A 72,089-nucleotide genomic window follows, 5' to 3' on the forward strand; every position below is an offset into this window, starting at 1 on the left:
TGTGTAATAACGGATCACTAGGCTAACTAAAAAAAGTGTATCCAAACAAAAGACCCCACCAGTTCTGAATGCTCCATACACCCACTCAGCATAGCCCAGCCTGGAGAGGAAAGGACACCCCACCTGTTTGTATACCTCTATGTTAAAAGGGCAATGAAGCAGAAAATGGTACATAGTCTCCTCCTCACCTGCACATTCCTCCCAAGGACAACCACGATCCATCCCACTGCGGAATTTTTAAATTGCCCCGAACATAGAGCCTCCCGTGGAAGCACAATCAGGGTAGATCCCTGAATTTAAGGGGGACTCTAGCCAAATTAATCAAAAGCCACCTTCTTTGAAAGTCAAAGAAAAGACCTAAACTAAGATCTAAACATGCCTGCCCATTCAGGAGGTTCCACTGCAAGCATATTAACGATGTTAAATTTGAGAAATAGCAGCAAAAAGAAAAGAACGGGTTTACCATACCTACGCCACCCTCCCTACTGGATAGATAGGTGACATTCCTCTTGATGAGGTTCAGTGTGTTCCCCCACAGCATCTGGAAGAACACACTATAGATCCTAGCATAGAGAGACACTGGCAAGATGCAGACAAAGCTGACATACAAGAAGATCGGTATCAGGCAAGTCTTAATCAAATCAACCCTTTCCCTCAGAGATGACTTCCATCTCTTCCAGCTGACCACCTTAACATTGGCAACTTCTAGTCTGCCTTCCCAGTTTTTGAGGCCATAATCGCCAGGTCCAAATTCAGTGCCTAATATCTTAATTTTTTTCTGGGGCACTGGAAAGGTGTCCGGGAGATCACCTTCCTTTCCCATCCAGAATACTTCACTCTTTTCCTGATAGATTTTGGAGCCTGATGCTTCAGAGTACCACGATGTCAGAGAGACCACCTCCACTACTTCATCTGTCCCAGTGACAATCACTGACACATCATCCGCATAGGCAACAACCCTCAAAGGCGCCTCTCCCGGGATTCCCACTGGTACCACACACAACATGCTGCTCTCTAGCCTCCTGATGAAGGGGTCAATTGCAAACACATAGAGCATGGGACTCAGTTGACAACCCTTGCACGCCCCAGAACCAACCGCAAAGGACTGTCCAACTCAACCATTAGCAAGAGGGAAGCTTTCTGCCCCTTTATACAAGACTTTTAACCAATCGACAAAACCACCCGGAAGACCGTACTTACTAAAGAGCAACCACAGGTACTCATGGTTGACACAATCAAAAGCCTTTGCCTGATCCAATGCCAGTAAATACTTTCCCCAGCCTGCAGCCCTGCACTGTTTCAAGGCCTCCCGGACAGCTAAAACCGCTGTTAGGGGCTCCTACCCTAGATCGAACAGGGCTGATGGTGAGAAAGCAAAGACTGCTACTGCCGACAGGCGCCAGAAAAGTATCTTCGCCAGCACCTTTCTATCGACATTGAGAAGGCTGATGGGGTGCCGATTCTCAATTATCGAAGGATCTTGACCTTTTGAAAGAAGAATCACAGCTGAGTGTCTCATGGAAGGGGGAACCATCCCCTCAGCAAGACAACTGTTAAAAAACCTCTACCAAATGTGGGGCCAGAATTGACTTAAAGGCTTTGTAAAACTCAGCTGTCAGACCATCCGGTCCAGGTGATTTTTTGATAGCAAACTGTTCAATTGCCCTCTGTCAAATTCATCAAAGGGACATCTCCACCATTTAGACCTGGAGTGGAGTTCAAAAAGCTTTCCATCTTGTTTCAGTCAAGCTCTTTCCTCCCAAGAAGTTCAGCATAAAAAGACCTCACGACCTCCAGGATCCCTGACCTGGACTTTGTCAAGGAACCTGTACTATCCTTAAGGCCAACGACCGTCTTAACAGCTACACCTTGTTTGCAGTTCTGGGAAGGGTCAGGCAAGTGGTACTTCCCATAGTCCCACTCCAGAACAAAAGAGGTATTCTGGTCATATTGACACTTCCTGTGGATTTTCACTTCAGAGATTGCCGCGGGATCTCCTCCTCTGGAGACAAGAATATCCAACTTCCTCCGCAAACGTTGGTAGGTCATGTATCTATCAAACTGCTTTTTATTGGCTAGGTCCCTGAATAATCCAGCAATCTTCTTTTTGGTCAGCTCCCACCACTCAGCCTTGCTGCTACAAAAGTCATGGATGGTCACCTGTGCCTGAAAGAATTCCTCAAAGGATTGTCTAACATGTTCTTCCTCAAGGAGAGTCGAATTTAATCTCCATATACCTTTGCCCCTCTGAGGGAAGTCTGAAGTATTCAAGACCACAGATAGCATACAGTGATCAGAGAACTCCACTGCCTGCACCACTGGGGGTGAGAAAGCAGAGGCCTCCTTAAAAAAAAACCTATCTATCCTACTCTGACTACTACCTCGATGAAAGGTGAACCTTGTGTCATCTGGAAGGTGCTTAATGTGCACATCCACAAGACCAGTATCCCTAACCACATTATTTAAAAAAAACGCTATCATATCCCAGCTTGTCTTTGAAGTCCTTCCTGTCCTTGGGCCTAGTCACAGTATTAACCACTTGCCTACTGTGCACTTAAACCCCCTTCCCATCCAGGCCAATTTTCAGCTTTCAGCGCTCTCACGCTGACAATTGCGCGGTCATGCTACACTGTACCCATATGAAAGTTTTATAATTTTTTTCACACAAATAGAGCTTTCTTTTGGTGGTATTTAATCATCTCTGGGTTTTTTATTTTTTACAAAAAAAAAGAAAAAAGACAGAAAATTTTGAAAAAAAAAAAGTTTTTTGTATTTTCTGCGAGTAAATCCTGAAAATAAATAAATTTTTCTCCTTCACTGATGTGCGCTGATGAGGCAGCACTGATGGGCACTGATAGGCTGCACTGATGGGCACTGAGGAGGTGGCACTTATGGGCACTGATGAGGTGGCACTTATGGGCACTGATGAGGAGGTACTAATATGCCGCACTGATGAGCACTGATAGGCGGCACTGATAGGTGGCACTTATAGGCGGCACTGATGGGCACTGAGAGGTGGCACTGCTGGGCACTGAGAGGTGGCACTGATGGGCACTGATAGGCGGCACTGATGGGCACTGGCGGATGGCACTGATGGACACTGGCGGGTGGCACTGATGAGCACTGATGGGTGGCACTGATGAGCACTGATGGGCGGCACCATCAGTGCCCACACTCAGTGCCCATAGTGCTGCCAGTCAGTGCTCATCAGTGCCTAGATGAGCAGGCACTGATGGGCACTGACTGGCAGCACTGTGGGCACTGATGGCGGGCACTGTGGGCACTGAGTGTATGTTTTTTTTACCTTGTGTAATCAGGGCACTGGTGATCGGTGCCCTGATTACATTCTTCTGTGTCCCCGGCGGCTGATCGGCTCTCCTCCTTCCTCACACTGCAGTCTCCATGTGAGGAAGGAGCGCTGGCGATGAGAGATGATCTCATATGTTTACATATGAGATCATCTCTCATTGGATGGTCCGATCACGTGGTGAATGGCCGCTGTGATTGGCCATTCACCACGATCTGTGATCTGCTGTGTCCAAGGGACACGGCCTACACAGATTTTCCCCGATGCGCGCTCGCGGGAGCGCGCGGGGAGCCTGTTTCTGGGAGGCCGTATAAAGACGGCCTCCCGAAACTGTGAGTCCGCGCTGCAGCTGTACATAGGCTGTAGCGCGGATGGGAGGTGGTTAAAGTCACCTCCAAAAACCACTTGCCGGGATGTAAAAAGAAATGGCTTGATCCTTGTAAAAAGGCATTTCCTGTCCCACTTTGTGTGCGGCCCATAAACATTAATTGGCGCAGGTCCTGCCCTCCCACAATGACGTCTAATGGGTCATACACACTATAAGGTTTTCTGAAGACTTTTTCCTTTAGATTTACCAAAACCATATAATATGAGGTCAAACCTAAACACTTTCAATTAGTATGCAATCTGGCAGGCCCTTTCACTACAAAGAAAAGGTAAATCTGAAGGAAAAAGTCTTCAGAAAATCTTATAGTGTGTATGGCCCTTAAGACCATACATCTCCCAATCTCCACCTCAATAACCCGCCGGACAGTTACCATGTCGGTTTTAAACAACACCGCCATAAGGCTTGGCCGCAAGAGACCAGTAAAGATGGACCATACCTCCACTCTCTCTTGGCCATATGAATGTCTGCCTGGAAAGGAAAGGAGGTGAGCCTAGTCTCTTGCAAAAAAAAAATTCAGCATCTAATTGGCTGAACAAAAAGAAGGCCATAGAATGGGCTCTTACTGACTTAATGCTGGTGACATTTATTGTCACCATTTTTAACTGAGGGGGAACCGCCATTTGGGCTATTGGGTGGATTGCTTCTTAGCTCCCCTCTGCTGCTCATCATCAGAAGCCTCTCTCTTTCTTGAAGCCTCCTTCAACTCCATTTCAATTTTTGAATTCTGCTCCGAAGAATCCCCAGATGAGGAAATATCCCAAGTAGAAGCCCTATAACGGTTGAAGACAGGCACTGGGGCTTTCTGTCCCTGTTCCATCCTCACCGTCTGTCTCTTCCATCTCACAACCTTCCTTCTCTCCTCCAGGTACTGCAGGTCAGACTCAGAGATGGTTTCATATCTTGTTTTCTTCTTTGAAGTCTTTACAGAAGAAGCAGCAGCAGTACCCTTTTTGGTACCCTCTACCACTCCTGGTGGGGGGGGGCTTCCTTTAGGTCAGACTTAGGAGGGGAAGACTGATGGGCAATAACAGACTTATTAAGAATACAGAAGTACACTTACAAACTTCCACAGGAATAAAGCAGTCAAAGTACAGGATGGCACTTGTGATGTGTCTGACGCGTTTCGTTATAACTAACATATTCATAGAAGGTTGCCAAGTGCACTGCAAATCATTTTATATATATATATATATATATATATGGGTAGTAATATGCTTAAATCAGAATAGAAATCGAGGCTGGATCTAGACGTCGGCGCCATTTTGGATGACGCGGCGGCGGATGTTCCGGTTTCAAACCGAGGCTTGATCCGCACGCCGGCGCCATTTTGAATGATGCGGCGGCATTCATTTAAAAAAAAAAAAGCTGCCGTTGTTAGTCTTCAAGGTGAACCTTACCACTAGAAATATGATGCAAACCTTAAAGTGGAACTTCAAGGAAAACAAAAAATTAACCCCAAGTTTTTTCTACGGGTAAAGGGAAAAGAAAGGAACTTACCTTTTCATTGTTCCACCACAGCCAGTGCTCTTCCCCACATTCTCATGCTCCAGTATGTGAGCAGAGCCCTTGATGTTCTTATATACAATGCACACACACTGGTGGTGCATCGTATGTGTTAATGTCAGAAAGGCCAGAACTGGGAATCAGCTTCAGGGACCAGTCCTGTGCCAAGGGGGAAGCCTGTGGGACTAAGAATAAGATAAGGGTCTGTGCTAATTCCTCCATTACTAGATAAAACCAATATTTTTTTTTTTTATAGCCCCTGCAGTTTGGAGTGGGACCCACAGCATAGGTTCTCTTTTGTTATCCCTGGAATTCTGCTTAAAAAAAAAAGGCACACAGTCTCTGTTAACCAGGGTATCACAAAGGGTCCCTGGAGTAGTCTGTAGAGTACTGGAAGGATGAGCATCCCATAAAGGTTGGATCGGTCTAGTAAAAGTTTTATTTATAATGACACAGAAGGAGTAAACCAATGTGTTATGGAGCTCAAAACCATGTCTGGATGTAGGGGGATTCAGGGGAGGGCTGTGCCCCCTCCCCCCAGATTTCAGTTTGCCTCCCCAATAATGTTTTAGTGTATTTTTAGCAAAAATATAATTTTGTGATGGGGAGGGACTGTCAGGTAGCTGATCCCTGTACACTGCCCTACTAACCCCCTGTCCTCCACACTGCTGGCCCCTGTACGCTGCCTTACTCACCCCTGTCATCCACACTGATGACCCCTGTACACTGTCTGTGACGGAACCGGCCGACTGTGTGCTTCCGTCAGTATACCGCTTCTTCTAGTCTTGAACATAGATATCAGATATTATTGCCACCCTACATACAAGACTAGCTGACAAAAGCTTATATGAAATCTGGAACTCTTTATTGAACAAACTCACACAGTATATATACCCCACCAGGAGGAAATCCCTCTCCTGGCCGGATTACCCTAACAATACAAACTGTAGCCAGAAACATAATTAACCTGAGCTAATCAACCAGCCATCTTGACAGAAACAATAGGTGAATGGTAATCTACACCTAGACAATGTTATAATTAACATGCTAATAAACTCAGAACTTAAACCAGCCTAGATGACTAAACTATTCGGCCCCTACAACAGTGAATACAAAGGACACATTATTACAAGTATAGACATATCCCACAAGGGTTTGCTAGCAGAGACAATAGGTGTTCCAATTAACAATTAACCATGGAATCCACATCTAAGCAATGCTTTGATTATTCAGGAGTCACAAACTTCATGGCAACGGTCTACAACAGGCTATATGGCAAAGCTCATACAATGTTCCATCATTCTGATACCGTGGAATCAATGCATCAAAGATTTCTTCAGTGATATTGTGGATAAATATTACTGTCCCATTTGAAGTAATCCAAACCACATTCTCAGTGTCCATTAAGTAGTAGTCCATCATCTTTTTCTCGGTCACCCTGTGTCCCACACATAAAAGGGACATGGGGAGCTGAGAGGAATTTCCCAACCTCTCTAAGGTAAGCTAGGTTCCACGGGCCCCCCAACCAAAGTGACTCACATCACATCTCTTCCCTTTTGGAAGGAGACTTGGGAGGAAGTAATACAATTGATCCAGGAAATAAAAGGAGTCAATATGCCCAAAACTCCTGAAACCTACTTATTTCATAGCAATAAACTCACAATAAAGCAATATAAAATGACGGTGATACCCCACCTAATAAATGCTGCAAAATACTTAATTCCAAAGTTCTGGCAGGTACCAGAAAGCCCAATGGTAAGGAACTGGGTTAGAAGGGTAGAAAACATCTATAACTTAGAAGAACTGTATTATCTGGAAGAAAATAAAATAGGAACATTTTTCAAAATCTGGAAAGATTGGAAAGAGTTTAAAGGAAAAAAAGAGGTTTGCTGAATTAGCGAGTGTGTGAAATGGAGGGAAGGAATGGGAAGGGTACAGAGTGGAGAAGAGTTAAAGATGGGACTGAGGGAAAGGGAGGTGGTGGGTGGGAATAGTATTTGTTATATTTGTAATGAAGCTTTTTTAGTTTTATGAATAATGTGCGTAATATGTATAATGTAAAAACAAATAAAATTTATATATAAAAAGAACTAAATAGGAGGAACACAGGATCCCTGTGTTCATCTCTGACAGAACAGCCCAGGTAAACAAGGCAGACGCCGTTCTGTCTCCATGGGGAGCAATCGCGGGTGGCCGGCAGACATCGTGTCCCCCGGACCCGCTGATCGGCTCCCCCTCTGACCAAGCGGCACACGTGCACCTTCCACTATCTATTACACAAAGTAACGTACAGGTACGACGTTTTGCGTAATAGAGTCAACCTGCCGCAATAAAATTACGGCAGCTGGTCGGCAAGTGGTTAAATTAGTAAACTATGAGAACTAATGAAAATGCCATATATAATCTATATACTAAAAGAATAGAACCTGAACCATTCTTTGATTATATAGATAATACGTATATAGCACCTTCTTGAATTCTCATAGTTTACTCATTTATTCAGCATAAGGGCTTGTTTTAGCATATATCATATGTAGACAGCGTTCAAACCACACATGTGAGGTTTCGCCACGAGCCTTAGAGCCAGAGCAATAATTCTAACACTAGACCTTTTAAAAAATTTTAAAGCGTCGCCTATGGAGATTTTTAAGTAGTGAAGTTTGCCGCCATTCCACAAGTGTACACAATTTTAAAGCGTGACATGTGACATGTTCGGTATCTATTTACTCGACATAACAGCATCTTTCATATTATACAAAAAAATGGGCCAACTTTAGTGGTTTTCAATTTTTTTTATTCATGAAACTGTTTTTTTTCCAAACAAAATTTCTGCGCAAATACCATGGAACATAAAAAGTTGCAACAACCACCACTTTATTCCATAGGATGTCTGCTAAAAAACATATATAATGTTTGGGGGTTCTGATTAATTTTCTAGCAAAAACAATGATAATTTTTACATGTAGGAGAGAAGTGTCAGAATTGGCCTGGGTGGCAAGTGGTTAAATACCATAAGTAAGTAATATACAATTTCACAGTGAATAGATAAATAATAAATGTAATATGTTATAACATATAGCATAATAATATATTATTTTGCTTGATTTAAAAAGTACCTTTTCAGCAGCAGCAGCAGATTCTGCCTCTTAACCGTGTGAGCAAAACATGAGATTATGGGCAAACCTTATGCCTATAAACCTATGTTTTATCCTTGTAGTTAAGAGGGCTGGGCTGGAAGGGAACATTTGTCTTTTAGACATATGCCCCCTTCTATGACACTACAGTGAGAGGAGAGCCTCCACTGCAGCATATTTATTGGACAGCTTGGACCAATGGTGCTTTACCATTGGTTCAAGCAGTGCCATCTTAAGAGCATTTTAGGCTCCCCGGGCAATGCAGTGCACTGGGGCCCTGCCTACACAATCACCCTCGAGAATAAAAATGCAAATTATCGATAAAGAGAGAGCACACACAGGATGGCACACAGAGGATGTACACGGCAGGTATAGGATGGCACAGACAGAGGATGTACATGGCAAGTATAGGATGGCACACAGAGCATGGCACACAGAGAATGTACATGGCAGGTAAAGGATGGCACAGACAGAGGATGTACATGGCAGGTATAGGATGGCACAGACAGAGGATGTACATGGCAGGTATAGGATGGCACACAGAGAATGTACATGGCAGGTAAAGGATGGCACAGACAGAGGATGTACATGGCAGGTATAGGATGGCACAGACAGAGGATGTACATGGCAAGTATAGGCTGGCACACAGAGGATGTACATGGCAAGTATAGGCTGGCACACAGAGGATGTAAATGGCAGATATAGAATGGCACACAGAGGATGTACATGACAGGTATAGGATGGCACACAGAGGATGTACATGACAGGTATAGGATGGCACAGAGACAGAGGATGTACATGGCACACAGAGGATGTACATGGCACGCAGAGGATGGCACACAGAGGGTGGCACACACACAGATGATGGCACACACACAGAGGATGGCAGAAAGAGGATGGCACACACACACAGGATGTATATGGCAGGAAAAGGATGGCACAGACAGTCGATGGAGAGAGAGAAAAAAAATCAAGCAGCCTGCAGTAGTCTGATTACCTTCCACCGGCTGCACAGCACATGAAGGGAGGAGGTGGGTGGAGCCATTCTTCTAGGCGTGGAGGAGAGGAGGACGAGCTGATGAGGAGGATTCTCCTCCGCTATGCATGATGGGTCCTCCTCAGAATGTCACTGGTTGCTAGATGCCAGTCGGCTGGCCTTCCTAGCAACCAGTGCAGCGGAGACTCAGAGCCACACCAAAGCAGCCGGTGCCCGCTACCGGCAGACAACGGGAGGGGGGGTGCCTTAGGTGCCCTATACCACCAGGTAAACTAATCTTGTCTGGGGGGGGGGGCAGATTGGTGTGTAAATTGCCACCCTGTGTGTGGGGCCCCCGGGCAACTGCCGGGCGTGCCCATTGAAAAGACGGCCCTGGGTCCAAAGGCTCCGAACTGTCCATTAGCTCAGTGCCTCTGACAAGAAATCAGAGGCACTGTGAGCTCATCCTCTCAGTCTGCTGCAAACAGATTCTGACAGGCTGCGTAAGGAGCCCCGTCTCTCCAGAGCCCCAAATATTGACCAGTGGTGGGGTAGGACTTCAGGTACCTACCCCCCTAAATTTGGGGTCTCTGTGACCCCAGGTCGTCAAACTACGACCCTCAAAGCACGTCCTTGCTCTTAAACAGTGCACGTTTAGGAGATATAGGTACAAACAATCAGTGGAAGGTTGTTGTGACCTCATGAACCATAGTGCGCCAGGCTTTTCTGTCCTACACTGCCTCCTGGAGCTTGTTTAACTTCATGTTCATTGTTTCGATGATGCTATCTATCTCTCTTGTTTTCTTACATCCTTTTGTCCATGTTTCCCAGCATCCGGGTCTTTTCCAAAAAGTCCTCTCTTCGCATTAGGTGGCCAAAGTATTTGACTCTCAGCTTCAGGATCTGTCCTTCTAGTGAATATTCAGGGTTTATTTATTTCAGGATTGACTGGTTTAATCTTCTTGCCGTCCAAGGGGCTTTCAAGGGTCTTCTCCAACACCATATTTCAAAAGCATCAATTCTTCAGCGTTCAGCCTTCCTGATGGTCTAACTTTGACTATACAGAACTTTGTCAGTAGGGTGATGTCTCTGCTTTGAATCATGTTGTCTAGGTTCACCATTGCTTTCCTTCCAAGAAGCAAGCGTCTCTTAATTTCATGGCTACAGTCACTGTAGTAGGGTAGATGAAAACACCAGGCTGGTCAGACAGCCTTAGATGCACGTTGGTTGCCACGTCCACACACCTTCATGAATATCTAATTACTTAGGGATGGAAAGTCAGTCTGAAGAAGCTTGTGTGACGAGTGAAACGCGTCAGAGTTACGTCATCACGTCTGTGATGCTTTGACACAGACAGGAGCCATCAGACCGGCTTTCCATCCCTAAGTATTCGAGAAGGTGTATTGGCACGGCACCGACATGCATCTGAGGCTGTCTCTGGAGTGGACCAGCCTGGTGTTTTCATTTACCCTACTGGGGAGTGGTGAGACCTTCACAATCAGCTTTCAGCTGCATACCTACTTGCATATCTCTTAAATTCCATAGTTGCACACCGCCTATATCCGCAACCATCCACCACCACCACCTACCTGCTCTAGGTTATCCCGTGTGTTGCCCTATACTGAGTGGAAGACTCAAATCCCTTACATCGCCGAAACAGTAGGGAACACTATGCTTTTTGACTGAGGGTTTGATTTACCTCCATGCAGCTTGTAAGGGATTGGAGCAAGTTCCCACACCGAGCACTCACCTGATCATTTCACCAAGTGTGTATGGCTTCAGTCTCCCTGGATTGACTTTCCATTGTCTTCCCAAGCAGACCCACTGTTGTGGACTGTGAGAATATTGTCTGTTTCCAAACACTTAATCGCCTTGTTTATCACTCATTATTCTTACTGTGTCGGTGTATGGATGGAAGTGTGTCTGGTGCAGCTGCCTGTCTGTGGTCACAACGTTGTCATTTTAAATTTCGGTTATGGTGGAATTTTTTTAACATTTGTAATTCTGAATAAAGATTTTTGTATTGCTATATTGTTTTTTTTCCTCTGTGAGGAAACTCTTGAGGACTCTTTCCTCTTTAATTATATGCTGTGATTAGTCTAGAGCACGTATGTCAAACACAAGGGACGCGGGCCGAATGCGGCCCTCCAGGCCTTGTCATGTGGCCCTCATACCCAGTTTTGCAGCCAGAACATGATCAGGACTCCATTCCACCACCTCCGGCTCTCACCCTCTGCTCCCACTTCTTGCTGTCACTTGTAAATACAGAAGCCTGTATACAGCTTAGCCCCCAGATCTAACAGATTCCTGGACGCACTCACAATAGGGCACAGAGGTGACAGATCTCCAGAATCTAGGAGAAAGAATGATCTCCCCGCAAATACACTTGTAGTAGAGCTGCTTACACAGGGAGGTACTAGAGCCAGGCCAGGTAGGTGAAAGAGATGCGGGAAAGCTTCATGGGGGGGTTGAGGTTACAAACTCAGTGCACCCCTAAACCCTGCACTCCGTAGACAGTGTACCCGACCACTGAACTCTGTACATAACGCACCCCTGGACCCTGCACTCTGTACGTAACGCACTCCTGAACCTTGTACTCTACACAGCGTAGACCTGAACTCTGCACATAATGCATTCCTAACTCTGCACTCTGTACGTAATGCCCTCCTGAACTCTACACTCTGTACGTAGCGCACTCCTGAACCTTGTACTCTACAGAGCGAAGTCCTGAACTCTGCACATAATGCATTCCTGATCCTGAACTCTGCACTCTGTACGTAATGCCCTCCTGAACTCTACACTCTGTACGTAGCGCACTCCTGAACCTTGTACTCTACACAGCGTAGTCCTGAATTCTGCACATAATGCATTCCTGAACTCTGCACTCTGTACGTAATGCCCTCCTGAACTCTACACTCTGTACGTAGCGCACTCCTGAACCTTGTACTCTACACAGCGAAGTCCTGAACTCTGCACATAATGCATTCCTGATCCTGAACTCTGCACTCTGCACATAATGCCCTCCTGAACTCTACACTCTGTACGTAATGCCCTCCTGAACTCTACACTCTGTACGTAGCGCACTCCTGAACCTTGTACTCTACACAGCGTAGTCCTGAATTCTGCACATAATGCATTCCTGAACTCTGCACTCTGTACATAATGCCCTCCTGAACTCCACACTCTGTAGCTAGCACACTCCTGAACCTTATATTCTACATAGCGTAGTCCTTAACGCTGCACATAATGCACTTCTGAACTTTGCACTCTGTACATACACCCCAGATACAACCGACCCTTTGAGGGCAACCATACTGCTGATGCGGCCCGTGATGAAATTGAGTTTGACACCCCTGGTCTAGAGGATTGCACTCTTTTTTTACATTATTATTGATGAGTGACAGTTTATTTTTTGTTGGGGATTATTTGGAATATTAATATTCCTCCCTAAATTTATATTGAGGTGTAGCTTTAGCCTTTTAGCTTTCAATGTTTTTCCAATCTTCTATTGTCCAGTTTTGGTGAGCCTGTGGGAATTGTAGCCTCAGTTTCCTGTTCTTAGCTGACAGGAGTGGCTCCCAGTGTGGTCTTCTGCTGCTTTAGCCCATCTGCTTCAAGTTTAGATGTGTTGTACATTCAGAGATGGTATTCTGCATACCTTGGTTGTAACGAGAGGTTATTTGAGTTACTGTTGCCTTTCTATCATCTCAAACCAGTCTGCCCGTTCTCTTCTGACCTCTGACATCAACAAGGCATTTTCCTTCCACACAACTGCTGCTCACTGGATATTTTCTCTTTTTCGGACCATTCTCTGTAAAAAGGTGGTTGTGTGTAAAAATCAGTAGATCGGCAGTTTTTGAAATACTCAGACCAGCCACCTGGCACCAACAACCATGCCACATTCAAAGTCACATAAATCCCATTTCTCCCCCATTCTGATGCTCAGTTTAAACTTCAGCAAGTCATCTACGCCACATCTAGATGCCTAAATGCAGTGAGTTGCTGCCATGCGATTGGCTGATTAGCAATTTGTGTTACCAAGCAATTGAAGAGGGGTACCTAATAAAGTGGCCGGTGAGTGTAGATGCCAATTCATTTAACCACTTGCCGACCGCCGCACGACTATCTAATTCGGCGGTCAGCCCCTCACAGGCAAAGTGACGTAAGGCTACGTCACTATCTTGTGAGGTTCTAGGGAGCGAGCGCGCGCCGCCGGAGGCGCGCTCCCGCTCCCGCGTGGTCACGGACCCCCCGCGCGTGTGACCAGCGGACCCGATGTCCGCCGGTCACTCTGCGATCGGCGGGGGAGAGGGAGAAAGTCAGGCGGCTTGTGTAAACAAGCTGCCTGTCATTCTCCCCTGTGTATGAAGGATGATCATACGGTTCTACTATGTAGAACCGTTGATCACTCTTCATACATCTGAAGCCACAGCCAATCACAGTAGAAAGCACGCCCCTAGGGACACACATAGCCCCTCCCTTTCAAAAAAAGTTAGCCCCTTCACTGCCAGTGTATTTTTACAGTAACAGTGCATATGTATAGCACTGATTACTGTAGAAATGTCACTGGTAACCCCAAAAGTGGCAAAAATGTCAGTCAAGGGTCCGATCTGTCCGCCGCAATGTCGCAGTACCGCAAAAAAAATCGCAGATCGCCGCCATTACGCGTTAAAAAAAAACAACAAAAATTACAAAAATCTTTCCCTTTGTTAGTAAACGCGATAACTTTTGCGCAAACCAATCAAAATACGCTTTTTGCGATTTTTTTTTACCAAACATAGGTAGCATAAAACAAATTGGCCGAAAATGTTAAAAAATTTTGATTTTTACATTTTTTTGGGGGGGGGGGGGGAATTTCATATAAAAAAATGTGAAAAATATTGCTATTTTTGCAAAATTTACGCTCTTTTTTTGTTTACAGCGCGTGATCAAAAAATCGCACAGGTGATCAAATACCACCAAAAGAAAGCTCTGTTTGTGGGAAAAAAAGGACGCCAAATTAGTTTAGATACAGCGTCGCACGACCGCGCAATTGTCCGTTAAAGTCACGCAGTGCCGAATCGCAAAATACCCCCTGGTCAGGAAGGGGGTAAAATCTTCCGGGGCTTAAGTGGTTAATGCTCTTGCATTGACTGGCTTTCTAGTGTATAAAAACCCCGTCCCTACACTGATGTTAAGAAGCCAAAAATCAGGTTTAGCTGTGTTTAGAATTTATTTTTGGAAATGCAGCTACTCTTCGCTTAAATGCTGAGTTTGAATGACACCCTTGAAAAATCAGTACATGTATTTAAATATTATTTAAAAATATCCTCTAAACCAGGGGTCCTCAAACTACGGCCCTTCAGCTGTTGCGGAACTACACATTCTATGAGGCATTGTAAGACTCTGACATTCACAGACATGACTAAGCATGATGGGAATTGTAGTTCCTGCTCAACTGGAGGGCCATAGTTTGAAGACCCCTGCTCTAAACCTATATTTACGCAGGTTGGACTGCGCTAGTGTGAATAAGACCCTAATCCCTCTGGAATGCATTTGTTCTGTTTTGCAGAATGACACTAGATCAGCCTTTTTCAACCAGGGTGCCCAGGCACACTGGGTGCCTTGAGGTTTCTTCAGGAAGTGCCTTGGCAAAATGCCTAAAAACTGCCCTAAAATTGTATACAAACTGGAGGGTGGATGAAGCCTGCCTTTTAGTTACACAAAGCCACAGGTTTTTTATTGTGCACCATTACAACCTTCTAGCGGCCAACCTCCTAACACCCAATGACATCATCAGTTGATAAGGAGAATGTCAGTTGCCTGCATATCAACCTTGTTTGGCCTTCCCCTGCCTCTCTCCACCAGCTTTGGAGTATCATTAGCTAAGTGATGGAGAACAATTGAGGGAGGAGAGAAACACTGGAATACTAGTCTAGTACTAGTTTGCAATGGTATATTTGCTTTGGAAGAATAAATCCCCTCTAATGTTGGGTGTCCTACATGTATTGATGTTGCTGCATTATGTAAAACTATTAGAATGGGGCATCTCAAGACTGTTCAGGATTTTAGAGAGTGCCTCCAGATTGTCCATAATTCTAAAGAGTGCCTTGACTTAAAAAAGGTTGAGAAACACTGGACTAGATAATAAAAAGGACACTTTTCTAGCAGTTCATTGCTGTCATTAGTTTCCATATGAATGTGATTCGTCTCCATCTAGCGGCCGTTTTTGGTAAGTGTCAGCACACTGTGGTGGATGGTATTATGTCTCCCTCTAGTGGTCGCTCATGGAGTAGCGCTGCTCCTATCTCCCTCCCCTCTGTCCTCCTGGTCCCTCCTCTATGGTAAGGCCTGCTCTCTGTGTCATGCTGATCAGGAAGCAGTGAGAGTGTGCAGGCTGCTGGAGGAATGGCCACGTTCTTCGGGGAGGTTGTGTCTGTGCTGAGCCGGGCAGTGGATGATGAAGATGAGGAGGAGGAAGAAGAAGAACAGGATGAGGAGGATAGAGAGATCAGGAGAGAGCTGGAGAAGAAAAGGTTCCCCTCTATCACAGATCTTCTGTTACATTGTTGTCTTTCACATTTCCATGTGATGGGATTTCCTATACTGGGAGGGGGCAGGGATTATAGTACATAGGAGGACCCCCCCCCCCCCATGTCTTTATTTTAGTGGGCCAAAATATTCTGCAGGTCACTGACACATTCTAGGGTCCTGGTGCTCAGCCTGCAGCCCGGGGGCCACAAATGGCCCTTTGGCACCTATTGTGTGGCCCTCAGGGCCCCTGCAGACAATTATCTTTATTATGGGGCTCACCCCGGCCAGTGAAGGACAATATTCTTCAGACTGCCTTCTAGTCGGTTAATCATTTTGTATCCTTTCATTCCTGGGGGAGATTTCTTAAGACTGGAGTGCGCAAAATCTGGTGCAGCTGTGCATGGTAGCCAATCAGCTTCTAACTTCAGCTTCTTCCAATAAGCTTTGTAATCAAACCTGGAAGCTGATTGGTTTCTATGCAGAGCTGCACCAGACTTTTCACTCCGGTTTTAGTTAATCACCCCCAAATGTATCTTCCTTTTTCTGTGCTGTCACGTTTCTCTTTCCTTTGTGTGTGTGTATATGTATGTATGTATGTATGTGTGTGTGTGTGTACATGTATTTATATATATATATATATATATATGTGTGTGTATATATATGTATGTATGTATGTATGTGTGTGTATATATATATATATATATATATATATATATATATATATATATATATATATATAGACTGTAGTATGAGTTGATGCAAGAACTAAATAGGTGACCGCTTTGATTTTTAAAAGAGATCTACAGAGCGTTAATCTCTATCTGTCTCATGTAATGTGTTTACAGTCTTCAACAAGTATAGTATGTCTGCAGTCTCTGACCGTCTCCTGTACTATGTCTGTGTTCTCTGACCATCTCCTGTAGTGTGTCTGCGATCTCTGACCATCTCATGTTCTATGTCTGCAGTCTCTGGCCCGTCTCCTGTAGTATGACTGCAGTCTCTGGCCCGTCTCCTGTAGTATGACTGCAGTCTCTGGCCCGTCTCCTGTAGTATGACTGCAGTCTCTGTCCCGTCTCCTGTAGTATGACTGCAGTCTCTGGCCCGTCTCCTGTAGTATGACTGCGGTCTCTGACCGTCTCCTGTAGTATGCCTGCGGTCTCTGACCGTCTCCTGTAGTATGCCTGCGGTCTCTGACCGTCTCCTGTAGTATGCCTGCGGTCTCTGACCGTCTCCTGTAGTATGTCTGGTCTCTGACCGTCTCCTGTAGTATGCCCGCGGTCTCTGACCGTCTCCTGTAGTGTGTCTGCGGTCTCTGACCGTCTCCTGTAGTATGCCTGCGGTCTCTGACCCGTCTCCTGTAGTATGTCTGGTCTCTGACCGTCTCCTGTAGTATGTCTGCGGTCTCTGACCGTCTCCTGTAGTATGCCTGTGGTCTCTGACCCGTCTCCTGTAGTATGTCTGCGGTCTCTGACCGTCTCCTGTAGTATGTCTGCGGTCTCTGACCCGTCTCCTGTAGTATGTCTGTGGTCTCTGACCCGTCTCCTGTAGTATGTCTGCGGTCTCTGACCGCGTCTCCTGTAGTATGTCTGGTCTCTGACCGTCTCCTGTAGTGTGTCTGCGGTCTCTGACCCGTCTCCTGTACTATGCCCGCGGTCTCTGACCCGTCTCCTGTAGTATGCCTGCAGTCACTGATTGCTTCTCACAGTAACTGGTAATGTTAGGGGCCTTACTGGAGGCCCCTTTATCATGACATGAAAATTGACCACAACTGTTCTATAGTATCTGCTAGAGACAGTTTGGAATACGTGACGGATATGTGACCCTAAAGCTAAAGATAAACCACTTTTGTTGTGTTTTGCACACTAAACGCACTTGAGTTTATATGTGTTGACCTGCATTTTTTTAAATGTGTCGCTTAAAAGTTGTTCTAGAATTCCATGCAGCATGCTGGCAGGGGACAGGCTTTCCTACTCAGGCTGTGGCTGCTTTCTAGAGAAAACCAATCGTAAGACTTTGCACATCTTTTGCCTGTGGAAAGTGTTTAGCTAAGGCCTTGAACTTTTCCCAATTCTATGCAAAACTAGTAAACGGTTTGGAATGGAGGTTTATCAGGGTTCACCAGTGCTTTTGGGGTTTCTAATAATAATAATAATAATTATAATAATAATAATTACAAATTTTTTGTTGAATAATAAACAGTGACAGAATAGTGGGATATTCTTTGATTTCTCTGATCTCTATCCAGATATTTCTATATAATTTGTCTAATATTTCCGCTCCTTTTCTTGCAGGGAGGTGACTCTGACCTGGAGCCCCGAGACCAGCGCAGCCATTGAGAACTCTCCTGACCACAGACTCGGCTGCTCCAGCCTGATCCTGGCTGTCGGTGACAATGCTACAGGTTGGTAATATGGCAGCAAAAAAAAAACATGTATTTCTCAAACTGCATTAAAGTACAACTAAAGTCAGAACTTATTTTTTAGTTTTGGATAGAGTGGAGAGGGATTAGAATGAATGTCAGTTGTTATTGCTGTCTGTGTCCCCGTTAGGGACGTTCCTCTTGTCTATTCGTCCTGTTTACCATTATCATTGAAAGTGAAAGTTAAAGAAAATCGCAAATTTTAGGTTGTCCCCATAAAAGTAATAGAGGGGAAATCTTCCATAGGGAACACTAGTCCTGGGGGCAGGGGGCAAGGAATTCCCTTAATTTGCAGGGATTTCCTCTCACTTGTTTGGCTATGGGACAGGTAGTGAAGGGAAATCTCCCCAGTGAAGCAAAGATGGTGAACAAAAAATCTGACAGGGTATAAACTGCCTGCCCAAAAAAAGTCGCCACCTGGAATTAACCACTTAAGCCCCGGAAGATTTTACCCCCTTTCTGACCAGGGGGTATTTTGCGAATTCGGCACTGCTTGACTTTAACGGACAATTGCGCGGTCGTGCGACGCTGTACCTAAACTAATTTGACGTACTTTTTTTTTCCCCACAAACAGAGCATTCTTTTGGTGGTATTTGATCACCTGTGCGATTTTTTTTTTTTTTTTTTTTTTTTTTTTTTTTTTTTTTTATCATGCGCTATAATCAAAAAAAGAGCGTTAATTTTGCAAAAATAACAATATTTTTCACTTTTTTTTTTATATGAAATTCCCCAAAAAAATGTAAAAATCTAAATTTTTTTACATTTTTGGCCAATTTGTTTTCTGCTACCTATGATTGGTAAAAAAAAATCACAATAAGCGTATTTTGATTGGTTTTGCGCAAAAGTTATTGCATTTACTAACTAAGGGAAAGATTTTTGTCTTTTTTTTTTTTTTAACGAGTAATGGCAGCGATCTGCGATTTTTTTTGCGGGACTGCGACTTTGGGGCGTACAGATCGGACCTTTGACATTTTTGACACTTTTGGGGGTACCAGTGACATTACTACAGTAATCAGTGCTATATATATGCACTGTTACTGTAAAAATGACACTGGCAGGGAAGGGGTTAACTTTATTAGAGATGCAGTGACTATGTGTGTCCCTAGGGGTGTGCTTCTTACTGTGATTGGATGTGGCTGTGTGTGTAACAGCACAGATCAACGGTCCTACATAACAGGACCATTAGATCAGTGCTTTTACACAGGGGAGAATGACAGGCGGCTTTGTTTACATTAGCCGCCTGCCTTTCTCCCTTCACAGCGGATGATCGCGAGTGACCGGCGGACATCGGGTCCGCCAGTCACACGCACGGAGGTGTCCATGAACGAGCCGAGGCGCAAGCACCTCCGGCGGTGCGCGCCCGCCCGCTACTGGCTCCCAGGCTAGTGACGTACCGGTACGTCACTTTGCCTGGCCGGGGCTGACCGCCGCAGTATATGTACTTGCGGCGGTCGGCAACCGGTTAACTAAGCAACTAACTAAACTAAGCATGCTGTCACTATCCTATTGGATAGGTACGGCATGTGCCCAAAGAATGAGGTCACCTGAATATACTGAATGACCAGGTGATTCCATCAATGGATTTTTTCTTCCCTGATGGCACGGGTATATCCCAAGATGACAATGCCAGGATTCATTGGGCTCAAATTGGGAAAGAGTGGTTCAGGGAGCATGAGACATCATTGTCACACATGGATTGGCCACCACAGAGTCCAGACCTTAACCCCATTGAGAATCTTTGGGATGTGCTGGTGAAGTCTTTGCGCAGTGGTCCGACTCTCCCAACAACAATACAAGATCTTAGTGAAAAATGAATGCAACACAGGACGGAAATAAATCTTGTGACATTACAGAAGCTTATCGAAACAATGCCACAGCCAATGCATGCCGTAATCAAAGCCAACTAAATATTAGAGTGTGTGACCTTTTTTTTGGTGGCGACCAAGACCTGTTTTCCTAACCCCTTCCTGGCCTTCCTGGCTTCCCTTTACTACAGTTCGGAATGCCTGGGCAGGTGTGAAGGATCGTCAATGATTTGGCCACAGTGGTCACATGATCAGAAGTTGGTCCCGCCAGCTACCGATTTTTACCCCAGACCAAGAGCTGTTTCTGACAGCTTGGTCTTTGTGTTGAGAGTCATCTTTGGACCTGGGACAAGGGAGACTCTTTGGACACCATTAATCACAATTGATTTCTATCACTATGGACGTATATTAAGGATCTATCTACCTGGCACCTGGTGCCTTCTTATGGAGGGATGATAGATCTCATTCGCCCCTTTCTTTCGTTTTACATTTTACCTATCTGATGCCTATTTTCTTGATGACGATCCCATTCCATGATCTCCGATCTGATACCATAGATTAAATACTCTATCTTAGTTTAGAGGATTTCTTTGATCCTTTAGGATGTATGTATACAAAATCGGGATTGACCGATATTGATTTTTCGTTACCGATACCAATATTTTGGCCATCGCATATTGGTATCGGCTGATATTTTGCACATCCTATGTCAGGGTCTAGTCTTCTCCTCCTCCAACCATTAGGTGGTGATGCTCATGTAAATGATGTCACATAGCATAATTCCGCTTACAAATGTTATTGAATATGCCACTCACAAATGTACAAATTAACCACTTAAGCCCCGGAGTATTTGGCTGCTCAAAGACCAGGCCCTATTTTGCGATTCGGCACTGCGTGACTTTAACGGAAAATTGCGCGTTCGTGCTACGCTGTACCCAAACTAAATTGCTGTCCTTTTTTTTCCCCACAAACAGAGTTTTCTTTTGGTGGTATTTGATCCCATGTGTGATTTTTATTTTTTGCACTATAAATAAAAAAATAGCGACAATTTTGAAAAAATAACAATATTTTTCACATTTTTTTTATATGAAATTCTCAAAAAAAAAATTTAAAAATCAAATTTTTTTAAAATTTTAGGGCAATTTTTCTGCTACATATTTTTGGTAAAAAAAATCGCAATAAGCGTATTTTGATTGGTTTGTGCAAAAGTTATTGCGTTTACTATCTACAGGAAAAGTTTGTCGTTTTTATTGTGTTTTTTTTTTTTTTACTAGTAATGGCGGTCATCTGCGATATTTTTTTTTTTTTTTTTGCGGGACTGCGACATTGCGGAGGACCGATCGGACCCCTGACTGACATTGTTTACCCTTTTGGGGGTACCAGTGACATTTCTAAAGTAATCAGTGCTATAAAATGCACTGTTACTGTAAAAATTACACTGGCAGGGAAGGGGTAACTTTATTGGTGATCAAGGGGTTAAGTGTGTCCCTAGGGGCGTGATTCTAACTGTGGGGGGCGTGGCTTGTGATGTAACCAATGACACATACAATCCTACATAGCAGGATCGTATAGTGTCTGCAGTTACACCAGGGAGAATGACAGGCGGCTTTGTTTACATCAGCCGCCTACCTTTCTCCCTCTCCAGCGGGAGATCGCGAGTGGCCGGCGGACATCGGAGCCGCTGGTCACTCGCGCTGGGGTGCCTGTGAACGAGCGAGGGCGGGAGCGCGCCTCCGGCGGCGCGCGCTCGCCCCCTACAGGCGGCTAAGCGAGTGACGTACCCCTACGTCACTTTGCCCAGCAGTGACTGCCCGCCGCAGTATATCTGCGGTGGGCGGTCATTATGGGGTTAAAGATCTAAGCAATTCCACATTAGCAGATCTGCTGGCAGATCGGTATCTCTCACCCACTTGCCGTAAGTGACACCCGGGTGATACCGCTCCATCCGTCATACGATCTCGGAGGTCACGTGCGTGGTCATGCCCGGCGTGACCACGTGACCTCCGAGATCGCCATCGTATGGCGGACGGAGTGGTATCACCCGGGTGTCACTTACGGCAAGTGGGTGAGAGATACCGATCTGCCAGCAGATCTGCTAATGTGGAATTGCTTATATCTTTAATTTGTACATATGTGAGTGGCATATTCAATAACATTTTATAAACGGAATTTTGCTATGTGACATAATTTTACCCTTAAATGAGCAATATTTGGAATATCGGCAATATCAGCCAGTTCCGGGGCCGATACAGATATATCGGCAAAAATCAATATCGGCCCTTGATATATTGGCCTTGCCGATAATCGGTCGATCCCTAATACAAAACACCCAATTGTACATTTCCGCTGGTTGTTGTTCAAGAGGGTTAGAAACATTGAAGACTGGATCCCAAAGAAGCCCATATCCTGGGCGAAACGCGTCGATCCTAACCTTGTGGGATTTACCCAAATACAGATCATTGTACTATATGGTACAACATGACATATTTTTATGCAAATTAAATTTTCCTGTAATTTTAACATTTTCGTATGAAATAATAAAAGAACAAATTGTTTTTAGCTATGGTACATAGTGATTGACTTATGGGCACATTCAAAATCCCCATTTCCCAGTGTCTTTCACCTCCCCCCTTGACCTGGGATACACTTTTCCTCTTCCTGTGTTGAGAACTTTGGGCCCTGTGAAAGAGCCCTTAGTCTTTCTGCAGTTATGAACACAAATATAGGGGGGATTAATTTTTGTTTTGGCAGAACGCAGCTTGCGCTTTCGCAATTCTGGCCTAGGCCAAAATTATGTCCCCCACCCCCTGGCTCTTCGGATATCCACATCACGGATCCCCCAAGGCTTCAGGTTGTGTAGAACCCACTGTGCATGCACATCACCAGGAGGCCAGCTGCTAGGACCCAGAAGAGACAGCCGGCCTTCTGATGACATCACAAAGGAGATAACAGCATGGGACCCGAAGTGTGGCAACTTTTGGCCAATCACAACTTGACATCACTGGATTCTCCAGGCAGGTGAGTCTGCTGATCACATGTCTCTCAACCTTCCAGTCAAGGCACCACTAAAAGGTCTAAAATGTAAAAAAACATAAATAGTGCTAATCAATAGGAAACGTGAGCCTGGGATGATGCACAGAACTGCCTGAGAAATTAACTTCTCATCAGAGGCTCCATCATGTCAGAGGTCCCCCTACACATCGGAGGCCCCCCATCACCACAGAGTACCCCCCTATACATAAGAGCCCTCCATCACATTAGAGGCCCCCCTCTCCCATCACAATAGATTTCCCCCCAACACATCAGAGTCCCCTCTAAACATGAAAGCCCTCCATCACCTCAGAATAGCCTCATTATAGAGTACCCCTATCACATCAAAGTCCTCCATCACCACTGAGCTGCACATGCTCAGTTTGGTGTGTATTGCTAGAGAGTTTCCTTTCTTGGGAGAGTGCATGTGATCAGCACAGGGCCAATCAGCACTGTCCAGACAGAGTGTCAGGGGTCCTGCAGCCTCATAGGACAGTCAAAGGAGAATAAAAACTCCTCCTACAAGCTTTAATCAGACACTGATAGAAGTCACAACACTGCTATATACTGCTGATGAGAAAAGGTATTTAGCAGTTTATATTTACTAAAATGATTGCATTTCCATGTTCTGTGTACTGTGGGAGACCAGATATAGTGATTGCGGGGTCCTGGGTTTAGTAACACTTTAGTAGAACATCCAAAAGTAGGACCGCACTCAAGGCAGGTGTTGAAATCAATAAAATCCTTTATTCCTCATAGACAAATTCTCACAGACAGTGCATGACAGACATGTCAGGTTGACGCGTTTCACGATATAGATAATCGCTTACTTTAACCATCTAACCGTTACTATAACCAGTGCCACACCAAAGTAACACTTTAGGTATGGCTAGAAAAGAGTTTTGGTCATTTGCTCAGTAAACATACATTCACTCTATTGACATACTGTATGCCCCATCTCTGGCTGCTGCAGCCTTTGTTACATATCTTACTCCGGCAGCAGTCTCCTGTTGAGCATTGATCATCTGATGCTAAAACTTGTAGTTCCAGCTGCAGTACTGATCACCCCTCCATTTATAAAGGGACTTCTATTCTTTTCAATGAATGCAAGCTGCTTTGTTTGGAGGTGAAATTGTGCGGTTCATCCACTCCTTCCCCAATCAGAGTGCCTTACATTAGTTAAAAAGAATACAAGGCTTTTTGTGAATGGATGAGGTGTTGAGTGATACACAGGGATCAGTGTACTGTAGCTGGAACTACAAGTCTCAGCACCAGACATGCACCCCAACAGAAGACTTGTCCAAGTAAAAGTAGGATGTGTAACAAACGCTGCAGCAGCCAGGCATGGGACATACGTCATTAGAGCTAAATTATTTTTACTTCGCAAATGGGCAAAAATCATTTCTGGCCACTTCAGCTATATATGCGGAGTACACTGCACTGTACATGCACTGCAGGCACTGTTCACTAAAAGAAAATTGCTGGAAGAATGGGGATACAGTTTTCTTTGGCAGAAGAAACTTACAAAGTCCTTTGCAAAAAAAAAAAAAAAAAAAATGCAACGTCCTTAAAGTTTTTTTTTTTTTTTTTTTTTCCAATTTAAAGGAGTCGTAAAGGCAGAAGGTTTTTTTTATTTTTATTTTTTATCTTAACTACTTCCGGCCCGCGCTATAGCCGAAGTACGGCTACAGCGCGGGCTCTAATTTCCGTGAGGACGTCTTTGAACGGCCTCCCAGTAACAGGCTCCCCGCGCGCTCCCGCGAGCGCACATCGGGGAAAATCTGTGTCGGCCGTGTCCCTTGGACACATCCAATCACAGATCGTGGTGAATGGCCAATCACAGCAGCCATTTACCACGTGATCGGACCGTCCAATGAGAGATGATCTCATATGTAAACATATGAGATCATCTCTCATCGCCAGCGCTCCTTCCTCACACAGAGACCGCAGTGTGAGGAAGGAGCAGAGCCGATCACTGGTAAGGGGAACACACAGGAATGTAATCAGGGCACTGGTCACCAGTGCCCTGATTACAGAAGAGGGGAAAAAAATACTACAACTGCCCACAGTGCCCGCCATCAGTGCCCACAGTCAGTGCCCATAGTGCTGCCAGTCAGTGCCCATCAGTGCCTGCTCATCTAGGCACTGATGGGCACTGACTAGCAGCACTATGGGCACTGAGTGTGGGCACTGATGGTGCTGCCCATCAGTGCTGATCAGTGCCACCCGTCAGTATCCATCAGTGTCACCCATCAGTGCCGCCTCTCCGTGCCCAGCAGTGCCACCTCGCAGTGCCACCTATCAGTGCTCATCAGTGTGGCATATTATTACCTCCTCATCAGTGCCACCTCATCAGTGCCCATAAGTGCAGCCTATCAGTGACCATCAGTGCCGCCTCATCAGCGCACATCAGTGAAGGAGAAAAATTTATTTTTTTCAAAATTTTCTGTCTTTTTTTCTTTTTTTCTTTGTAAGAAATAAAAAAGCCAGAGGTGATTAAATATTTGTGTGAAAAAAATGATAAAAATGTCATATGGGTACAGTGTAGCATGACCGCGCAATTGTCATTCAAAGTGTGAGAGCGCTGAAAGTTGAAAATTGGCCTGGGCAGGAAGGGAGTATAAGTGCCCAGTAGGCAAGTGGTTAATGCATTCTATGCATTAAGATAAAAAAAAGTCTTCTGTGTGCAGAGGCCCCCCCTAATACTTACCTGTGCCCGTCTCTATCCAGCGGCTGTCCATTATGGTTTTCAGGTTCTCCTGTTCTTGCAAGGAGCCCAGGACCAAGGTAAACGGTCAGGATCAGCGAACGCAGTGGAGATGGAGGAACATCTGTTCCCTGACCTCCTCTATAACAAATGAAGTCAGAAGTGACAATGATTTTATCCAGTTTCAGAGCTGTCATTCCCTTGCTGTTACAGCCAAGCAAGAAGCAATTCAATCACAATCTGTGATTTGATCAGCTGCATTGGAGGGTCTAATAGACCAGTGGTCCTCAACTCCGGTCCTCAGGGCCCACTAGCAGGCCAGGTTTGCAAGATAACTAAATTACATCCCAGGTGATATCATTTGCTGCTTAGTGATTGCAGTACTCTAGTCTGCATCTCCCCAAGGTAATACTTAAAACCTGGCCTGTTAGTGTGCCCGGAGTTGAGGACCACTGTAATAGACTACTGATGTCTCCATAAAGAGGACCTGTCACTTGGCCAAAATCTGGTTCGCTCCCTTGTGATAGGAATACATTTAAAGTGATTGTAAAGGCAGAAGTATTTTTATTTTTTTTTATCTTAATGCATTCTATGCATTAAGATAAAAAAAAAAAAAAAAACTTCATACAGTATTCCCCCTCAGCCCCTCTAAGGCTGCATTCACACCTGAACGTAGCGTTTTCACGCGTTTTTTACCGCAATTTTACCCCGATTTTTACCACGTTTTATGGGCATTTTTTCAGGCGTTTTTTGAAGGCAGGCATTGACATCTAACAAAAACGCTGGTAATCAGCCCAAAAAGAAGCTCCTGTACTTTTTTCAGCTACAGGCATTTTGCTTCAGGCTTTAAAACGCTCAGATGTGAACAGGGGCCATTTAAATGAATGGGGTTTTACTTGGGCGTTTTGGAACGTCTTTCTTTTTTGAGCATTTTTGGAGCTGAAAAACGCTCAAAAACGCCCAGGTGTGAATGAAGCCTAAGGCTAGGTTTCCACTAGTGCAGCTAAGAAGTTGTGCTACTTCTAGCACGACTTCATAGCAAAAGTAAACTGCGGCTTCAGTGAGACTTGTCCCTCATATATAGAGGGAAGTCGGCTCAAAAGTAGTACACAAACTACTTTTGAAGTCGCCGCAACTGAAGCCGCGGCAGTGGAAACGGGCCCCATTGAAAACAATGGCTTTTGACTTGCTGTGCGACTTGACATGTGTCAAGTCGCACCGCAAGTCGCACTAGTGGAAACCGAGCCTTATACTTATCTGAGCCCATCTCTATCCAGCTATGTTGCAGAAGTTTCTCAGCTGCCCGGGACTCCCCTCCTCATTGGCTGGGACAGCAGCGTGGCACATTTAGCTCCCACCTCTGTCAATCAAAGTCAGCCAATCAGGAGAGAGAGAGGGGGCAGTGGTGGGTCCGGGCTTCCTGTCTGAATGTACACAGAGAGCTGTGACTCGGCTCAGATGCCCCCATAGCAAGCTGCTTGGTGTGGGGGCACACAATAGGAGGGGGAGGCCAGGAGCACAGAAAAGGAACAGAAGAAGAGGAGGATCCGAGCTACTCTGTGCAAAACCAACGACACAGAGGAGGTAAGTATAACATAGATGTTATTTAAAAAAAAAAAAAAGAGAGAGACTTTATAATCACTTTAACCACTTAAGCCCCGGAAGATTTTACCCCCTTCCTGACCAGGGGGTATTTTGCGATTCGGCACTGCGTGTCTTTAACGGACAATTGCACGGTCGTGCGACGCTGTACCTAAACAAATTTGACGTCCTTTTTTTCCCACAAACAGAGCTTTCTTTTGGTGGTATTTGATCACCTGTGCGATTTTTTTTTTTTTTTTTTTTTTTTTTTTTTTTTTTTTTTTTTTTTTGATCATGCGCTATAAACAAAAAAAAGAGCGTAAATTTTGCAAAAATAACAATATTTTTCACATTTTTTTTATATGAAATTCCCCCCCCAAAAAAATGTAAAAATCTAAATTTTTTAACATTTTCGGCCAATTTGTTTTATGCTACATATGTTTGGTAAAAAAAATCACAAAAAGCTTATTTTGATTGGTTTGCGCAAAAGTTATCGCGTTTACTAACAAAGGGAAAGATTTTTGACATTTTTGGTGTGTTTTTTTTTTAACGAGTAATGGCGGCGATCTGCGATTTTTTTTTTTTTTTTGCAGGACTGCGACATTGCGGCGGACAGATCGGACCCTTGACTGACATTTTTGACACTTTTGGGGTTACCAGTGACATTTCTACAGTAATCAGTGCTATACATATGCACTGTTACTGTAAAAATGACACTGGCAGAGAGGGTTTAACTGTATTGGAGAGGGGCGTAAGTTAGGGGCGTGTTTCTAACTGTAAAGGGACATGTCTACTATTGTAAAAACAGAGATCAATGGTTCTACATAGTAGAACCGTCTGATCTCCATTTTTACACAGGGGAGAATGACAGGCGGCTTGTTTACACTAGCCGCCCGCCTTTCTCCCACTCTACCGACGATCGCAGTGTGACCGGCGGACATCGGGTCTGCCGGTCACACGCGCGGACTCCTCCGTGAACGAGCCACGGCGGGTGCGCGCCCGCCATCTATTGGCTCACAAACCGGTCACAGGCTAGTGACGTATATATACGTCACTTTGCCTGGCCGGCGGTTAAAGATACATTTTAAAGTGATATAAAAGGTATATCATTTTTATTTTTCTTAAATAACAAGTATGTTATACTTACCTGCTCTGTATAATGGTTTTGCACAGCGCAGCCCCGGTCCTCCTCTTTTCGGGTCCCCCTGCTGGCACTCCTGGCTCCTGCTCTTCTCCGAGTGCCCCCACAGCAAGCTGCTGCTATAGGGGCACTCATACATGCTCCGCTCTGTGTGTCCTTTAGACAAAAAATGCTGACTATGACCCTAAGAACTCCATCCCTACAGTCAAGCATGGAGGTGGAAACATTACGCTTTGGGGCTGTTTCTCTACTAAAGGCGCCTGACCGACTTTACCACATTGAGAGGCCAATGGATAGGGCCATGTATTGTAAAATCTTGGATGAGAACCTTTTTCCCTCAGCCAGAACACTGAAGATGGGTTGTGGATGGGTCTTCCAGTATGACAATGACCCAATTCATACCGCCAGGGCAACAAAGGAGTGGCTCATGAAGAAGCACACTAGGGTCATGGGGTGGCCTAGTCAGTATCCAGACCTTAATCCTATAGAAAATTTATGGAGGGAGCTGAAACTTCGAGTTGCCAAGTGACAGCCAAGAAACCTTACGGGGTTTAGAGAAGATCTGTAAAGAAGAGTGGACCAAAATCCCTCCTGAGATGTGTGCAACCTTGGTCACCAACCACAAGAAACGTCTGACCTCTGTGTCTGCCAACAAGGGTTTCTCCACCAAGTACTAAGTCAGGTTTTTGCTTGCGGATCAAATACTTATTTTACTCACTGAACTGCAACTCAATTTATAACATTTGTGTCATGTTTTTTTTCTGGATTTTTGGTTGATATTTTGTCTCTTATTTAAAATGCACTTATGATAAAAATTATAGACCAGTCATTTCTTTGTGTGTGGGCAAACTTACAAAATCTGCAGGGGATCAAATACTTATTTTCCCCACTATATTGTTTAAACATATAAAGAATCCTCTGCATCCAGCACCCCTCTTTTTGCGATTTGCATGTAATAAAGGGACCATCATTACTTGTGGTAGAATGAATTGAGAAGCGTTGTTTGGATGCACAGTACAATGGTCTCTTTTCTGGTCTCTCCAGGGTTTGTGTCTTCTCATATCCTGAGCTCTGGGAGCTGGGAGGTATCTGGAAATATCACCTTATGGAATGAGAGGAGTCGGGAGCAAGCACCCGGATCTGACCGCACCCCATCTTCCTGCAACTTCTACCGCTGTATCACAGACCCCACGGTGAGCCGCGACTGGGAGTCATGTATAAGAAAAGCACCATATACATTCCTGGGGTATTCAGTAATGCAAAGACCAATGTGAAAAGTTCAATAAACCAAGCACAGCAACCAAACAGCTGGCAGATGACCACAGCAAACTGAACACTAGCTGCTATAGGGCTCTTTCACACTAGCGGTTGAGCCGCGTTTTTAATGCCCCTTCAGCCCACCCCCTCCACTCCTCTTCTAGCTGCAGCGGCAAAAAAGGTCTATCTCGCAAAGCGGGACCCATTCAAATTAGGGATGCACCGATCCGATATTCGGATCGGATATCGGCCCTGATACGGGCAAAATAGCTGGATCGGGGGATCGGTAAATTAAAAGATCCACGGGCCGATCCGATTTTGCTCTTTATAGCTTGTGAGGGAGCAGAGAACAGGTGTCAAAGAAAAAAAAAAAGAGCCTCCTGCAAATGCCTTTCAACTCTCCCAGTTAAGTAAACACAATGATTACAATGCATCTTTTCGTTCCATCTGGAGGAGGGAAGTTTAACCTCTTAAAGACTAAACCCATGACATTTTAGATTTTGAATGCACAATGTTATAACTTTTATAAGGTATCTGCCGATACCGATCCGGAAGTATTATTTTGTTATAAGCTCACAAAACGGTACTTCCGGATCGGACTCGGGATCGGCGATTTCACAAAGCGAAAGATCGGCATCGGGACCAAAAAAGTCGGATCGGTGCATCCCTAATTCAAATGCCTTGCAACTGCATGTGGTTGTGCCGCCCTAGTGCAGGGTTCAAGGGGTTAAAGCATGCAGTAAGGAAGTAATACAATGCTTCCTGCTTTTTTTAAATGCTCTCTGAAGAGCGATCCAAAAGCAAAGCACTTTCGAACAAGCCCATAGGATACCACTTTGCATATCCTTGCAGAAGTCCTGTTATTACACATTGTTAGGCATCAGCATAGTTTCGTTGGTCACAGCATGTATACACAGCACCAATCCTGGGAAGTCTTGGCAGTAAAAAAAGAAATGCTTAAGTGATAATTACTTTTGCAAATTTGACCGGGGTGGGGGGGAAGGGGGGTGGGTGATGTTAAAAATGAGTCACTGCAATGAGTCCTAAGGGATAATGGCCTCAGCCTAACTCCATTCAAGCCACTTCCCCTGACATGTTTCGCCCTACCCACAGGGCTTAGTCATAGAGGACCTAAGGGATAGCTGAGGCTGCCATCCCTTATTACACACTGAGTGTGTATGGTGTGCGGTGGCTGAGACTGTTCTCTATATTTGTTCTGTGGGTTACATGGAGTCAGAGCGGACTCCTTGTCTGACCTGTACCCTCAGTGGAACTCACTGAATGGGGACGTAGATGACTCAGCGGAGACCCTAAAGTTGGTTTAGGTTCACTGCAACAAGTCAGTCACTGTGTGTGTAAATACCAGTTTGAGCTATTGAGCTGTGTGTCTATGTGTGTGTGTATATGTGTGTGTGTATATATATATATATATTTATATACAGTGTGTGTGTATGTATGTATGTATGTATGTATGTATATATATATATATATATGTGTTTTTATATACAGTGTGTGTATATGTGTGAGTATATATATATATATATATATATATATATATATATATGTGTGTGTGTTTATATACAGTGTATGTGTGTGTGTGTGTGTGTGTGTGTATATATATATATATATATATATATATATATATATACACACACACACACACACACACACACACACACACACACACACACATATATATATATATATATATATATATATATATATATATATATATATATATATATATATATATATATATATATATAATCACTACTCCCTTGGGAGCTGCAGGTTACGGGTTCCCCTGGGTTACCATTAGCAACAGCATGACAGTTCAACATTTTCCCAAGTGAATTTGGCTCAGTCAGGAAACAGTCCAGGAGCTTTAGTTTTTGTGTTTTTATTGAGAACTTGGATGGGAGAAGGAAATGAGTGGGATACTCCAACTTGTATAACCATGCACAATTAGCTGGGTCCACTGATTAACGCTGAGTAGCACTGTGTAACGCTAGTCACAGCTAGGCCGCTGCTTCACCTTGTCATAAGTAGTGAAATAGAATTGAGTGAACTTCGAACCATCTTCAGGGCCCTTCCTGGCACCCCCTTTGTTCCTATTCTTCAGGGTTGACTACACGGCACCCCCTTTACTGTAAACTTCCTGTGTGAGCTGGCTCCTTGATCCCCCTGACTTCTCTGGAGAGGTCCCCCATCTCCTAGGCAGACCCTATGGCAAATCCCCGAGTACTCGCGACACGGTTTTTCCTGAGAGACTCTGCCAGCAGCTCCACTGGTCAGCACTCTGGATCCTCTGCAGCTCAGCCCCAAACCTGGTTCACTAAGCCGACTGCCTGGACCGCCTTCCTCACACTGCAGGAGGAGAGACAGCCGTCCACCTCCTCCTGGGACTCTGCTTCCCGCCCAAAGACACCCTGTCACATGCTCCCTCCGCTTTTATGGTCAATCCCAGGATGCATTGCAGGAATGCCCTCCCACTGGGACTGCCATGAAACATGATGTGCCACTGGCTGGGTTTCCTCCACTGTCCAACAAGCTCCCTCATTGGATACTCCCTCAGACCCAGTGAATCACACCTGGAAACATGTGACAGGCCAACTAATAGATCAGGCTCCCCTGATAAGCAGAAGGAGCAGCAGATACCTTTGCCTAGCACCTACCTAACTAGGAGCGTGCTACATATACTTTTTTTTTTTTTTTTAGTCCTCATATAAAAATAAAAATCTGCAAAAGTCTTCTATACAAATCTTTGAATCTTGTGGTATGTGTGGCCATATTGGGCAATTTGGTGAATTTCAGCAACCAAATGATTGAAGATGAGCAGAGAATGAGTCGGAACCGACAAATCAATTTTTTGTAGGTGTTCACTCAATGTTTTATTATGTTATCACTGGAAACCAGTGGTGTATTTTGGTTTTGTGCTGCCCTGGGCAAGACTAAAATTGGGCGCCCCCATCTAAATTTGTCCCACCCCTTCCTGTTTAAGATACAACCCTTCATCTGTTATTATTATTGAAGCCCCCAGTTCTCCTTGCAGGCTGGCAGACTGGTGGACGGCCCCCTGACTCCCCCCATTTATTATTCACTGCCTCCCCATCACCACATGTATTATATAAACACTGACCCCCCATATATTTTATATACACTGACCCCCCCATATATTATATATACACTGACCCCTATCACCCCATGTATTATATAAACACTGACCCCCCATATATTTTATATACACTGACCCCCCCATATATTATATATACACTGACCCCTATCACCCCATGTATTATATAAACACTGACCCCCCATATATTTTATATACACTGACCCCCCCCATATATTATATATACACTGACACCTATCACCCCATGTATTATATATACACTGAACCTTAATATATTATATACACAGTGACCCCCATTTATTATATATACACACTGACCCCCATTGTATTATATATACAATGACCCCCAAATATTATATATACACTGAACCTTAATATATTATATACACACTGACCCCCATTGTATTATATATACAATGACCCCCAAATATTATATATACACTGAACCTTAATATATTATATACACACTGACCCCCATTGTATTATATATACAATGTCACCAAAATATTATATATACACTGACCTCCCATGTATGATATGGGGCTTTTTGGGGGTGCCAGACAGATTTTACTCCCGACCCAGTCCACCCTTATAAGACCCAGGGGCATCTTTTGGTGACGCCCCCCTGGAAAGTGCCGCCCTAGGCCTGGGCCTTGTTGGCCCAGGTCAAGATACAGCGTTGCTGGAAACCAGGAAATGTTGGAGGGTGACAGTTCAATGATAGCAATAAAATGGCCAAAGGTATGATCAGCATTGGACTAAGGTATGCCATAGACGGAACAAATTTCTTTCCTGCAACCACTGGGTTGCCTGAAATAAATTTGCTTGATTTCAGTGTTGATGGGGGAATCCCTCCCTCTGAGTCTTTTTTGTTCTCCCGGAGGAAGGGGGGGTTGGGGGTTGGGCAGGGAAAGCTGTCCACACCAGGAGAAGACAGTGATTATTGCTACTGGCTATAACATCCACTTGAAACAATTGCATGTAAAATCCAACAGGCAGGTTGTACCCAAGTTGAGCAAACATGGTTTGAATGCGCTGTTGTCTATGGGATGATTCTGGATGTTATCGGTGTTCTGTGCTGTGTTCCAGGTGATGCTGTGTCAGTGCTCCTGTTACGTAGCGGAAGACCAGCAGTTCCAGTGGTGTGAGAAGGTGAGTGACAATCCGTTCCCATTTATAAAGGGAGATCATAGTAGCATTTACCTAAGAAATTCCAAGGAGATGTGTAGAACTGGGGAAAAAAGTAAATAAAAAAATATATATATATATTTATATACAGTGCCTTGCGAAAGTATTCGGCCCCCTTGAACTTTGCGACCTTTTGCCACATTTCAGGCTTCAAACGTAAAGATATAAAACTGTATTTTTTTGTGAAGAATCAACAACAAGTGGGACACAATCATGAAGTGGAACGAAATTTATTGGATATTTCAAACTTTGTTAACAAATAAAAAACTGAAAAATTGGGCGTGCAAAATGTATTTTTATTTTAAAAATAAAGAACTAAAATAATGTGGTTGCATAAGTGTGCACACCCTCTTGTAATTGGGGAAGTAGCGGTGTTCAGAATTAAGCAATCACATTCAAACTCATGTTAAATAGGAGTCAGTACACACCTGGCATCATTTAAATTGCCTCTGATTAACCCCAAATAAAGTTCAGCTGTTCTAGTAGGTCTTTCCTGACCTTTTTTAGTCGCATCCTACAGCAAAAGCCATGGTCAAAGCTTCCAAAGCATCAGAGGGATCTCACTGTTAAAAGGTATCAGTCAGGAGAATGGTATAAAAGCATTTTCATGGCATTGGATATACCATGGAACACAGTGAAGACAGTCATCATAAAGTGGGGAAATATGGTACAACAGTGACATCACCAAGAACTGGATGTCCCTCTAAAATTGATGAAAAGAAGAGAAGAAAACTGGTCAGGGAGGCCACCAAGAGGCCTACAGCAACATTAAAGGAGCTGCAGGAACATCTGGCAAGTACTGGCTGTGTGGTACATGTGACAACAATCTCCCGTATTCTTCATATGTCTGGGCTATGGGGTAGAGTGGCAAGATGGAAGCCTTTTTTATGAGGAAAAACATCCAAGCCCGGCTAAATTTTGCAAAAACACATCTGAAGTCTCCCAAAAGCATGTGGGAAAATGTGTTATGGTCTGATGAAACCAAGGTTGAACTTTTTGGCCATAATGCCAAAAAATATGTTTGGCGCAAAAACAACACTGCACATCACCAAAAGAACACCATACCCACTGTGAAGCATGGTGGTGGCAGCATCGTGCTTTGGGGCTGTTTTTTCTTCAGCTGTAACAGGGGCTTTAGTCAAGGTTGAGGGAATTATGAACAGTTCCAAATACCAGTCAATATTGGTACAAAACCTTCAGGCTTCTGCTAGAAAGCTGAACATGAAGAGGAACTTCATCTTTCGGTATGACAACGACCCAAAGCATACATCCAAATCAACAAAGGAATGGCTTCTCCAGAAGATTAAAGTTTTGGAACGGCCCAGCCAGAGGCCAAACCTGAATCCGAATGAAAATCTGTGGGGTGATCTGAAGAGGGCTGTGCACAGGAGATGCCCTCACAATCTGACAGATTTAGAGTGTTTTTGCCAAGAAGAATAGTATAGACCCATCAGAATCTCCTTTTTCCGGTCTGGTATGGAAGAGACACGGAAGGAGGAATCTGGTTGGTCCAGGAACAAGAACTATGTTCCTTGCAGACACTGAGGTGTAGTATCTCTGACTTGTTTGCATGCTTAGGCGGTAAACGTTTTCACCGAGGTTACATCTCATTTGGCTCCCATTTGCTAATTCCAGAAGGATTAAAATAATTTGAAGCAGACTCCATTCCTATTAACACCTTGTCATGACATCCGTCAAAGCTGAAAGGAAAGCTTTAGACAAAGATGACGTTCTTACAAATATTTATCCAAAGCCAGCGGCCTCTGCGAATGAGCGATGCGGTAATATAAACAGATCTGATTGCGGAAGAGTCATTATCGGGACCGTGAAATATTTGGGTGTGCGATATTGATGTCATCTGACATGAGCTGTCCTACATTCCGCTGTTATCTGGGGTCCTCTCTAAGGCCTCTTACACACAATACTCCTGTTTGAGCGTCTCCTTTTTCAGCCATAAATTTCAGGCGTATTTGTCTTATTGAAATGCACGCTTTTTCGCGCATTCGCTTGCATTTTTGTGCATATGCGTTCACGCAAAATCGTGTCTTTTCGCACAATTGTATCCTCGCGTTGTAAAATATGCAAATTAGTATTTTTTTTTTCAGATCAACAGTATGTTCGTGTGCATTCATTTCGCAATCGCGCGTATTTGCACGCATTTGTGCGCGTTAGGCGTAAATTACTGCCAAAAAATGCAGATTTTTTTGGCAATAATTTTTTTTTTCTAATTTTATTGATGTTACAAGGAATGTAAACATCCTTGTTAGGCATGTAACAGGTACTCTTGATGGAGAGATCTGGGATCTAGAAGACCCCAAATCCTTCCTTTGCACTTAAAAGCATTCAAAACACAGAGATTGATGTTTTTAAATGCTTTCAACTTTTTTAAAAAATGGCGTTGTTGACTACTGGGTAAACTAGAAGTGATGTCAGGTCATTGTTACCGGTTTACCATGGCGAAGAGCCAATGAAATCCAATCCCAGCTTTGTTCGGCTATACAATGGGATGGAAGAGCACAAGCAGTCCATGGAGACGGGTGGGACACCGGTAAACCGTAAGGCTCCATTCACACCTGGTGGCAACAGCTGCTGCAACTCTTTTTTTTTTTTTTTTTTTTTTTTTTTTTTATAGCTTTTTTGTGTTTTTTAGTGGAGCGTTTTTTGGAGCGGTACCATTCATTAAAGCATTAAAAATGCAAAATTGTGGCAAAAAAAACATGGAAAGCACAGCAAAAAGCACTACAGAAACACTCAAAAGCAACATGCATTGGTGTGAATCGAACTAAGGCAGGGGTAGGCAACTTCAGCTGTGCTGTTACACCAATATGTAAGATATAATATAATGCATAGTTATGGTAATGTATATATAATTGGTCATTATACTGCCATCTTGTGGTTATTTTGGTTGTTGCACTTGCCTTTCTGTCTCTCTCTTCTATGTTCCCTCCCATGTATGATGTATTTCCTGTTCCTGCTTCTTTATGCTTGTGGGAATAGAGATGGCCACATCTGTCTAGGCCTTTATACAATCTGCTCGCATCCGGGAACACATTACCATGTTTTGACCTGCGGTTACCATCCTTCAATCCTCTGCCACATTTTGTTGTCCGTTATACCTACTGCTTGAAATTAAAACCTACATGGATGGAAAGAAATGGTGTCTGGTGAGTTCAGCTATCTGATAACGATTGTCTGCGGTGATTGATTCTGCTTATACAGGCCAGGAATAGGTCTCAGCAAAGGATAAGTGACTATTACAACAATTGGAATCAGAATATCGGCACTCCAGCTTTTGTGGAATTATAAGACTGACAGCCAAGAGCATGACTCCCCGAAGCAGAGGCATGATGGGATTGGAGTGCCAAGGTTGCCTACTCCTGCTTTAAGGTCTCGGGTAGCAAAAATCTGTGTTCACTCTGATATGAAAAACTCCGTTTCTGTTAATCAATGTAAAAAGATAAAATCTGCTGTCATTGAGTGTTCCATGACGATAAAACATTCTCCATCTCCACACAGGTGAATACTTTCTATAGGGGACTGTGTGAGAGCCTTGAGCTGCTCATTTATGTAAATTAAGATTAAAATGATTGTTTTTGGATTTTTTTTAGTCCTCCTACTATCTCTGATTTTGGTGTTTGTCCCCTTACAGGTCCTCGGCTGTCTACAGAAATCCAGTTTAAAGGTGACTATCCTGTCCACCCGCCCGGTGTCTGACTATAAAACCCCGGAATCCACCTACAACCTCCCAGTCCCCTTCCTGAAGGTGCTGAAGACAAACCATTACACTGACGGGACTCCTTGCGGCCCTCTGGAGCAGCCGAATATTGTGGATGGCCTCCCTGCTGCTGGTAAATATTAAAGCTGAACTCCAGCCTTACCTTCAGTCTTGCATTGTTGCACCGAGTCCTCTCCTGTACTGAAATGGCTTCCTCTTCTTTCACTGCACACTGTGAACCTCTCACAACGTGCATTAGAAGCTGCAGCAAGTCAGATAGAGCCCTTCCTCATTTCCTGGCTAGAGAATGTCCATCATCATCCAATCTAATTGTCCCTGGCCTGCCTCTTTTAATCATTAAATTTCAGTTTTTTTCAATCCTCCACCCATCAAGGCATTTTGGGATTTGCGTAAGTTAACCCCTTCCCGCCAACAGAACGCAAATATGCGGTTGGCTTCAAGGGGTTGTACCGGGGTGCAGCTAGAGGCCTCACCCCAGTACTGATGTTTAGAGCCAGTGGTCGGCTTTCATGTAATAACCAATGCTGGGAAATCTTTTGTTTGTTTGGAATGTACATGTGCGGCAGCGAGGAGGGTGGGCCGTAAAGTCCCTATGCTTCCATGGTGGCTCCATTCTCTGAGAGCACGCTCCCAGCACAGTGACTGAACTGTCAATGACAGATCATGGTCTCTACTTATGATCAAGATCTGGGGCGACAGTCTCCCGATCATGTGACCTCTAATCACAGTTGGTTTGTCCCATCACTCCACCATAAGACCCAGTTAAAGGGCCGTGGCGGGCAGGCAGGAAGATATTAATGGATAAATATGTCAGAGCTGCAGGAGAACATCAGACCTAAGGATATTGAGGGTAAAGCTCCAAGTAAATGACTATATACACAATTAACCACTTAAGCCCCGGAAGATTTTACCCCCTTCCTGACCGGGGGTATTTTGCGATTCCGCACTGCGTGACTTTAACGGACAATTGCACGGTCGTGCGACGCTGTACCCAAATGAATTTGATGTGCTTTTTTTCCCACAAACAGAGCTTTCTTTTGGTGGTATTTGATCACCTGTGCGATTTTTTTTTTTTTTTTTTTTTTTTTTTATCATGCGCTATAAACAAAAAAAAGAGCGACAATTTTGCAAAAATAACAATATTTTTCACATTTTATTATATGAAATTCCCCAAAAAGTAAAAATCTAAATTTTTTAAAATTTTTGGCCAATTTGTTTTCTGCTACATATGTTTGGTAAAAAAATCGCAAAAAGCGTATTTTGATTGGTTTGTGCAAAAGTTATTGCGTTTACTAACAAAGGGAAAGATTTTTGTCATTTTTGTTGTTTTTTTTTTTTTTTTAACGCGTAATGGCGGCGATCTGCGATTTTTTTTTTTTTTTTTTTTTTTTTTTTTTTGCGGGATTTCGACATTGCCACAGACAGATCGGACCCTTGACTGACATTTTTGACACTTTTGGGGTTATCAGTGACATTACTGCTGTAATCAGTGCTATACATATGCACTGTTACTGTAAAAATGACACTGGGAGGGAAGGGGTTAACTTTATTGGAGAGGGAGGGGTTAAGTGTCTCTCTAGGGGCGTGATTCTAACTGTCATTGGATGTGGCTAGATGTGTAACAGCACAGATCAACGGTCCTACATAGCAGGACCGAGTGATCTGTGCTTTTACACAAGGAAGAATGACAGGCGGCTGTGTTTACATAAGCCGCCTACCTTTCTCCCTCTCCACCCGACGATTGCGAGTGACCGGCGGACATCGGGTCCACCGGTCACACGCGCTGGCTTCTTCGGGCGGCGGTCGGCAAGTGGTTAATATACATGCTATATACACTAGGGGGCCACTTTATAAAGGTACACCTGTTCAAATGCTTGGTAACACAAATTGCTAATCAGCCAATCACATGGCAGCGACTCAATGCATTTGGGCATCTAGACGTGGTGAAGATGACTTGCCAAAGTTCAAACTGAGCATCAGAATGGGGAAGAAAGGGGATTTAAGTGACTTTGAACGTGGCATGGTTGTTGGTGCCAGACGGGTTGGTCTGAGTATTTCAAAAACTGCTGATCCACTGGGATTTTCACACACAACCATCTCTCAGGTTTACAGAGAATGGTGGGAAAAAGAGAAAATATCAAGTGAGCGGCAGTTGTGTGAAGGAAAATGCCTTGTTGATGTCAGAGGAGAATGGGCAGACTGGTTGGAGATGTTAGAAAGGCAACAGTAACTCAAATAAACACTTGTTACAACCAAGGTATGCAGAATACCATCTCTGAATGCACAACGCATTGAACCTTGAACCTAGATGGGCTACAGCAGCAGAAGACCACACCGAGTGTCACTCCTGTCAGCTAAGAAAAGGCAACTTGGGCTACAGTACACACAGGCTCACCAAAATTGGACAAACATTGCCTGGTCAGATGAGTCCCGATTTCAGCAGCAACATTCAGATGGTAGGGTCAGAATTTGGTGTAACAACATAAAGGCATGGATCCATCCTGCCTTGTATCAATGGTTCAGGCTGGTGGTGCAATGGTGTGAGGGATATTTTCTTGGCACACTTGGGCCCCTTAGTACCAATTGAACATCATTTAAACATCTCGTCCTATCAGAGTATTGTTGCTGACCATGTCCATCCCTTTATGACTACAGTGTATCCATCTTCTGATGGCTCCTTCCAGCAGGATAATGCACCATGTCACAAAGCTCCAATCATCTCACCACTGGTTTCTTCACCATGACAATGAGGTCACTGTACTCCTATGGCCTCCACAGTCACCACATCTCATCCAATAGAGCACCTTTGGGATGTGGTGGAACGGGAGATTCGCATCATGGATGTGCAGCCGACAAATCTGCAGCAACTGCGTGATGCTATCATGTCCCTATGGACCAAAATCTCTGAGGAATATTTCCAACACCTTGTTGGATCTATGCCATGAAGAATGAAGGCAGTTCTGAAGACAAAAGGGGGGTCCAACCCAATACTAGCATGGTGTACCAAAAAAAAAAAAAAAAAAAATAATGGCCGGTGAGTGCATGTTACTTGTTTTAACTGGCAGAATATTCAAACCCCGCTGCATAGCTGGATGGGGGGCGCTTTTTTTTTTTCTCAATCTTTTTGAGTCACCCGTTTCCTTATTGGACAGTGAACGGGCTGTGTGACAGCGTAGCAGAAATGAAAGCAAAGAACACTTCCTGCTCTGTAGTCACAGCTATTCATGATGGCCAGTGGTGCACAGTCACATCATTGTCAGATATGCAGTTTTTGTTCAGCTGTGGGGACTTTTACATCCAAAGTTATCGGTGTTATCTGGCGTGCCTGGAGTCTAAATGACAAAAAAAATTTGGATGTATTTCTTTGCCCTGGAGCCACAGCTGCTTCCTACGGGCGCCCATAGAACACAATTGCAGGATGCGGCTGTACACAGGTATACGCTGCTACTCACATAAGCCCGCACATGCCTATGGATGTATACCCTGGATGCAGACAGTCCCTGTCCACTGCAATATCTCTATCTGTGATGTAATTGATCGATTGAGACCTTGCAGGCCTGTGTCTACCGGCTCTCCCCACAAGTCATAGAGAATGCAACGGCAGCTTGAAATGGTGGCGATGGAGCTTAGGGGGTCAGCTGCAGGACAAATGGACCCGTCCATAATCTCACAAGCATCTCAAATGGATGTGAGATGCAAGAAAACCGCATTTTCCCATTGTCACAACCCCAAAGCTCATTGGCCCTTAGCATAATTCCTACCAGTCCAAGGATAAAAGAAAGTGTACCAGCAATAAAAGTTCTGCTTCCCATAGTGATCATTAACTATCCTGGTTCAGTTTGAGCTCTGCACTGTACAAATGACACTTGGAAGGTTTTTGGTTGCTGCAAACAATAAAAAAAGGTTTCTTAGCATGCTTCTCATGCATTTTTTTATTTATTGGGGGAGGGGGTATGGTGCCACAATAGTTCAGATGTCTTCTGCTTCCTTCATTGTTCCCATAACTGTTATGTTAGAAGTTGAAGGAAGCTGTACCAGTCCTTTTATACAAGTGATTGTTTTTCTTCTTGCAGTGATGGCGTACTGTCAGGTGTGGGGGATCCCCGCCGTCTATTACCAGTGTTACACTGACATCACCAAACTGGACTCCGTCACCATCGAGGCTTTCCGACCAGTCCTGTCCTGTCAGAGCATGAGCCTGCTGGCTGCGGTAAGCTTTCAGTGTCTGTATATAATAATCTAGCTTTTTTTCAACCAGGGGTGCCTTGAGGCTTCTTCAGGGGTGCCTTGAGGCTTCTTCAGGGGTGCCTTGAGGCTTCTTCAGGGGTGCCTTGAGGCTTCTTCAGGGGTGCCTTGAGGCTTCTTCAGGAGTGCCTTGAGGCTTCTTCAGGGGTGCCTTGAGGCTTCTTCAGGGGTGCCTTGAGGCTTCTTCAGGGGTGCCTTGAGGCTTCTTCAGGGGTGCCTCGAGGCTTCTTCAGGGGTGCCTCGAGGCTTCTTCAGGAGCGGCTTGGGCGTTCTTCAGGAGCGCCTTGAGGCTTCTTCAGGGGTGCCTTGGCAAAATGCCTAAGAATTGATCAAAAATTGTATGCAAGTCAGCATGTGGATAAAGCCTGTCTTTTAGTTACACAAAGCAACAGATTTTCATTGTGCACCATTACAACCTTCTTGCCAATGGTGTCCTAACAACCAATGACATCATTGGTTAAGCTCCCTGGCGGTCTGATTATGTCAGGATTTCTGTGCTAAAAGCGGTACATTGTTTTGCATCGAAATGTGTATTTTTACATTTTAAAACTCATATTTCCCTGTGATCCCCCGCTGTCCTCCCGCTGTGTGCTCGGCTGATGCCGGCACTTGCCTTCCGGTTCCCTCCTTGCGAGCGTTGCGATGCAGGGGGGGTGGAATCAGCGGCAAATTCAAAAATGTAAATACACTAAATGACATGATACAAAGTAGTGCTTTTAGACGAACTAGAAAACGGCGACAGCGAAACTGAGTTACTTGAACTGAGCGATAGCGATTTGTGGGAAAATTCGTCATCCGGTACGGAAAGTGAGGACAGCGATGATTCTGATGTCTCTTTCTGGCACATCGCTTGTGGAATTTGAGAAGTATATCAAATGACTCTTCAGAATTTCCAACGAAACGATGTGCCAGAAATAGACATCAGAATCGTCGCTGTCGTCACTTTCCGTACCTGATGACAAATTTTCCCACAATTCTCTATCGCTCAGTTCTTCAAATAACTCAGTTTCGCTGTCGCTGTTTTCCAGTTCGTCTAAAAGCGATTTTACTCAAATGAACGCTTTTTGGACTCCATTGTCTTTCTCAATTTTCCAGGCACAAAGAACTGGAAAAGCACAGGCAGGGCACTGGAAAAGTCTCCAGGTGAAATCCTGTGGTGAAATGGGATGATACAGTGTAATCCGTTATAATCACAGCTTTGTATCATGTCATTTGGTGTTTTTACACTTTTGAATTTGCCGCCGGTTCCACCCCCCTGCGTCGCAACGCTCACAGGGAAGGGAACCGGAAGGCAAGTGCCGGCAATTGGCCGTGCACAGAGCGGGGAGAGACTGAGGACGCCGGGGAGGACGGTGGGGGATCGCAGGGAAGGTAAGTAACATTCTGGGGTATTCCCGAGTGTGGCTCGGGGTTACCGCTTTTGGTACTGAAAGTTAACCCTGAGCCACACTCGGGAATACCGCCAGGGGGGTTAATAAGGAAGATGTCTGTTGCCTCCACAGCATCCTCCTTTGCCCCTCTTCCTCAGCACTTGGGTGACATTAGCTGACTGAAGGAGAGCAATTGAGGGAGAAGAGAAACATTGGAATACTAGTCAGTACCAGTGTGCAAAAGTGTATTTGCTTTAGAATAATAAATCACCTCCAAGGTTGGGTGTCCTGCGTGTGGATGTTGCTGCATTTTGTAAAGCTATTAGAATAATTTTTTACATAATAGAATGGGGTGCCTTGCGACTGTCCATAATTTTAAAGGGTGCCTCGACTGAAAAAAGGTTGAGGAACACTGCAATAAAGTAGCGAACTGGGGGCACTGAGGACTTTCATGGTACCCTGTGGACTCGCAATGAGAAGATATTATAAAAATACATTGAATACAAGTTTATTATGTATACATAGATAACAGACATCCCCTAGGGGGCAACACACAAAATAAATTATTGTATAAAATGATATCACAAATATCCAGAAAGGGTCCACTGTGAGGTGGATCCAAGACTGGGAAATTACAACATGCAAACCCTCTACTTATAGATTGGGTGTCGGCTGTGGTGTCTCCACTAAGGTGGGGGGAGGATCCCCAGACAAAATCCAATCATACTCTACGTGTTTCACGGATATACCGCTTCTTCAGGAGTTTGACTCGAGAGGGTTGTATAATCTGTAATGAAATATAAATCCACAAATGATATCAAAGTACCGGTGTCAATTGAAAAAAATATAATATAACAGTAAGTATACCATTTCAAAAATGCAATCAATAAAATAAACCCAAACAAAATAAACCCAAATCTTAATCAACTATATCCTACCCCAAATCCCCAAAGTATGTCTGCAGATAAGTCTTGCTGGGTTAGGTGATTAAAGATCAGAAGAAGGGCTGAACTACTTACCTTTACTGGCAAAACTGCTGCTGTGTGCTCCCTGCAGTGCTGATCTTTGCTAAAGACAATTGTTCACCCAGAAGGATCCCCCCTTTAAAGTGTTACTAAACCCAGCACCCTGCAGTCACTATATCTGATCTCCCACAGTACACAGAACATGGAAAATTCAATTACTTTAGTAAATATTAACTGCTAAATACATTTTCTCATCAGCACTATATAGCAGTCTTGTGACTTCTATCAGTGTCTGGTTAAAGCTTGTAGGAGTTTTCATTCTCCTCTGATTGTCCTATGAGGCTGCAGGACTCTGACCCTCTGTCTGGACAGTGCTGATTGGCCCTAAGCTGATAGCCTGCACCCTCCCAAGAAAAAAAAAAAAACTCTCTAGCAATACACCAAACTGAGCATGTGCAGAGTGACTCCAAAGGCTCTGTACTATCGGGAGATGGATTGGGGACAGTAAAAGAATGGGAGGATCAAACAGCCTTTTTACACAATGCAGAGGATTAACCCCTTAGGTTCCACAATGAGTATAACAAGCATGCTTTACTGCATATACATACTGATTTTACTGTTGTGGGTTTAGTAACACTTTAACAGCAGATCAAGAATTGGCGCCGCTAGTACCTTTCAGGGTCTTTGCTTTCGATGAAGATAAGGACTGATAGTTCCCCTTTTGCCATGATCAGCGTTAACGTGGTATTAAAGCTTCTTTCTTTGTTATATATATATATATATATATATATATAAAAAAAAAAGAAACATGTTACCTGCTCTGTGCAGTGGATTTTCACAGAACAACCCTGATCCTCCTATTTTCGGGGCCAGCGCTCCTGGCTCCTTCCCCACTTGCCCTGGAGGCACAGCTACTTGCTCGCTCTCGAGCCGCTGCTGTGTGCGTCCATAAGACACACAGAGCCACAGCCCCCCCCCCCCTGCTCTTTCCCTGGCTCACTGCCTGTGATTGACAGCAGTGGGAGCCAATGGGCGCCAATAAGCTCCTGGGGACAGAGCTGAGGCTATTGTGAACATCGCTGGATTGAAGGAACATCAGGTAAGGATGGGGGGGGGGGGGGGTTTGCTGCAGACATAGAATGCATGAAGGTAAAAAACCTTGCAACCACTTTAAAGTATTTCTAAATCTAAACGCTTAAAGGGTAAGTTCACCTTTTTACGAGAAATAAAAAGATGAACTGACTGCAAATATCCTGGCCAAGCTTCTGGACCCCACTACACCTAGTGAGTGTGATGCCCCGTGCTTCCAGCGCAGTAGTGTGTACACCGCAATACATGGCCCCACAGTGAGTATCTATTATAATGCTCATTGGTCTGTGCAGCCACATGACCGTGCTGACCAATGGGAAGTGCATCTTAGGCTTCTTCCAGTAATTTGTCCTAGAAGAAAACACTTGTCAGTGGTTAGTGCAGTCATGTGATCAAACGCTTGCCTTTGTGAGTATTATGATGGCAGTGCCTTTTATTAACCTGACTTGGATGAAGTTCTTCTTTTTTAAAGGTAAGTCCACCTTTTAGAAAAAAATTATAGTTGTGCATATATTTTCTTGAAAATAAAATGTGCATTTAATATGTATCGTCTATAGAGGCCTACAAAGCATTGCAAACGCTATCATTGGATCACTTTGGGGGTCCCATTTGTACCATGTTACATGTTATACCCTAAATATGGGTGTGGCAGTGCACAAGCTGGAGCTGACTTTTACATTCTCTGTGCAATGCAGGCAGATTGTTTTTTTAAATTTTAGGTATTTATAGAATGCAGTCAGTTAAAGCCACACTAAGGCCCGCCATACATGGTTCGAATCTCGGCTAGTTCAGCAGGAACCAGCCAAGATTCAAACCGTTAATGGGCAGGTGAATGTACCAAGTTGATTGATCAACTTGGGTACAACAAGCCTGACAGATTCTCTTGCGATTATCGCTAGCGGCTGCTATAGCTGCTAGCAATAATCACTGTCTTCTTCCAGCGGGGGGGAGGGGGGGGAAGCCGGCCCCCCTCTTGCAATTATCGCTAGAGGCTGCTATAGCTGCTAGCAATAATCACTGTCTTCTTCCAGCGGGGGGAGGGGGGGAAGCCGGCCCCCCTCTTGCAATTATCGCTAGAGGCTTCTATAGCTGCTAGCAATAATCACTGTCTTCTTCCTGTGGGGGAGGGGGGAGAGCCGGCCCCCCTCTTGCAATTATCGCTAGAGGCTGCTATAGGGGGGGGGGGGGAGTCGTGCAAATTTCTTTCTGCAGGAAAGAAGTTTACTTAGCGTATGGCTGACCTAAAGCTTCATTTTTTTAAATTAAAAATAGCAATCATAGTCATATTTACCTGCTCTGTTCAATGGTATTGAACAGAGCAGCCTCAATCCTCCTCTTCTGGTGTACTCCACCAGCGTTCCTGGCTCCTTTTTGGCAAGTGCCCCTGCTTTCTATGGGGACACTTGTGCAGGCTCCCTCCTGAGCCACCCGGTCTGCTTCTGTTGACACAGACCGGGTGGCTCGGCCCCGTCCCCTGTAAAAGGATTTCATTACCAGGAATGGGTGCCAACAGCTCCAACTGCCAACAGTCTGCCCAGCAAAGAGGGGGAGACAGCGGCGAGAGCTGCTGCTTTAATGCACCTTGCTGGATCAGGATTGGGCCCAGATAAGTGTACTGCGGGGGGGGGGGGGGGGGGTATCCTGTAGTACAGCATAATAATAATATATACTTTTTTATTCTCTTGCAGAATTCTGAAAACATTGCAGAAACTCTTAAGAAGACGGTGAGCACAACTGAAGTTCAGAGCAACCTGTACATATAGAACTGTGTGCTGCTGTACATCGTTGGCTACTACTGGCATGGGGCATGATGGGACTTGTAGTTCAGGAATGTCCTGACTTGCTGTAGTAGTGTTTGGTAGAAAATGCCATAGGAGGGGTTTGTTTTTGTTTGTACTGTTGGATCTATATATAAAAGACAACCATGTGACATTGTACTGACAAATGCTAATTGGTGTAACACAAAGCGGCCACCAGGGGGTGTCTGCCCTCAGCCTTCCCAGCGCCCCCCCCCCCCCCGCTGTCTTGTCTTGCTGCTAGAGCACATTAACCACTTCAGCCCTGGAAGGTTTTACCCCTTAATGACCAGGCCATTTTTTGCGATACGGCACTGCGTTACTTTAACTGACAATTGCGCGGTCGTGCGACGCTGTACCCAAAGAAAATTTTTGTCTTTTTTTTCCCGCAAATAGAGCTTTCTTTTGGTGGTATTTGATCACCTTTGCAGTTTTTTTTTTTGTTGCGCTATAAACAAAAAAACAACTGACAGCTTTGAAAAAAAATATATATATTTTCTACTTTCTGCTGCATTCATATCTTGGCATCCCAGAATCGTGGCAAATCGCGGGACGCCTGTGCGATCCCTGCTACTTCCAATGGTACCCCAAACACAGCATGATTTTGCCGTGAATGACTCCTGGCAAATTGCAGTAAAATCACGCAAATAGAATCACGGGATGCCTATCGCCCAAAAGAAGAATTTCCCGCGATTCTGTTTGCATGATTTTACTGTGATTTTTCGGGCGACAATCACGGCAAAATCGCACCACGTTTGGGGTGCCGTTGGAAGTGATGGGGATTGCACAGGCAGATTTGCCATGATTCGGGATCGCTGGCAGAATCGCGATCCACAATCTGGGATGCCAAGATGTCAATGGAGCCTAAAACATATCCCATAAATAAATGTAAAAAAAATCGAATTTCTTCATCGATTTAGGCCAATACCTATTCTGCTACATCATTTTGGTAAAAAAATCCCAGTAAGCATATTTTGATTGGTTTACTCAAAATTATAGCGTCTACAAACTATGGGATATACATATTATTTTTTTACTAGTAATGGCAGTGATCAGCGACTTAAAGGGGGACTGGGCTATTGCGGCGGACAAATTGGACACTAACTGACATTTTTTTGGGGGCCAGTGACCCTAATACAGTGATCAATGCTAAAAATATGCACGGTCACTGTACTAATGACACTGGCTGGGAAGAGGTTAGATTATTATTATTATACAGGATTTATATACCGGCAACAGTTTGCGCAGCGCTTTACAATATGAGGGAAGACCATACAGTTACAATACAATTCGATACAGGAGGAATTAAAGGGCCCTGCTCGTCAGAGCTTACAATCTAGAAGATCAAAGGGTTAACTGTGTGCCTAGCTGGTGTTCTACTGTAGTGTGGGGAGGTGTTTTTACTACTGGAAGGCATAGATCCGTGTCCCTGCTTAGCAGAAACGCAGGATCCATGCCTTCCCTACTGACAGAATGGCAATCTGCTTTGATTACATAGGCAGACCGCCATTCTGCCTGTGTACTAATAGATGATCGGGTGCCAGCCGATCAGCTTCCACAGTGGGAGCGAGCCTCCGGGGGTGCCCACTCGTGCCGGATACTGGAAAAAACAGGTGTATGTATGTATGTATGTATGTATGTATGTATACACACACACACACACACACACACACACACACACACACACACACACGTGTGTATGTGTGCAGCATGGCTGCCATGTAGCAGTAAATGTACTTATAGGATGGTCTGCAAGTGATTAAGCACTCGATACTCCTGCAATGCCATGTGACCAATCCCCAAGCCCCGTCATGTGATGGGGGGGGGGGGGGAGATGCCTAGTGCTTTAAAAAAAAAAAAAAATTTTTTAGAAAAATTATTCTGGCACGGGAATACAACAGTGGTTGGGGGGGGGGGGGGGGCATATTGGTAATAATGTAGGTTCAGGCACCCCCTGCAGAGATGGATCATGCAACAGGCAACCCAGGAAGGTGGTGCCAGAGGGTCCAGCTACAACCCTCCTGTTCCTGCAGAAAACCGGGGGAGAGTGCAATTGATCAAATCTGTCCCTACTACAAGGGAGGCGGTACTTGTAGGCAGTTGGGCCGTCCCAATACAGACAGCACAAATGGGGCAAATTCTGAAATCCTTCTCAATGTCAATGGAAGGGATGGGACCCAACCTTCCCAGGGGCTCCATTCTGCCTTTATCCATCTTTGACCCTTATGGTATCTGCTGTACAGCTTTTGATATATTGATCAGTATTTTGTCAGTACATAGTCACCTTAGAGCGCAACCTAGTTTTATATTTGAAGGGATCATCGGTTGAAGCGCCCTCTGTAGGCTGCCCTTAGGTTTTATATTTGTTTATATAGTAACTGTCTGATAATAAAAGGTTATTTTTCTTGTTATAAATGTTTGGTCTGTCTTTTGTTTTAGTCGTCAGGTGTTCCTCTTTCAGTTCCGTGGGCCAGCATTGATGATATGCAAGGTGCAGTGACACACAGCAATCACATACCATCTTTTTTTTTTTTTTTTTTACATTGCTTGTACTGCTCACTTACTTTCCCTCTCTCATTCCCAAAATGGTAAGGTGAAAATAACTCCCCTCCCCAGGTTCGTTTTATACAGTAGATACTTTAAGCTTTACCCCGGAAGCTTTACCCCCCTACATGACCAGGCCATTTTTTTGCGATATGGCACTGCGTTACTTTAACTGACAATTGCGCGGTTGTGCGATGCTATACCCAAATAACATGTATGTCATTTTTCTCCACAAACATAGCTTTCCTTTGGTGGTATTTAATCATCGTTTTTTATTTTTTGCACTATAAACAAAAAAACAAAATGACAATTTTGAAAAAAATAAACCTTTTTTTTAATTTTTGCTATAAAATATATCCAATAAAAAATGTACTCTGCTACATGTTTTTGGTATAAAAAATAAAACAAAATCCCAATCGGTGTGTATATTGATTGGTTTGCGCAAAAGTTATAGCGTCTAAAAACTATAGGATATATTTATGGAATTTATTTAATTTTTTTTTTTACTTTTAATGGCGCCGATCAGCGACTTATAGTGGGAATGTGATATTGCGGCGGACAATCGGGACACTAACCGACACTTTTTGTGCCACCAGCAGCGCGCACTCAAGCCCACTACCCAGAAGTACAGGATCACGTATATATGCGTGATCCTGTGCAGCGCGGCCACCCTATAGCAGTGAAACTGCTATAGGGCGGTCGGCAAGTAGAGTAATTGCAGGTCCTTACCTGCTTCTGTTCTGTAGATGGTGAGATAAGGCATGCAGTATCTCACAAAAGTGAGTACACCCCTCACATTTTTGTAAATATTTTATTATAACTTTTCATGTGACAACACTGAAGAAATTACACTTTTCTACAATGTAGAGTAGTGAGTGTACAGCTTGTATAACAGTGTAAATTTGCTGTCCCTTCAAAATAACTCAACACACAGCCATTAATGTCTAAACCGCTGGCAACAAAAGTGAGTACACCCCTAAGTGAAAATTTCCAAATTGGGCTCAAAGTGTCAATATTTTGTGTGGCCGCCATTATTTTCCAGCAGTGCCTTAACCCTCTTGGGCATGGAGTTCATCAGAGCTTCACAGGTTGCCACTGGAGTCCTCTTCCACTCCTCCATGATGACATCAATGAGCTGGTGGATGTTAGAGACCTTGTGACCTTGACCTTCCATTTGAGGATGCCCCACAGATGCTCAATAGGATTTAGATTTGGAGATACAGTGGGTATGGAAAGTATTCAGACCCCCCTTAAATTTTTCACTCTTTGTTATATTGCAGCCATTTGCTAAAATAATTTAAGTTCATTCTTCTTCCTCATGAATGTACACATAGCTCCCCATACTGACAGAAAAACACAGAATTGTTGACATTGTTGCAGATTTATTAAAAAAGAAAAACTGAAATATCACATGGTCCTAAGTATTCAGACCCTTTGCTGTGACACTCATATATTTAACTCAGGTGCTTTCCATTTCTTCTGATCATCCTTGAGATGGTTCTACACCTTCATTTGAGTCCAGCTGTGTTTGATTATACTGATTGGACTTGATTAGGAAAGCCACACACCTGTCTATATAAGACCTTCCAGATCACAATGCATGTCAGAGCAAATGAGAATCATGAGGTCAAAGGAACTGCCTGAAGAGCTCAGAGACAGAATTGTGGCAAGGCACAGATCTGGCCAAGGTTACAAAAAGATTTCTGCTGCACTTAAGGTTCCTAAGAGCACAGTGGCCTCCATAATCCTCAAATGGAAGACGTTTGGGACGACCAGAACCCTTCCTAGAGCTGACCGTCCGGCCAAACTGAGCTATCGGGGGAGAAGAGCCTTGGTGAGAGAGGTAAAGAAGAACCCAAAGATCACTGTGGCTGAGCTCCAGAGATGCAGTCAGGAGATGGGAGAAAGTTGTAGAAAGTCAACCATCACTGCAGCCCTCCACCAGTCGGGGCTTTATGGCAAAGTGGCCTGACGGAAGCCTCTCCTCAGTGTAAGACACATGAAAGCCCGCATGGAGTTTGCTAAAAAAACACCTGAAGGACTCCAAGATGGTGAGAAATAAGATTCTCTGGTCTGATGAGACCAAAATAGAACTTTTTGGCCTTAATTCTAAGCAGTATGTGTGGAGAAAACCAGGCACTGCTCATCACCTGTCCAATACAGTCCCAACAGTGAAGCATGGTGGTGGCAGCATCATGCTGTGGGGGTGTTTTTCAGCTGCAGGGACAGGACGACTGGTTGCAATCGAGGGAAAGATGAATGCTGCCAAGTACAGGGATATCCTGGACAAAAACCTTCTCCAGAGTGCTCTAGACCTCAGACTGGGCCGAAGGTTTACCTTCCAACAAGACAATGACCCTAAGCACACAGCTAAAATAACAAAGGAGTGGCTTCACAACAACTCCGTGACTGTTCTTGAATGGCTCAGCCAGAGCCCTGACTTAAACCCAATTGAGCATCTCTGGAGAGACCTAAAAATGGCTGTCCACCAACGTTTACCATCCAACCTGACAGAACTGGAGAGGATCTGCAAGGAGGAATGGCAGAGGATCCCCAAATCCAGGTGTGAAAGACTTGTTGCATCTTTCCCAAAAAGACTCCTGGCTGTATTAGATCAAAAGGGGGCTTCTACTAAATACTGAGCAAAGGGTCTGAATACTTAGGACCATGTGATATTTCAGTTTTTCTTTTTTAATAAATCTGCAACAATGTCAACAATTCTGTGTTTTTCTGTCAGTATGGGGTGCTATGTGTACATTCATGAGGAAGAAGAATGAACCTAAATGATTTTAGCAAATGGCTGCAATATAACAAAGAGTGAAAAATTTAAGGGGGGTCTGAATACTTTCCGTACCCACTGTATGCTTGCCTAGTCCATCACCTTTACCCTCAGCTTCTTTAGCAAGGCAGTGGTCATATTGGAGGTGTGTTTGGGGTCGTTATCATGTTGAAATACTGCCCTGAGGCCCAGTCTCTGAAGGGAGGGGATCATTCTCTGCTTCAGTATGTCACAGTACATGTTGGCATTCATGGTTCCCTCAATGAACTGTAGCTCCCCAGTGTTAGCAGCACTCATGCAGCCCCAGATCATGACACTCCCACCACCATGCTTGACTGCAGGCAAGACACACTTGTCTTTGTACTCCTCACCTGGTTGCCACTACACACACTTGATGCCATTTGAACCAAATAAGTTTATCTTGGTCTCATCAGACCACAGGACATGGTTCCAGTAATCCATGCCCTTAGTCTGCTTGTCTTCAGCAAACTGTCTGTGCGCTTTCTCGTGCATCATCTTTAGAAGAGGATTCCTTCTGGAATGAAAGCCATGCAGACCAATTTGATGCAGTGTGCGGCGTATGGCCTGAGCACTGACAGGCTGACCCTCCACCCCTTCAAACTTTGCAGCAATGCTGGCAGCACTCATATGTCTATTTCCCAAAGACAACCTCTGGATATGAGGCTGAGCACGTGCGCTAAACTTTTTTGGTCCACCATGGTGAGGCCTGTTCTGAGTGGAACCTGTCCTGTTAAACCGCTGTATAGTCTTGGTCACCGTGCCGCAGCTCAGTTTCAGGGTTCTGGCAATCTTCTTATAGCGTAGGCCATCTTTATGTAGAGCAACAATTCCTTTGTTCAGATCCTCAGAAAGTTCTTTGCCATGAGGTGCCATGTTGAACTTCCAGTGACCAGTATGAGAGAGTGAGAGCGATAACAACAACTTTAACACACCTGCTCCCGATTCACACCTGAGACCTTGTAACACTAACGAGTCACATGACACTGAGGAAGGAAAATGGCTAATTGGGCCCAATTTGGACTTTTTCTCTTAGGGGTGTACTCACTTTTGTTGCCAGCGGTTTAGACATTAATGGCTGTGTGTTGAGTTATTTTGAGAATAGCTGGTTGTTAAGGAGTGGGCCAGGAAGCCATCTGCTGCATCCTTAACAACCGATGACTCATCAGCTTTCAGCGAGATTCACCACTGACAGCTGAAATATAAACATAAAAATGCCAGCAATAGAAAATTCAGACAAAAAAACTGTGTGCCCCCCCCCTGCAATGCATTTCAGGCCCTTTGGGTCTGGTATGGATTCCAAGGGGAACCCCATGTCAAAAAATAAAAAATTCAGGGCGGGCCCCCCCCCCCCCCCCCCAAAATCCATACCAGATTTGAGCATGCAGCCCAGAAAAGAGAGGGAAAAAGCAAATACCTGCCCCCCCCCCCCCCCCCTTTCCTGAACCATAGCAGGCCACTAGGGCTGCCACCTCATCCCTTTAATCCAGAACACATATATTAGCCTCAGAACCTGTGTAAATAATAATTCACATAGGGCACTAAGCGAGTTTAATTTCCATCTTAATCAGCCACAGAACCTGTGTAATTAATGTGTCCTGGTTTAAAGGGATAAGGTGGTAACCCTGCAGGCCACATGCCCTCAGCATGGAGGGTGCTCTGGGGTGATGGGGGGCAGTATAGATAAAGACAGTACACAGGTTTTTGACAATTCCTTTAATAAAAAATAATGTCCATTGATTTAGATCGATCAACAAAGACTCCACTCACTGCACCGCCAGGGGGGCATGAGGACTCTGATGTAAATAGGTGTGGGGGGGCCCAAGGACTCTGATATGAAAAGCATAGGGGCTGTGATGTGAAGGGGGAGGGGCAGAGGACTCTGATGTGAAAGGGGGGGCTTCTCATGTGATAGTTAACCCCATTTTCGACTGCAGTGCCTCAAGATTTTGCATATTCGGAAAGGTCGCCATGACTGTAGAAAGGTTGCAGAATAATGACCTGGATGCATCTGCTCTTCATGAATGTTCCCGGAGAGGTTATCATGGTTTGGCTTGTTATTCTCTACAAAGACATTAGGTGGCGATGTTGGTTTGTACATGGTACAGCTCCGCTACATTCAGGTCAAGACTCTGGAACGGTTAGCAATTATCTCCCAGTAGGAAGAGTTCTTATGGAGCAGCCTATTGACACTGAAGTGAGGTCCTCAGAACGCTCTATACGCCCACATGGACAGCACTTGATCTTGTTGTGGAAAATGAATGACCCAATGCTGAGGCTAAGAACTGATGGAGTGCTTTGTCCTGTCTCAGGGGCCACATTTGAAGCATCATTAGCAGAACTGGATTATTTACAGCTTAACTCTAGAAAAACGCAAAGCTCTGCCATGTATAGTAACTGCGCCCACACTCCAAGTGTTAAAGATGAAGTCTGCCTGTTGCAAAAAAAAAAAAAAAAAAAATTAACACAGAAAATAAAATTTGCAGAAAAATGTGCATTTACTGTTTTTTGTTTTTCTGCAATGGAGCCTGCTAAGCATTGCAACTGCGATCAGTAGAAAGAAGTTATAAACTGGATGTGCGCATTGTCTGTTCAAACAAAAGGTTAAAGATCTCAGGGCTTGGCTGGAACATTGTATGTCTGCACTTTTAAACCATTCTGTGCCTTAATATAGACTTTGCAAATAATTCTGAACATTACAAGCTACCCATAGAGTCATATCTTTAAACCTTCTCCAAAAAAACAACTGAAAAAAAAGAAAAAAGTGTTTTTCTTTAAATTAATTTTAAGTATGCTGTCTGAATGGGAACACAAAACAAACATACGGTGGAGATTTACTAAAAATGGAGCACTTAACCACTTCTGGACCGGAAGGATTTACCCCTTAACCACTTGAGCCCCGGAAGATTTTACCCCCTTCCTGACCAGGGGGTATTTTGCGATTCGGCACTGCGTGACTTTAACGGACACTTGCGCGGTCGTGCGACGCTGTACCTAAACAAATTTGACGTCCTTTTTTCCCCACAAACAGAGCTTTCTTTTGGTGGTATTTGATCACCTGTGCGATTTTTTTTTTTTTTTGATCATGCGCTATAAACAAAAAAAATTTTGCAAAAATAACAATATTTTTCACATTTTTTTTATATGAAATTCCCCAAAAAAAAAAATGTAAAAATCAAAATTTTTTTAACATTTTCGGCCAATTTGTTTTATGCTACATATGTATGGTAAAAAAATTGCAAAAAGCGTATTTTGATTGGTTTGCGCAAAAGTTATTGCGTTTACTAACAAAGGGAAAGATTTGTCATTTTTGTTTTTTTTTTTTTTAACGCGTAATTGCGGCGATCTGCGATTTTTTTTTTTTTTTTTTCGGTACTGCGACATTGCGGCGGACAGATCGGACCCTTGACTGACATTTTTGACACTTTTGGGGTTACCAGTGACATTACTACAGCAATCAGTGCTATACATATGCACTTTTACTGCAAAATTACACTGGCAGTGAAGGGGTTAACTTTATTTGAGAGGGAGGGGCTGTGTGTGTCCCTAGGGGCGTGATTCTAACTGTGATTGGCTGTCTGTTGAGCTGTAGAAACAGTGATCAATGGTTCTACATAGTAGAACCGTGTTATCACAGTTTCTACACAGGGGAGAATGACAGGCGGCTTGTTTACACAAGCCGTCTGACTTTCTCCCTCTGCAGCGGCGATCGCAGAGTGACCGGCGGACATCGGGTCCGCTGGTCACACGCGCGGGGGGGTCCGTGACCACGCGGGAGCGCGCCTCCGGCGGCGCGCGCCCGCTCCCAAGACCCTCACAGGCTAGCGACGTAGACCTACGTCACTTTGCCTGTGAGGGGCTGACTGCCGACGTAGATAGTCGTTAGGCAGTCGACAAGTGGTTAATGACCAGGCCATTTTTTGCGATTCAGCACTGCGTTACTTTAACTGACAATTGCGCGGTTGTGCGACGCTGTACCCAAATAAAATTGAGGTCCTTTTTTTCCCACAAATAGAGCTTTTCTCTTGGTGGTATTTGATCACCTGTGCGATTTTTATTTTTTGCGCAAAAAAGAACGACAATTTAAAAAAAATATATATATATATTTTTCACATTCTGCTATATGACATTCTCAAAAAATGTAAAAAAAAAATTTAAAAATCAAAATCTTTTTAACATTTTAGGCCAATTTGTTTTCTGCTAGATATTTTTGGTAAAAAAAAAATCGCAATAAGCCTATTTTGATTGGTTTGCACAAAAGTTATTGCGTCTACTAACTACGGGAAAGATTTGTGTCATTTTTAATGTGTTTGTTTTTTTTTTTTTTTTTTACTAGTAATGACGGCGATCTGCGATTTTTTGCGGGACTGCGACATTGCGGGGGACAGATCGGACCCCTAACTGACATTTATGACACTAATGGGGGGACCAGTGACATTACTACAGTAATCAGCGCTAAAAATATGCACCGTTACTGTAATAATTACATTGGCAGGGAAGGGGTTAATCCAGGGGCGATCAAAGGGTTAAATGTGTACCTAGGGGAGTGATTCTAAATGTATGGGGGTTGGGCTTGTGAAATGATCATAGAAACCTGTGATCCTATATAGAAGGATCACAGGCGCTCTGTGATCATTCCAGGGAGAAGAATGGTCAGCTGTGTTTACAACAGCCAACCGTCCTTCTCTCTCAGCGGAGAGCGATCGTGGGTGTCAGGTGGCAATCGGAGCTGCCTGCCCCGTGCATCGCCGTCCCCACTGCCTAGTGGGGGGCGCACGACCGACGTATACCTAGAGGCCAGCCTGCCACAGTATTTATGCGGCGGCGGTCCGAAAGCGGTTAAAATCTGAATTAGCTGTGCCTAATAACCAGCTTAATTCAGCTTATTCAATTAATATTTGACAATATAACCTAGAAGCTGAATGGTTACTTTGCACAGCTGCGCCAGAACTGTATTTCTCCAGTTTAGTAAATCGCCACCATAGTGGTTTCTCAAATTTGACTGGAAAAGGTAAAAATACACCTTAAAGCAACCCCCTGTCCCTTGTATTATAAAATCCAGCCAGTAAAAGAAGAAGCAGCAACAGACTGAGTAGAAAAGCCTTTCCCCTGCCAGCATGCTGAAGAGAAGCTCTGTGTGGAAGCAGTGGTCTCTCTGCAGTGGTCCACACACCTCCTGTGGTGTCAGAGCTTGAGGTTCCCAATCAACAAAGCTTATATTTTCTGCAGATTAGGGAACTCTATCTCTGACTCAGCAGGGTGTGTCAGAGCTCTGCAGAGAAACCACTGCTTCCTTGCGGAGGAGGGAGGCAGAGGAGACTTGGAGTAAATGTAAAGGATGGAAGGCAGACAGGGCTCCAGTTATTATCCCTGCATTGTCCTGCCATCATGGCCTATTTGTTGCATATGTATTGGTGCCCTTGCCAATTTGTTCTCCACTTTTGAGGGGTGCATGTCAGACCTCTGCATGGAAAACACTGCTTCCTTGCACCATTGCTTCCATGTGGAGGTGAGAGGCAGAAGAGACTTGCAATAAAGATAAAGGGTGGAAGGCAGACTGGGCTCCAGTTATTGTCCCTGCATTGTATTGCCATCATGGCCAATTTGTTGCCCACTTATGAACATGTTGCCTGTTTATTGGCACCCTTGCCAGTTTGACCCCTGCTTCCATGTGGAGGAGGGAGGCATAGGAGACTTGACATAAACATAAAAGATGGAAGGCAGACTGGGCTCTAGTTATTGCCCCTGCATTGTCCTGCCATCATGGCCTATTTGTTGCCCATGTATTGGTGCCCTTGCCAATTTATTCACTACTTTTGAGGGGTGCGTGTCAAACCTCTGCAGGAAAACACTGCTTCCTTGCACCATTGCTTCCTTGTGTAGGATTGAGGCAGAAGAGACTTGACGTAAACATAAAGGATGGAAGGCAGAGTGGGCTCCAGTTATTGCCCCTGCATTGTCTTGCTCTTATGGCCTATTTGTTGCCCATTTGTTCTCCACTTTTGAGGGGTGTGTGTCAGACCTCTGAAGAGAACCCACTGCTTTCCTGCACCATTGCTTCCTTGCAGAGGAGGGAGGCAAAAGAGACTTGCAATAAAGATAAAGGATGGAAGGAATGCTGGGCTACAGTTATTATCCCTGCATTGTGATGCCATCATGGCCTATTTGTTGCCCGTATATTGGTGCCCTTGCCAATTTGTTCTCCACTTTTGAGGGGTGCGTGTCAAACCTCTGCAGGGAAAACACTGCTTCCTTGCACCATTGCTTCCTTGCAGAGGAGGGAGGGAAAAGAGACGTGCAATAAAGAAAAAGGATGGAAGGCAGACTGGGCTCCAGTTATTGTCCCTGCATTGTATTGCCATCATGGCCAATTTGTTGCCCACTTATAAATATGTTGCCTGTTTATTGCCTGTGTATTGGTGCCCTTTCCAATTTGTTCTCCACTTTTGAGGGGTGCGTGCCAGACCTCTGCAGGGAAAACGCTGCTTCCTTGCACCATTGCTTCCTTGTGGAGGAGGGAGGCAGAGGAGACTTGACGTAAACATAAAAGATGGAAGGCAGAGTGGGCTCTAATTGATGTCCCTGCATTGTCTTGCCATTATGGCCTATTTGTTGCCCATTTCTTCACTTTTAAAGGGGTGCTTGTCGGATCTCTGAAGAGAAACCACTGCTTTCCTGCACCATTGCTTCCTTCTTTGCAGAGAAGGGAGGCAGTAGAGACTTCAATATAAAGGGTGGAAGGCATGCTGGGCTCCAGGTATTGTCCTTGCATTAAAAACGATAATAATAAAGTGGTGCGCTATTCTACTTATTATACAATGTGATGCTTTCAATAAAATGATTGTAGTGATATAAAATACGTATGTGTAAAAAAAGAGTCCATATAGATAACTTGCAATGGTAATCTCCTCAAAAAAAAAAAAAAAAAAGCAATAGCACCAATACAACAGTGCACTATAAAGGAGTGAATATAAAGTGAAAGAAAAATAGAAAAAGATTATAAAAATAAATTAGCCAAAAATTCTTCTCCCAATATATTTGGTAAAAAGTCTGTAGATCACTTGTGCGTCAGTGCTCTACAATACAAATAAAAATCTTCAGTGATCTGTAGTGATTCCTGTGTAGGATCCAAGGTTGCTGATAGAAATCTTGGGGCTCCGTACAGCCAGGACAGATTCCCCCTTCCTCCAAAAATATCAAACACAATGCCTGCAATAATTGGTTATGCAGCCATGGCAGAAATGATATCCCCGTCGAACAAGACCCAATCAAGTGAAATTCAGCACAGAGGCAATATCTGCAACCCACAGTAAGCGATCGGTACTGATCGCTCACTGTGTTCTTTCAGGGTAGTGAGTGCCCCCCCCCCCTCAACATCCTGAAATAACCCGCCTGTGTGCTTGGGGGGAGAGGAGGCAGCACTGCAGGGGAAAAGGGCACACAGGGGTCCCAGACAGCAGGGAGAAGAGGGTGCAGATACTAGAACCAATCCTCCTGCAGTGTAGCCAAAGAAAGAAAAGTAGAAGCCGGTGTTCTATTTCCGGTTGAGATCACCCGTGGATTCGTCATGCAGCAGCTGTAGCCGTGTCACACATCCTACTGCGCATGCGCAGAATAGGTAGGGAATTTCTATAACATCGTAAGGGGTGAGGCACAAGTCCTACTGCGCATGAGCGGGCGCATGCGCACCAAGGGTTAGGGCAGCGGCATCTCTTATAACATACATCCGATCTCCATGGCACACACTTCGCCGAGCCGACAATGGGACAATCCTATTCCCTACCCTCACGTGCACGCCCACTCTCTCATTGTCACTGTCTCATTGTCGGGTCAGGCGCAGTGTGGGCCATGGAGATCGGATTGTCGGGTCGGTGCAGTGTGGGGCATGGAGATCGGATTGTCGGGTCGGTGCAGTGTGGGGCATGGAGATCGGATTGTCGGGTCGGTGCAGTGTGGGGCATGGAGATCGGATTGTCAGGACGGTGCAGTGCGGGCCATGGAGATCGGATTGTCGGGTCGGTGCAGTGCGGGCCATGGAGATCGGATGGATGTTTGTTATAAGAGATGCAGCTGCCCGACCCGTTGGTGCTCATGCGCCGGCGCATGCTCGCTAGGACTTTTGCCTGACCCCTTACGATGTTTTCAAAATTCCCTACCTATTCTGCGCATGCCCAATATGAAGTGTGACGCGGCTACAAGCTGCTGCATGACGAATCCACAGCTGATCTCAACCGGAAATAACGTAGGTAGGGAAATCTGATGGGGTAGGGTTTTCTGATAGAACACCGGCAGCACTGCACACGAGTCTTAAGGGTCAACAATAAGGCAGTACTGCTGGGCAGGTGCCCAGGCCCCCCTTTTGAACTGATGAGGCCTGGGCCCAGTACAGGAGGGCTGGCTGTACTGCCTTATCAGCGGCCCTGGTAGGATCCAACCATCTAATATCCACCTTTTAGTGCAATACACGCTCACCTGAAACAAACCGATATCTCGCAGCATGAGCAAACACGCCACAGGAGATTCCTCTCTCTCCCCTTAAATCCTCCTCTATCCAGGGTAGTTCGGCTCCACGGATCTGTCTGATGTGAAGAGACGGTTGCTCTGCAAGAAAGAGATGATCGGAAAATTGAGTATCTGGATATTTGAGTATCAAGCCTATTTTTTTGCAGATCCTGTTTTCTTAGACCTTTTACCCAAGCTGGTGTGTCACCGTCAAATGATTTATTCAATCAATCTTGTGTTCAAGGTAATGTCTGTAGGGATTGTAGGGATTGGATTGGTGACACACCAGCTTGGTTAAAAGGTTTAAGAAAGCTGGACCTGCAAAAGAATAGGCTTGATACTCAAATATCCAGCTACTCATTTTTCCAATCTTCTCTTTCTTAAGTGGGGTACACACTAGTAGAAAATCTGCCGAAAATTCCCATCCGAGGTAAAATCGTCCGATTTTCGGCTAGTGTGTACACAACTTTCAGCAGCCGATGCCGACATTTTCATTTTCAACGAAAAAAAACGGAGGGACAAACACCAAAATTTTTATTGTCCATCCCCAGACGACCGATTTTCGTTTAATGTGTATGCAGTACGTCCGCGAAAAATCGGATACAAAAGACCGCGCATGATCTGAAGTTGCTGACGACCCGGAAGTCTAGGAACAAATGTCCCAAAAAAAAAAATCGGACGAGAAATTTCGTGAACATTATGCACTGTCAACTAAAAACGGTTATGACCGCTGAGCATGAGAGAGAAAAATCAGAGGATATTTTGTCCGATTTGCATCAAGTGTGTACAAGCCTTTACAGATCAACCGTCTCTTCACATCAGACAGATCCATGGAGCCGAACTACCCTGGATAGAGGAGGATTTAAGGGACAATAGTTGAATCTCTTGTAGCGTGTTTCCTCATGCTGTGAGATATCGGTTTGTTTCAGGTGAGCGTGTAATGCGCTCAAAGGTGAATAGTAGGTGGTTGAATCTTACACAGGAATCAGTACAGATCACTAAAGAGTTTTATTTGTATTGTGGAGCACTTATGCACGAGTGATTTACGGACTTTTTACCAAGTATATTGGAAGAAGAATTTTTGGCTATTTTATTTTTATAATCTTTTACTATTTTTCTTTCACTTTATATTCACTGCTTAAGGCCCCTTTCACCCCTGCTGTATGTTTGTCTGTTTCTCATCTATCCGTTGACGGATGAAAAACGGGCATCAATGCATCTCTATGGAAAAATAGATGTAAATGTATGATCATCCATTTATATCAGTTTACATCCACATCCATCATCATCATTTTTTTTTAAACTGATCAAAGCTCTATTTTTCTTCTGTTAAAAAAACCGGATCGGACGAAAAATGAATGTAAACTGACAAACTGTCACTTTTTCATCAGTTTTTGGATTGGTATTGGACGTAAAAAAAAACTGATGAAAAATGGATGAAAAACAGATTAAAAACTGATTAATACTTCATCCATTTTGACGAGACTGAACTGATGAAATGAACGGTCCGTATGTGTGAAAGGGGCTTATTATAGTGCAATGTTGTATTGGTGCTAATGTTTTTTTATTTATTTTTTTTTATTTAGGGGTTTACCTTTGCAAGTTATCTATATGGACTTCCTTTATGGATTTTTTTTACACATATGTATTTTATATCACTACAATATATTTTTATTGAAAGCACCACATTGTATAATAAGTAGAACAGCGCACCACTGTATCATTCTAGTTTTTATTGTTTTTTCAATAATGTGAGTACATACTTGATTTGGCGGTAGCAGCAGTTCATAGATTTTTTTTTTGTTTTTAATCACTAGCCAGCTTACCATGGCAGCGCGCCAGTGCCCCCGATTGCTATATCTATTGTCCCTGCATTGTATTGCCATCATGGCCAATTTGTTGCCCACTTATGAACACATTGCCTATTTATTGCCTGTGTATTGGGAACCTTGCCAATTTGTTCTCAAATTTTATTTTTTTTCCCATAAAGTCTTTATTGAGTTTAATCAAAACAGTACAAAAACAATACGTGGTAAAATAAGAATAGACAGAACATAGTAACTGAACAAGAATCAACAAAGAGTGTTTGTAACCTAAGAGATTATTAACATTAGATAACTGCAGCGTGCAGAAGAGGGGAGATATCCTTGTTGATTACTGTATTGCATCAGGAGTGCTGCTGGTTGTTGTAGCCTTTTGTGTGCGAGTTCTCCAGTGGTAGGGATGTACTCGTTGTCAGTGGTTATGTTAAGCTGGGTGAAAACAAGGATTCCTGATCATGTTACATGGGGCGGGGATTGTTCATCTTTGTGTATATAGTAGTGATCGACCAATATCGTTTGCCGCTACCGATACGGATAGTTTGGTCATCAGGTATTGGTATCGGCCGATATCTGCCGATATTTTCGGACATTTAATAAAAAAAGGTACTCTTGTAGAGAGATCTTGGGGTCTAAAAGACCCCAAACCCCTCCTCTGCACTGAAAAGCATTCAAAATGCCACGTTTGGCTGTTTTGAATGTTGTCAGTTTTTTTAAATTCGGGGCCGAGTACCTGGAAGTGATGTCATGACATCACTTCCGGGTTTTTTACATGGAGACCTGGGTCTTCTCTTCGGCGGCGGCAGCGGGTGAGGTAGGATGGCCGGGTCTCCCGGTGGGACGAGAGATCCGGGCGAGCAGCGGAAGGCGGCGGGAGGGGGGTGACGTCCCCTCCCGCTCCTTGTAATGACAACCGAGTAGCTTCTCTGCTGCATCGGTTGTCATTACAAGTCAGCCGACCGTCGGCTATGGACGCCGGTACCGGGGTGATGCCTCTAGCTGCAGCCATCACTCTTGTATAAGCATTTTCCTGAAATATCGGCAACATCGGTAACCTCAGGGGCCGATTCCGATATATCGGGGAAAGTGCATATCGGCCCCTGATATATCGGTGTTGCCGATAATCGGTCAATCCCTAGTATATAGTATGGGGGGGGGGTTGGTGGTGGGGGATGGGGGCAGCAGAATAAGTGGGGGGGGTAGGTATGATAATAGGAAAAAGATCTAGGGTGGTGAGCTCATGATACGGAGGGGGTGGGTATCCATCTCTCTCTCCCTCCTTTCATACGTGGGTATAAGAGTAAGATCTGGGGATTGTATTATCCCTTTTATTATCCGTTGTGGGGATACCAGTGGGATGTAAGGCATAGATGGGTTATGTCCTCTTGCGTGAAGTGAGGTCTTGGTATTCAGACGTTGTTTGAAAGGCGTTCCAGCAGGCCTAAGTGGAAGACAATTTTGTGGGGGAGTCATGCGCATTGCGAATGAGGCGTTCTATTTCTGCTATCTTGGCAATTCTATTGACCCATTCCCTGATCGATGGGGTGTGAGTGGTATTCCAATGCAGTGGAATACATTGCTTTGCCGCATTGATCATATGCATGGGTAGCGGTATTTCTTCAGGATAGAGGGGAGAAGAAGGAGGAATTGTGCAGGATTGAAGTCAAGATTATATGTGGTCAGGGGAGGACTGGGCCAGGGGTCAGGGGGCCATGGGTAGCGGTATCTGTTCAGGATAGGGGGGAGAAGAAGGAGGAATCGTGCAGGATTGAAGTCAAGATTATATATGGTCAGGGGAGGACTGGGCCAGGGGTCAGAGGGCCATTTTTGCCCCGTAAAAAGGCTGCACCGCTTCTGCCACAGACATGTCTAAAGGATTCCTGGGGAAGAGAAGTAAGAAGTCCCCACGGTTGACCTACTGAATGCGGGATGAAGACAAGGACAGAGCGCAGACCCCCCCCAGCAGGGATGGGGTAAACTGTGTCTGAGCAGAGGCCGGTTCCATGCCCCACTAGAGACTCTCCTCCGCCGCCAGCCCCAACTGAGCTGTCCCAGCTCCCCCCAACCGCCCCCTGCTGGCAAAGTTGGGAACCTGGATTTGGACAGTGAGTAGAGAGTACCTAGAGCGGACCTTTAGCCTAGAATGGGGTTCAGGAGGAGGATGGGAAGAGGGAGAGTGGGAGGGGGGCTGAGTCGCTGCACCATGGGCCTCTGGTCTGTACTTGCCCCCTGGGCCGAAAGTTGCCAGTCAGCCCCTGTATGTGGTTATCTTTGTGATGATGTCACTCTTTAATTTTAAAGGGTGTGTGTGTCAGACCTATTCTGGGAGACCACTGCTTCCACGCAGAGTGTCTCTGCAGCTTGCTGGCAGGGGACAGGCTTTTCTTCCCGACCTGTGACTCAACAACGAACTGTAAGACTTTGCACACCTTTTGTTTTATATCAAAATGTTGTATATTTAGCTGATTTAAACTGAAAGTTCAGTTGGACTTTAGGCATTATCGGACACTTTATATATATATATATATAGCTATGAATTAGAGGAAAGTGCAGTTTGCAGAAGCTGATGCTTTCATACATCTGCCACTCTGTGTTCTCCACTCAATCACACAATCACCGCCGTCAGCAATGGCCAGACACCGTTCAGCCCCTCCGGAGGTCTCTGGGGCATCATAACAATACCAAACTGGAAACCCCCAACAAACCGACATAAACCAAACTCTGTAAAATAGATCTGGGACTTGTTTCTTCTGTGAGGTGTTGACATATGGCTGCCAGACTCCCAAATGCTCTACATAAAATTTTAAAAGCAGCTCCATTTTATTAAAAAAACGCGGCCACTCTATGAAAGCCATATTTCAATCATAAGACCACCTGCAGAATGTCGCAGCTGTCCAAAAATAGCAAACTGGAGCTCCTCCATAATGTGATGTGGAGCAGATGTCCTGACGCTGCCAGGCTGCACACGTCTACACGCTGGGAGAGTTTACACACAGCCACCTCTGAATATCTGTCATTGGAATGGGGGAGAGACAAATGGCTGGTCTAGGCCTGGGAAATCAGAGTGTTTTCAGGATTCTAAGGACATCTTTTGCAGCCATGTTAAAGGTTGCCAATAATGCCATGCAAAGGGGATGTTATCAGTATCGGTGGAGCTTGAAGGACTATGTCAATACAGTGAGGGGAAAAAAGTATTTGATCCTCTGCTGATTTTGTACGTTTGCCCACTGTCAAAGAAATGATCAGTCGATAATTTTAATGGTAGGTTTATTTTAACAGTAATAAACAGAATAACAATAAAAATATCCAGAAAAACGCATTTCAAAAAAGTTTTAAATTGATTTGCATTTTAATGAGTGAAATAAGTATTTGATCCCCTATCAATCAGCAAGATTTCTGGCTCCCAGGTGTCTTCTATACAGGTAATGAGCTGAGATTAGGAGAACTCTCTTAACCACTTGCTGACCGCCGCAAGTACATATACTGCGGCGGTCAGCCCTCACAGGCAAAGTGACGTATCGGTACGTCACTAGCCTGTGAGGCTCTGGGGAGCGAGCGCGCGCCACCGGATGCGCGCTCCCACTCGGTCACGGATCCCCCCCGCACGTGTGACCCAATGTCCACTCGCGATCGTTCCGTTACACCGGGAGAAAGGCAGGCGGCTAATGTAAACACAGCCGCCTGTCATTCTCCCCTGTGTAAGAATAGTGATCACACGGTTCTGCTATGTAGGATCGTTGATCATTGTTCTTACACCTCAAGCCACAGCCAATCACAGTTAGAAGCACGCCCCTAGGGACACACTTAACCCCTCCCTCTCAAAAAAAGTTAACCCCTTCACTGCCAGTGTCATTTTACAGTAACAGTGCATATGTATAGCACTGATTACTGCAGTAATGTCACTGGTAACCCCAAAAGTGTCAAAAATGTCAGTCAAGGGTCCGATCTGTCCGCCGCAATGTCGCAGTCCCGCAAAAAAAAATCACAGATCGCCGCCATTACGCGTTAAAAAAAAAAACAACAAAAATGACAAAAATCTTTACCTTAGTAAACGCAATAACTTTTGCGCAAGCCAATCAAAATACGCTTTTTGCGATTTTTTTTTTACCAAACATATGTAGCAGAAAACAAATTGGCCGAAAATGTTAAAAAATTTTGATTATTACATTTTTTGGGGGGGAATTTCATATAAAAAAATGTGAAAAATATTGTTATTTTTGCAAAATTGAAGCTCTTTTTTTGTTTATAGCGCATGATCAAAAAAATCGCACAGGTGATCAAATGCCACCAAAAGAAAGCTCTGTTTGTGGGAAATAATGGACGTCAAATTCGTTTAGGTACAGCGTCACACGACCGCGCAATTGTCCGTTAAAATCACGCAGTGCCGAATCGCAAAATTGGCCCTGGTCAGGAAGGGGGTAAAATATTCCGGGGCTTAAGTGGTTAAAAGGAGTGCTCCCAATCTCAGCTTGCTACCTGTATAAAAGACACCTGCCCAAGGAAGCAATCAAACAATCAATTAATCAGATTCCAATCTCTCACCATGGCCAAGACCAAAGAGCTGTGCAAGGATGTCAGGGACAAGATTGTAGACCTACACAAGACTGGAATGGGCTACAAGACCATCGAAAAGCAGCTTGGTGAGAGGGTGACAACAATTGGTGCGATTATTCTCAAATGGAAGAAACACAAAATGACTGTCAATCTCCCTCGGTCTTGGGCTCCATGTAAGATCTCACCTTGTGGAGTTTCAGTGATCATGAGAACGGTGAGGAATCAGCCCAGAACTACACGGGAGAATCTTGTCAAAGATCTCAAGGCAGCTGGGACCACAGTCACCAAGAAAACATTTGGTAACACACTACGCTGTAAAGGACTGAAATCCTGCAACACCCGCAAGGTCCCCCTGCTCAAGAAAGCACACGTACAGGCCTATCTGATGTTTGCTAATGAACATCTGAATGATTCAGAGGAGAACTGGGTGAAAGTGTTGTGGTCAGATAAGACCAAAATCAAGCTCTTTGGCATCAACTCAAGTCGCTGTGTTTGGAGGAGGAGGAATGCTGCCTTTGACCCCAAGAACACCGGCCCCACCGTCAAACATGGAGGTGGAAACATTATGCTTTGGGGGTGTTTTTCTGCTCAGGGGACAGGAGAACTTCACCGCACCAAAGGGAGAATGGACGAGGCCATGTACCATCAAATCTTAGGTGATAACCTTCTTCCTGCCCCTCAGTCAGGGCAACAAAGGAGTGGCTCAAGAATAAGCACATTAAAGTCTTGGAGTGGCCTGGCTAGTCTCCAGACCTTAATCCCATAGAAAAAAAGTGAAGCCAGCTGAAGGTTCGAGATACTAAACGTCAGCCCCGAAACCTTAATGACTTGGAGAGTATCTGCAAAGAAGAGTGGGACAAAATCCCTCCTGAGATGTGTGGCCAACTACAAGAAATGTCTGACCTCTGTGATTGCCAACAAGGGATTTGCCACCAAGTACTAAGTCATGTTTTGCGAGTTATAGCGAGAAGTGCCCACAGATGTGCAGGTCTAGTATATATGAGGGCTGAACTGAAAGTAATGCAAAGGTAGGCATAACTTTTTATATTAACCTACATAGGTCATTCAAATGTCACATGTTGGTAGATTTAGGCTGCATTGAGCGTAGCGTTTTAGTGCGTTTTTTTACCGCGATTTTCAGGCGTTTTTGGAGGCAGGTATTGAAATCTAACAAAAACGCTGGTAATCAGCCCAAAAAGAAGCTCCTGTACTTTTTTCAGCTACAGGCGTTTTGCTTCAGGGGACAAAACGCTCAGATGTGAACAGGGGCCATTGAAATGAATGGGATTTTGATTGTTGGGCGTTTTGGATTTTCACAGATGAGCGTTTTATGAGCTGAAAAACGCTCAGGTGTGAACAGAGCCTTATTCTTACTCTATAGCATTGGTCGCCAAACAGTGGCCCAGGGGCTGGATGTGGCCCTTTGCTTGCCTTTACTTGGCCCTTGGGGCACCATTTCTCCCATTTATACAAGACATTAAACTGCCAACTGGCATCAACAATGAGGCAATATTTCTACTGCTGACACCAACAATGGGGTACAAGTCCTCCCAGTAATACCAACGATGGGGCACTATTCCTCCCCTTCACACCAAATATGGAGATGTTTACTCCCACTGATGCCAGAAAAATTTCCGCTCCCACTGACCGCAATCTAGTGTGAAGGACAATAAACTGGCCCTTTGATTAGAAAGTTTGGATTCTATTATTTTATTTTCTATTATATTCTTTTCTATTCTATTCAAATTCAAATGTATTCTATTCAAATTTCACAAGAAGGTTATATTCTTTCTATTTTATTCTATTCTTTTTTCTATTATTTTTCTATTATTTCATTTTCAATTCTATTCTTTTCTATTGTATTCAAATGTATTCTATTTGAAATTCGAATTCTAGAAGATGGTTACATTCTTTCTATTCTATTCTATGCCTTTATTTTCTATTCTATTCTAATCTATTATTTTCTATTCTATTTGAATTTGAATGTATTCTATTAGAAATTTAAATTTTGGAAGAAGGTTATATTCTTTCTATTTTATTCTATTCTATTGTTTTATTTCTATTCTTTTCTATTCCCTTTTCTATTCCATTTTAAATTCAAATTTATTCTTTTTGAAATTCGAATTTTGGAAGATGGTTATGTTCTTTCTGTTTTATTCTATTCTATACTTTTTTCTATTCTTTTCTGTTCTATTCTACTCTTTTATTTTCTATTCTATTCTAATCTATTCTTTTATATTCTAATTTGTATTTATTATTTTCAAAATTCGAATTTCGGAAAAAGGTTATATTCTTTCTATTGTATTCTATTCTTTTGTTTTTTTTTTGTATTCTTTTCCTTTCTTTTCTATTCTATTCTTTTTTTTTCTATTTGAATTCACATTTGTTCTATTTGAAATTTGAATTTCAGAAGATGGTTATTATTTTTCAATTTTTTTCTATTCTATTTTTTTGTTCTTGTATTCTATTCCTTTATTTTCTATTCTATTTTATTCTGTTTGTTTTATCCTATGCTTTTCCATTCTATTATATCCTCTTTTTTTCTATTCTAATCCTTGATTTTTTTTATTCTTTTCCCTTATTTTCAAAATGTTTCTTTTGATTCTTTTTCATATTTTTCTTTTGTTTTTTATTGTTTTCTGTTTTCTTTTTTTTTTTTTCATTCTTTTTATTTTGTATTCTGTTCTGTTTTACTCTTTTCTATTTGATTCTTTTATTTTCTATCCTATTATTTTCTGTTCTATTATATTATTTTCCATTCATTTATTTTCTATTCTATTTTATTCTTTTCTGAAATTCGACTTTGATTCGAAAACTATCCAAATTCGATTTGAAAACTATCCAAACTTCTTCTGAAATGTTAATTTGGTTATTTTGGATTTGTTTAAATTTGTTACTATTGTAATTCGTAGATTTGGATAAATCCGAATTCCCGAAAAACAAAAAAATGTGTCCAAATTTCGATTCAGAATTAAACAAACTGCACATGTCTAAACTTTACCTTACGCATTAGCTGTGTGCGGGGAACTATGTCAAACGCTTTAATAGACAGCCAATCCTTTGTCTAAGTTTTTGCCTACTTCTTTAAAAAAAGAAATTAGATTTGTTTCACAACTACTGTATGGGATGTACAATTTAGCCGGCCTTAGATGGTTTGAATCTCCGACAGTTAAGCAGGGACCGCCCGAGATTTAAACCATCTATGGGCAGGCTGTTTGTACCCAGGTCATCCATCGATCAACTTGGGTACAACCAGTATGTTGGAATTCTAGCATGTAATTATTGCCAGCAGTTATAGTCACTAGCAATAACTACTGTGTTCTCCCTATTCAGGAGGGATTCCCCCATCAACACTGGCTGTGCCGATAGGGGAATCATGCAGTTTTCTTTCAAGAAAATCACATCATCTATGTCCTGCCTTAAGCTTATTGTACATTCCATTTTAAATCAATGGGAGATAATGTGGGGTTTCCCTACCCTGTTGAATTCTGTGCCCGTTCAGCCTAAATAGCATTTGTGATCTGGCAAAAATTTGAAGAAAACCTGTGTTCATCTTCTGCTGCCAATTATTTTGTGCGCATGATATGGTCCTGTGATTCATGTATTCATTTGGCCAAGGTCAGTGGTTCCTGTGTATGGGACATTACATTTCAGGACAATTGCCAGCTTTAATTAGTCTAGACTAGTGCAGCAATACATGTGTATAATCGTTCTAGAAAAGGATAAAAGTGCTGGGCCACCACGTCTTTTTCTGAAATTCCCCATTAAAGTGGCTGTAAACCCACTTTAAAGTCTTTTAACTATAGGTAAGCCTATATTAAGGCTTACCTATATGTGCTATAAATATCTCCTAAACATGCACAGTTTAGGAGATATTTACAGTGCATGCACCCAATGACGTCATCGGTGCATGCGCTCTGAAGGAACGGCCACCCGTGCCATTCCTTCAGATCCCTATGCCGTGAACGGCGGCTACCGCGCGCATGCGCAGGAGTGATGTAATCGCGGCTCCGGCCAATCAGATGGCCGGAGGACGCAAACAAGGAAGCAGGACGGCAGAACATGTTGGCCATCCTGTGGCTGAGCGGGCGACACTGCGGGGGCTTCGTTTTAAGATGCGTACTAGCTCATTATGCCTTTGTCTTTACAGGTTTTTTTTTTCTTGTTTTTTTTATGAGGGTTTACTTCCTCTTTAATATAGTATATATACTGGTGACTGTGTTTCAGCTAGGGCTGGGAAACGGGGTGGGACAGGAAGGGCAGCTGCGCTGGGCACAAAGGTGGTGGTGGGGGGGGAGGGCACACTTGACCCCTTCACCACTTCACCACATGTATGCTCCAAATCAGTGGTTGGCAACCAGTAGGTTGTGGATTTATGTCTGTTCTGACAGCTACTGCTTTCACACTGCTCCAGCGTGCCCACTCTCCACTCCATCCACCCACAGCTGACACAAAAAACACACCATGCATGCTCAACTACCTTCTAGCTGCTAGAAAGCAAGTGACTGACCATGCATGTGCAGTACAAACCCCTGCCAACCTTGAGCAACTGAAGCAAGGCGGCAGAGAATAGGTGCAGGGTGGCACAT

The 72,089-nt window shown here is 44.1% G+C and overlaps 1 protein-coding gene across 1 annotated transcript; it reads left to right on the top strand.

Annotated features, from left to right (window-relative positions):
- Nucleotides 1-15,609: 15,609 nt before the first annotated feature.
- PSMG1 (proteasome assembly chaperone 1) lies at nt 15,610-47,353 on the top strand. Its single transcript, XM_082246546.1, has 7 exons — nt 15,610-15,823; nt 18,113-18,222; nt 29,549-29,697; nt 33,984-34,046; nt 37,732-37,930; nt 41,892-42,028; nt 47,176-47,353. The coding sequence occupies exons 1-7, from the start codon at nt 15,696-15,698 to the stop codon at nt 47,248-47,250; spliced, it is 861 nt and encodes a 286-aa protein (XP_082102672.1). The 5' UTR covers nt 15,610-15,695; the 3' UTR covers nt 47,251-47,353.
- Nucleotides 47,354-72,089: the final 24,736 nt, after the last annotated feature.

The sequence above is a fragment of the Pelophylax lessonae genome, assembly GCF_965119305.1.
Source record: "Pelophylax lessonae genome assembly, chromosome: 2".
In the NCBI taxonomy this organism is placed as follows: Eukaryota; Metazoa; Chordata; class Amphibia; order Anura; family Ranidae; genus Pelophylax; species Pelophylax lessonae.

Excerpts from the sequence above, each read along its gene's own strand:
- PSMG1 (XM_082246546.1), top strand. The coding sequence starts at position 15,696 with ATGGCCACGTTCTTCGGGGAGGTTGTGTCTGTGCTGAGCCGGGCAGTG. Across the intron at positions 29,698-33,983 it reads GCTGTATCACAGACCCCACG|GTGATGCTGTGTCAGTGCTC; the intron begins GTGAGCCGCGAC and ends GCTGTGTTCCAG. Across the intron at positions 37,931-41,891 it reads GGATGGCCTCCCTGCTGCTG|TGATGGCGTACTGTCAGGTG; the intron begins GTAAATATTAAA and ends TTCTTCTTGCAG.